A 71,618-nucleotide genomic window follows, 5' to 3' on the forward strand; every position below is an offset into this window, starting at 1 on the left:
ACGGCAGTTCCAAAATAATTTAATTTCATAGCTTTGAGTTACACAGAAAAAGGAACAACTTACATGTGTATTAGTCTTTACAAAATAAAATACAGTACAATACATTCATGGGACAAATTCACAACATGGGTTTTATTTTAGATAAGGGAGGTTTGAGTTTTATGAAGAGAGAATAACAAGAACATTTCCTATTCAATTGTGACGTACAAAGAATTGAGAACAAACTTCAGAAGTTAAACATGAACAAATGGTTTTCTTATACCCTAACTAATCAAGCAAAAAGTGCAACATTTAATTGAAAAGAACAGCAACAGTGCCATGGGAGCATCAAAAATTATAATCGCATAATAAATGAAAGTCAAAGAGTAACACAAAGCAGTCTCTGAAACTAAATAATGACTGCATAAAAAATGTCTGCTCCTTAGTATGTCTGCTCCTTAGTGTGTCTGCTCCTTAGTGTGTCTGCTCCTTAGTGTGTCTGCTCTTTAGTGTGTCTGCTCAATAGTGTGTCTGCTCCTTAGTATGTCTGCTCCTTAGTGTGTCTGCTCCTTAGTGTGTCTGCTCCTTAGTATGTCTGCTCCTTAGTATGTCTGCTCCTTAGTGTGTCTGCTCCTTAGTGTGTCTGCTCCTTAGTGTGTCTGCTCAATAGTGTGTCTGCTCCTTAGTATGTCTGCTCCTTAGTATGTCTGCTCCTTAGTATGTCTGCTCCTTAGTGTGTCTGCTCCTTAGTATGTCTGCTCCTTAGTGTGTCTGCACAATAGTGTGTCTGCTCCTTAGTGTGTCTGCTCCTGAGTGTGTCTGCTCAATAGTGTGTCTGCTCCTTAGGCCCCGTTTACACGACGCCGAAAACGGAACAGAAAGAACAGAAGAGGAGACTTGTCCTCCTGGAGTCGTATGAACGCAGATCGTTTTCACGCCGTCCTCATGTAAACGCGGGTGGCTTTTGAAAACGCAAAGGAAGAATCGTTGCGGGAGTCTCCGTGTAAACGGGGCCTTAGTATGTCTGCTTCTCAGTGTGTTTCTGTTCCTCAGTGTCTCTGTTACACAGTGTCTCTGTTACTCAGTGTCTCTGTTACTCAGTGTCTCTGTTCCTCAGTGTCTCTGTTTCTCAGTGTCTCTGTTACACAGTGTCTCTGTTCCTCAGTGTCTCTGTTACTCAGTGTCTCTGTTCCTCAGTGTCTCTGTCACTCAGTGTCTCTGTTCCTCAGTGTCTCTGTTCCTCAGTGTCTCTGTTACACAGTGTGTTTGTTTCACAGTGTCTCTGTTCCTCAGTGTCTCTGTTTCACAGTGTCTCTGTTCCTCAGTGTCTCTGTTACAAAATGTCTCTGTTACTCAGTGTCTCTGTTCCTCAGTGTCTCTGTTCCTCAGTGTCTCTGTTACTCAGTGTGTTTGTTACACAGTGTCTCTGTTCCTCAGTGTCTCTGTTCCTCAGTGTCTCTGTTACTCAGTGTGTTTGTTACACAGTGTCTCTGTTACTCAGTGTCTCTGTTACTCAGTGTGTTTGTTACACAGTGTCTCTGTTACTCAGTGTCTCTGTTACTCAGTGTGTTTGTTACACAGTGTCTCTGTTCCCCAGTGTCTCTGTCACTCAGTGTCTCTGTTACACGGTGTTTCTGTTCCTCAGTGTCTCTGTTACTCAGTGTCTCTGTTCCTCAGTGTCTCTGTTCCTCAGTGTCTCTGTTACTCAGTGTCTCTGTTCCTCAGTGTCTCTGTTACTCAGTGTCTCTGTTACTCAGTGTCTCTGTTACCCAGTGTGTTTGTTACACAGTGTCTCTGTTCCTCAGTGTCTCTGTTCCTCAGTGTCTCTGTTACTCAGTGTCTCTGTTCCTCAATGTCTCTGTTACTCAGTGTCTCTGTTACTCAGTGTCTCTGTTACTCAGTGTCTCTGTTACCCAGTGTGTTTGTTACACAGTGTCTCTGTTCCTCAGTGTCTCTGTTACTCAGTGTGTTTGTTTCACAGTGTCTCTGTTACTCAGTGTCTCTGTTACACAGTGTCTCTGTTCCTCAGTGTCTCTGTTACCCAGTGTGTTTGTTACACAGTGTCTCTGTTCCTCAGTGTCTCTGTTACTCAGTGTCTCTGTTCCTCAGTGTCTCTGTTACTCAGTGTGTTTGTTTCACAGTGTCTCTGTTACACAGTGTCTCTGTTCCTCAGTGTCTCTGTCCCTCAGTGTGTTTGTTTCACAGTGTCTCTGTTCCTCAGTGTCTCTGTCCCTCAGTGTTTCTGTTCCTCAGTGTCTCTGTTTCTCGGTGTGTCTGCTCCTTGGTCTGTCTCTGTTCCCAGTGTTTTTTCTTTCTGTTTCTCTGTGTGTCCCTCTCTCATTCCAGGAGTTATTTGTACAAGAATTTTGCTCGCCTTTCTTTTTGAGAGGCAAATTTTTCAATGACTTTGCTGTTGAAATTAGGAATGTCTTTTGTCATTTTCTTCTCAATGGAGAGCATAGCCAGAGCATTTAGCTGATCTTGTAGCATAGTGTTTGTAAGAAACGTTTTTATCCTCTTTAAGGTAGAGAAGCACCTCTCAGACTCTGATGTTGTCATTGGTGTAGTGATAATGATATTAAGAAGACTTACAGTTTCAGTAAATGTTTCTCCAAGGTTGTTTTCCATCAAAACCTGATAGAGAGCCAGAGCACCTTTGCAACTCCGGAACTCCTCATTCTCGTAGATCAAGGACAGTTCTGTTTTAAGTCTGGCCTTGTCCAATGAGGGATAGGCTTCCACCGTGGTTTCCAGTGCTGAATCTGGGAACTTTCTGCTGTGTTGTTGGAACAAGTCTCCTTCCAAGAGAGTGGCACTGATGAGGTGCTTGGTGAAAGAAAACCTCTGCTTGGCATGGCTCATGATGGTGTCGCATACCTATGCAAAAACATACAAATTTAAAGAAAAATTAGGTCTTCACATGTCTCACTACAATCATTGTTCTGGATAGCTAGCCTATATTGGGTGATAAACCAAAATTGTTAACTTTAATCATTCATATATATCACATGGCAATAAACAACTGAATCTGGACTACTATATCGAGTGGTGAGCACAAGTGTTTCAGTGTTCTTTTTTAAAGACAAAAAGGTATGGTTACCTTGACATGTTTCGACGTACTCTGTCGTCTTCTTCAGAAGCTGTCATCCTGAAAGCTGTGGCGTGTCTTTTTATCAGCTGTTTCTGGTAGTAGCCGGCGGGACAGATTGATCACGTGATCTGTCCCGCCAGCTACGTCCCCCGTTGCCTGACGGCCTCTTGTCTGAGGAATCCCTTTCATCGTGTCCCCGCATTGCTAATTCAAAAGCACCACAAAATTTGACACAATCGATGATTTTGGATAAAATATTACGGTTTTTATCTACCTCTTCATTGTGTCTTCTTACAGCAATGCGGTGCCCGTCATCAAGCTGCGTTGCAATGCTAATCTTTCCAAAAACAGCTAGCTTTACGCAGTTTTCCATGTGAATTTTGGATCTCTCATGCTTCTTGATCCGTTCGGAGAGGTGCTTTAAGTCCGTCAGTCCAGTCCTTGTCCAAGTTGAATCACATCGGTCGCTTTTGAAGAGGATACAGGGGAAACAGAAAAGTGCATTGCCTGCGCCACAACCTGTCAGCCACGTCTTACGGTTGAACCAGCTTCGGCAAAAACTCCGTTTGTACGTCTTGTCTTTTTCTTTGGATTGCTGGGAAATTTGGATTTCAGGCGTGTCGGGTCCTAGCGCCTTAACGAGCAGTTTTTCCTCCGTCGTCCGTCTCTCAAAAGGGTACATTAATAAGGATCTCACCGAATTTGGTCGAAGCTGAGCTTGAACTACCACAGTCGTCATCGCCATCATCTCTCTTCCTCGTCGCCGTATGTTTTTCCCTCTGTACAGAGTCTGGGAGTCGCACTACGAAAAAAAACGTTCGCTGGCTCCTCACATAGCTCTATCATTCATAAACTGTCACGTATTTTACGTAGCCGTAGGGGCTCTTTTTCTAGCGCCCTTCAGGCATAGAATTTAGCGACGTTGATTGGCCGATTATTCATCATTTTCCCCTAGTAACCATAACCGGATTGGCTATTTAGCTGCAAGTCACGGGCACTTTGCCGAGCGCCCCATGAGAGAATGATACACTGTCTGTCAGTGTAAATTCACTGTTTAATGACTGTCAGCTGGTGGAAATGTTGTTTAAATGACGCGGTTGCATGTCGGCACACACATACACACCATTAAGTAAAACTGACATTGATTTAAAAAAACGCAAAAAATTATTTAAAAAAAATATTCCCTTTTCCACAACTGGTGGGGCGGAGCCCCAGCGCCCCCTATGGACCAGCCGCTGCTGCTCTGACTGTTTTTGTTTGATCAGAGTTATTACAGAGCACATGTGCAGACACACACAGCTGTTAGAGATGACTGACTGATGATCCAGAGGTGATCAGCTGATGCCGTCATCACTGAAACACGTCGCTTCACGTGACGCTCCGGAGGAAAGGACTTCTCATTGCTCTAAAAACGAATCTTCTCGATTCCTCTCGCCTCTCTTCTTTCCCTCGTGTTTCTCCCTTGCACATCTGGTGGGAGGGACTAGGACGCAAGTGGAGGAAGGAAAGATGGAACTTTGGAGCTTTCAGACCCTTTGGTCCACACCAAAGAAAAGAAGGGTCGAGATGAGCAACACACGGCTTCCGAACGACTCCATCCTTTCAGTTCAGTCAATACGCATCATTGAGATAAAAGGGGGGGGGGGGGGGGGTACGCTTACGGCCTAGAGAGAGACAGACACAAGACGGAAGAGAGGAGAGCGCAGCGGAAGAAATGAACGGATGTTTTCAGTAAGTGATTCGGTTTAGTTCATTCACCCAGATGAATCATTCGTTTTGAACGAAGCGTTCACGAACGTAGTATCACTCACCGTCAGCCATTTCTAAAACTCTCCAGAGAAACCACAGAGAAAGACATCACAGTTTAGTTTTCTTTCTCTTCTTTTATTCTTTGATGTGAGGAGATGTCCAGATTTCAGGATCTTGAAGATTTATTCGAGCGGCGGCTGCTCGCTGCGGTCATCAGAGACCTGGGAGAAGGAAGAACAGTATCTGGATACGAAGAGGAGCTGCAGCGCCAAAGAGAACTACTGGATGTGATTTTAATCCCTGAGATAAAGCTGCACAGAGCAGGTTAGTCTCTGAAAATGTGTCTGATAATGTTTCGGGGAATCGAGCCAGTAGCTAAGGTTGATAGACGTAAACTCTGACCTAATACGATTTGATTCATGCAGAAACCACATCCGTTTCTCTGCGTCGGCCACGAACTTAAGATACATACCTTTGGTAAAAAAGTTGAGGACATTATCAGGGGCTCGGGTCTGCAACAAGCCCGTCTCCGCACAGCAAAGCTATGAGGAGGGGGCCACGACCCCCAATCGTTCTTCCGTTTTTTTTTTTTTTTTTTTTTTTTTTTTTTTTTTTTTTTATCCTTCATCAAAACTATTTCTGAGATTACTTTTGTAGTGACGGTGGACACCGGAGCCCTATAGTGGAGCAGATAACTGAAAATAGTTCTCCTTGTGATACAATACCAAATTTGGCACAAAAGTGCTTCAGAACCTACTCAGAAAAGTACGTTGTCCACTTAAAAACAAAAAGGCGGCCATTTTCCAAGATGGCCGTCATCTGAAGTGGTTTTGAACAGTGTTTGAGCTATATTTTGATTAAATTATCCTATTTGTATGGCCTTTACATTACAATTAATGTTTTTGAGTACGAGGCATTCAAATATGCATTGAAAAAAAATTGAATATTATGATAATACAATGGAAATATAACAAAGAAAAACTCTCTTCTGATGTGATTCCTTTGTACATGATCATTCAATGTACAGACGAGGCAGCGCACTAAACTGTGCGTATTGCATTTCAACACTGTAGGATGTAGTATGGCTGACTAGGGGCTGATCACGCCTCGCCAATATATAAGGTAATAGTAACTTAGATTCTGTGTTTTAGAAATAATGGGAAAACCCTAATTGACTTGTGTGTTATTTTTGTTAAAATGACTTGCTGTTGAGGTACAGCTTGGATCCGATTTTATTTTAGTCCTCACATTTAGGCACCAAACTGTGTACACTTCAGGCTGAAGTGATAGCATTTGCAATGTCCTCTGCATTCAGTCTTGCAGCTGCATTTTGTTGACTGCTCACAAGTCTAAGCAATGGGTGTAAGTTTTGTCCAGAAAACTTGCCAGACCTTACTATCTTTTTTGCCAGCCCCAGCTGGCAGGACTTGCATCTTGCATACTGTAGCCTCCTGGCCCCATATTCAGGCAGCTTGGAAGGTAGACGTTTCACATGCTGAACGAGGGGTTGCACCTGTTGGTGGATCGGCATCATTAGAACTTTGCTTCTCAGCAAACAAGTCCAGTCTTGCCTCATCAGCCTTGCCTGTAGGTCTGTGCTTGTTAAAGGGGACATATCATGCTTGTTTCTTCTTTTCACTATGCCAGACTAGGATGCCTGTAAAGCATTTCTGCCCTCAGTACAAGTCATTTAGTTCCTTCATTGCCCCACAATAGCGTTCTCAATATCCTCATTTTAGGCCATTCTGAAGATCTTGTTGAAACGCTCTGTTTAGAGAATGACCTCCAGTAACCTCGCAACGTCACAGTCCTTTGTGCTCTGATTGGTCAGTTCTATCAGAGGGACGGAGGGGGTAGAGCCAGGGGGCGGTTTTTGCAGCATGGCAGTTTTTATAAAATCCCTATATTGGATGGGGCAGACCGAGCAAGTTTGCTGTTTGCCAAAACTTCAGCGTAAGGCATTGATAGCGCTAATAAAATGGCAGAGTGTAGGATACGTCCTTTTGTATTGGACCCCGAGTCAGACCCGGACGGTTCTGCAGCTCAGGAGGACGAAAATCCACCTGGACACAGATCATCTCAGGACGCTTCAGTGTTGTGAGTCAAAGCGATACTGTGACATGTAGAGTTTATACGTGGAAATATAGGCAGACTTCACCAATAAACTATTTCTATAACAGGGCTCCATCCTGCTCCTTCACTTTTCTCTGTCTGTTTTATCCATCATGCTGAAAGTGTCGTCTAAAGATCACCTCTACCGTCAGTTCCTCACTATGTTATTACCGCAGCATTATTGTGGTCCAGGTTCACAGTGCATGTCAGAACAAGCATGCAAATATCACAGTCTCACAAGTATTACAACGTCTGCTAAAACTACAGTGTTTTAACTGCTAATTCACCATGTAAAGCCGAGCTGCTCAGCAGAGCAGAGTCCCTGCATCCAGCACTCAGTCAGTCCACTCTTGGTGGGTGTATCCCTCGGTGGCGGTTGTGTGACTAACTGACATCACAGAGGAGGAGCTGCCTTATCAGATTACTCCAATAAAAAGAAAGGATCCTTGTGTCGTCACGAAGGTCAAAATCTCGTGGCCAAATGGCAATGACCTATTTTCAGAGGCATCAAATCTCGTTCTAGGATATCAGAAAAAATACAATATCTCATTTTTTGAAAATTCAGGGGGTGAAAGGTCTTGTTTTCAAATTTATTATATTATATGTAAGTATTAAATCAGGGATCCGCATGATATGTCCCCTTTAAACATGGTGATGACAAACTTCTCAGGGATGTTGAGGTCTGCATCTTCTATGATAGGTGGGTATTGGCTGAGCTTTTTGAAGACAGGGCTCATTTCAGGGCAAACCTCACATGCTTTCCAAACAGCTTTCTTGCCTTTACCACGGAAAGCTGACACAACGTCACAGTCAGTGAAGGTGTTAAAGAACAGCATGTCACTGGATTGCTCTGGGTCAAGATTCACCACCATATCATGAATCGGCAACCACAGAATGGACTGACCCTGGCCAAATTCTACTCAAATTATGTCTAAGCCTGCATCCTGAAGAGTCACTAAAACACTGGATGCAGCAACAAGAATATTTGTGTCATGTGCCTTAATCCAGAGTATTAGTGAAAATTCTGGAGTCAGTTTCTTCATTGTTGCAAGGACTTAGGACAAAGCTGATGAGTTTGTTTGAAAGAGTCTGCTCTCCTTTGGTCACACCTATGACATTATCAGATCACAGGGTCACTATTGTTGTCAGCTAGAAACCTGAAGAGCTTGGTCTTGTTGCTCTCACAGGAAGCTTTTCCAGTTGGGCAGCAGTTTGGTTTTGTCTGTTGCCAGGGTGTCTGCGCATCCTTGAAAGGTCTTAAATTCAGGGCTTGAAGACCTCCGGCATAGTGCCGGAAATCCGGCGTAGACAAACCTGCCAGATTGTGAAATCCTGCAGGTCGGTCTGGCTGCCCTCCGTTGATTTCACTCGATCGAGTTCCGACTGAACCAATCAGGAAAGAGAGGCGGGAGCTGCAGAGAGCAGCTCCCGCCTCTCTTTGACAAACAAGCAGCAGCGGCCCAAATCCGCTACGTCATACTGTGGCTTGATGCGTATTGGTCTATGATGAGTGTGACTGGCAGAACGATCGTCCAATATGGCACTGTCCGTCTAATTTGTCAGATAAATGTGCTTCGTGAAGAGAGTAATTAATGACGGAGGCGGAGAGCAGAAGCGGAGTAGCAACCCCTTATAACGAAGCAGTGATATTGAGAGATGTTTTTGGACAACAAAGAAGCTTGGCTTCAGAGGGCAAGTTTACCACGTAATCGGGATACCCGCTCGAAAACTGCGCCGCCAGCGAGTCTGTAATCACGCAATCGGGCGCGCATGGATGTATTTTTCATCCATGCGAATTTCAGTAAAACCGTCACTCCTACTAGCGACTTCGGCGGGTTGAATTATTTAATTGTAGTTTTCTGAAACGGCATCTGAAATACTAAACCCATTGCAGTATGAGACTACGACACCACAACTCCCACGAGCACTGCCTGCACACAGTGTTTGCTCATTGGTCCCTTCGCAAAGTCTTCTACTGAGAGGCGCCCCAGACGCGCTGGTCTCCAGCCTTCGTCTCGGACACTGTGACAGCTCCCGGTGTTTAACGCCTGATAACGTGTTTTAAAACTTCCTCGCGTCTTATTTGCTCTCTATGGTAAACGGATTCCGGGATTTAAGTCACAATCTAGCGCCAAATATTCCGTAACTTGTTAAAAGTGAGGACATTTATCAGACGGAGCTCATTTAAGGTCACAGTGCACCGTTCTCACCAGTAACACTCACCTTGAGCAGGGGAGGAGGAGAAGACAGGAGCACACGTAGAGAAGAGAAACTGATCATAGATATGAGAAGCCGTAGGAACAGTATTTAAACCTCCTAATAAACAAACATTTTAAAAGTTATATGTAAAAAGTTCACTCTGGAAATAGTGTAAACAAACCAAATCATTCTAAATTAATGAAACTTATGGTCCAGTGTGACTTATGTAGGCCTACGTTATTTTCGTCTTCATGACGCATTTTTTTGACTGATACGACCTCAAAAAATGTATGATAGTACTACGAAGTGACTTGTAGTCCAGAAAGTATGGTACTAGTTTATTAGTGAAAAATTACTGTTGTAAATAAATATTAAAGTAGACAGTGTTTCTAGAAAGCTTTTTCAGTTTAGTTTTTATTTTTTCAATTAATCTTCAACCTTCACAACTTTCATTGAATGCAATATTATGCTCCTCCTTTAATTACTTTGTTTCAATAGTCTGCATATTTTCATATTTAAGGAGCACAACCATTTCAGAGCTGAATACCTGATTTAGGTAGTCTTTATTTGAGTGTACACAGCGGTCATTTATATTTAAAAAGGTTTTAAATCTATTTCAGGTAAACTTTAGCATTTCATCATCCGCCTTGATCATATCAAACATATTTATCCAACAACAAAATTGTGGACCCTACCAGAAGCAATGGCCACAGGTACTTATGCTGTATCGCTGACTGACCGTTTGTGTGAACAAAAAATTAGTGTTACTGTGTTTAATGTTGTTTTTCTTATTATTATTATTATTATTATTATTATTATTATTATTATTATTATTAATAAAAACAATATTAAACGCAGTAACCCCCCCCCCCGCTTTCAGGCACAGGATTTTTTCCTGCTTCAAGCCCTGTAAATTCATGTATCTAAAATTAAGGCCTTAAATGTCTTAATTTCATTAAAAATGTTGCTCTGTGTTTAGGGCTTTTATTGTGGTGGCAAGCAATCAGCGTGCACTGCCTGTCATGTCTGGACTTTTACTTTATGCTGTGGTGTGCAATTTATTTACCTGACCTACGAAAGAAGTACCAGGGAATAACAATCTTTAAGATTATGGATTGTTGCAGGCAGAGGAGACAGTCATCAGGTGATACCACACATTATCCACACAGAGCACCGTGTGGCATGAAACAGATTCAAAGTGGACCATTTGACAACATCATTCACACATGGTATATTAGCTTAACAAGCTAGTTTACTTTTTTACTGTTAGTGACTGAGGAAGTCAGAGTTGTGAAACACAGTACTGCATAATTTATGTCCAGATATTGAAAAAAAGCCTTTTTGTACTTAATAAATATCTACATTTTCATCCACTGAATTTATAGAAAACCTTCAGTTTGTTGCCAGTTTATTTCTTAGATTCAGATTTATAATGTATGATAGGATGAACAGTATTTGTCAAACTATCTTTCCCTGGGAATTCACAAGGTATCCATCTACAGCTCAGTAAAAAGGATTAGCTTTAGCTGTATCAATCACAATAAAATGAGGAACACATACGTATTTTAAATGTATATAAAGTTATTATTCCCGAAAAGGTAAATTTGTGCAAAGTAGCTATTTTTCATTTGTCCCTCCAGAGTAAAGTCTGATGTGTTCATACTCTAACTACAGTAACTTGTTGAAGAGTCTGTCTGGGTTGTTCCTGCTTCAGGCTGCATGAGGTCAAGAGCAGAGGAGGCTTCTTTTTCCACTGTCCTTATTAGTATAAAATCCAGGTCCTCATTTATCATAATTTAATCTCAAAATGCTCCAAAATTCTTAATTTTGACATTAGAATAGCTAGATTTTTTCATTACTGTATTTACCTTTTATTTATACTAACTTATAGAGTTGTATGTAGAACAGCTGTTGCTTCTATTACTCTGTATAGCAATAAAATTTACTTGTTGCTCCATGACAGCCCCCCCCCCCCCCCCCCCCCCCCCCCCCCCCCCCCCCCGTTTACCTGAGTGTCCAAGACATGCGGCCGCAAGTCCAATGACACAACTACAAAGTCGATCATTGAACTGCAGTCTAGGGTGTCCTGGTGCCAAGTGCACATATGGAAACCCTTATGCTTGAACATGGTGTTTGTTATGAACAATCTGTGACAAGCACACAAGTCCAGCAACAAAACACCACTCGGGTTCAGATCGGGGGGCGTTCCTCCCAATCACCCCTCTTCAGGTCTCACTGTCATTGCTGACGTGAGCATTGAAGTCCCCAGTAGGACGAGGGAATCCCCAGATGGAGCACTCTCCAGCAGTCCCTCCAAGGACTAGTGTAAGCACAGAAATTAATTACAGTGATTATAAATAAAACTATGTGATACAGCAAGCATGCTTTTGGCCCTGAGAAAATAATGATGCAGCATGCATCTTTGACGGTCCTTACTAACTTTAAATGGTAGGTGAATAAACTCTTTGTGAAACAGCAGCATGCAGTTGACCCAGGGAGTTTTTTGATGACAGCATGCATCCTAACTGGTTAGAATTGAACCTTAGTTGTATGTGAATAAACGGGTTACATGAGTTAAGAGAATTGAAAATAAGATTCTATAATAAGGCCTAAGCTGGCATAATGTAGACCCTTACAGAGATGCATGTACACCCTGTGACTGTGTTTAACTGCTGACCAAACCCAGCCAACCACTTCTGATGAAGGTTTGAATTATACAAGCAAGCGGGAATGTAGCTTTCGTAAGATGAAGATGACCAGCGTTCCACAATTTCCAAGTAGATGCAGGATCCAGTTCAGCAGCAGTGGTAGCTTCTCCAATGCAGAAAGAGTGTGGGGTCATGAGTCATGATGGTTACCATGGTGACTGGAGACACCGGAGACGGGCTGGGTGTAGGATCGAGAGAGAGGCCAGCGGAGCAATTTTCAGAGTTTGAAAACGAGTGTCAACCTTGGTGAGGGGAGTTTAGCTGATAACCAGAGGTGACATGATGGAGCTTGTTCCTGGAGAGCAATGTTGGACTGTAGCCTAGCTCTAGCTAAGCTAGCATCTTTTTTCCTGAACTTTTCTTCGAACCCGAAGGAGGAGTAGTGGAAGGAGTAGAGACCTGATCTTTTCGAGGATGTTAGACAGGAAGAAGTGAAAGAGCTCCTCATGACTGGCTCAGGGAGAAGCAGCCATATTCCAGCGATACGTAGCTTCTGGAATCTTAGGTACGGGCCATCCTTTAACGAATGGCTGTTTTACTTGCCGGCAGAAAGCTACAGGGAATACTACAGCTTCCTTCAGGCCTTTCTTCCTCGACCGAAGAATGACTCATGCACTCATCTCCGAAGTTGAGCTCCAGATGAGACATCACGGCTGAAGAGATGGTAAGGAAGCAGCACAGCCAACACAAAAATAATGTTTTCATACCTTAGTACACGAGACAGCAGCAGCTGGGTAGCAAAGAGGTAGCAGAGATAAGAGTGGAGACATGAGTTAAATACACTGTGATTGGTTGAGAGGGGCTGGAGCTTGAACATCAGCCTGTCAGCTGCTCATAGCTGGGCGTATGACTTCCGTGTCTTCCATGAACTTACGCCAACTTCATTTCTAACAATTCCCAACTTGACATGGTCATGTGCGACTGCATGGTACAAGAAACTGGTCTTTTCTGGTAGAGTCAGAAAGATATTCACAGATTCGACCTTTCCCAATCAATAACTCATCTGTGGAACATTGCTTTTGCAAAATCCACACCTCTCTGCAATCACAGCAAGGTAGTCTGCCAGTTAAAAATCTATTTTTCTTAAAACAAATCATCCTCTGCGCTGGGAAACTTTCATTGTCCTCTCTGCAGAGTGGCTCTTGTTAAATTGTAGCACAGATAAAATACGATACAAAAATATCAAAAACCTTCACCCAGGAGAGGTGTAGTGTCATCACAATCATTTAACACACTTGATCACATGTTTTTCACACTACATTTCTTAGATCTTCTGAAAGTGTATAGTTATAGACAAGGGGTTCCCAAACTCTTTTTTGGCTCAAGACCCCAAACTCAATCTTTCTTTGTACTTGACCGTTCATGATCCTCCAGTCACTACTGTTGGTCTTCTTGGACAAACTTCAACAGTTGTGATCAGAGAATCAACACATTTAATGAAATAATAGAAAAAAAGTATAATGATATCAACCCTTGTGCCCAGAGCGTTGTAAAGTAAAAGAAAAATTGGCTCTTGCAGCAGGCGGAACATGCCTTTTTTAATCAAACTGAAAAACTCAGAACTGTTTTAATGATAAGTTTAAAGTAGGGCTGCACGATTATCGCAATTGCAATGTCAGCACATGCAATTACGCAATCGCAAAGGAGGATATCGCAATTGCAATGTCAGCACATGCAATTACGTAATCGCAAAGGAGGTTATCGCAATCGCATTCGCAATGTCAGCACATGCAATCCAGATTTTTCTCCATGATATTCAAGCAAATCTGTAGACTCATCATGACACAACTTTTTTTATTAAATCGCAAGCACAATATTGTCCACCTAATCGCAAATCGCACCTTTTCCCCAAATCGTGCAGCACTAGTTTAAGGACAAGTTTTTTGCCACCTTTTTGTGTTCTGATTTGCCTGAGTTTTAACCTGGCCTGCATAGATTCAAAGTGGATGCTCGATCTGGAGTGATCAAGGTCATCAAGCAAGGGAGGGGTAAGATAAGATAAGATAAGATAAGTCATACTTTATTAATCCCCGGAGGGAAATTCAAGTTGTTTGGGCACTCTTCCAAGCAGAGAATTGTACACTCTGATGGCTGCAGGGAGGAATGATCTTCGGAACCTCTCGGTCCTGCAGCGCACAGAGGTAAGGCGTCCCCTGCTGCTGATCCTCTGGACTATGATGTTGTGAAGTGGGTGATCAGAGTGACGGATGATGGCCTCCACTTTCTTCTGTGTATACCTTTCCACCACAGCCTCCAGTGAGTCCAAACTGGATCCAACCACAGAGCTAGCTCTCTTCACCAGTTTTTCCAGTCGCCTCTTGTCCTTCTGCTTTAAACTATTTCCCCAGCAGACTGCACCGTAAAACAAAGCACTGGCTACCACGGACTGATAAAACATCTGCAGCAGCTTTCCACAGACATCAATTGATCTGAGCTTCCTTAAGAAAAAGAGACGGCTCTGCCCCTTCTTAAAGAGTGCATCTGTATTAAGGGACCAGTCCAACTTGTTGTCCAGATGTACACCAAGATATTTGTAGGTTGGCACCACCTCCACGTCCACCCCATGGATGTTAACTGGCTGATGGCAGAGCCCAGACCTTCAGAAATCCACAATCATTTCCTTTGTTTTTGAGGTGTTCAGTAGGAGACAATTTCTATGACTCCAGTCACAGAAAGCTTTTATCAGATCCCTGTATTCAGATTCCTGTCCATTTTGGATACACGCCACAATAGCAGTGTCATCGGAGTATTTTTGGATGTGGCAGGACTCAGAGTTGTATTTGAAGTCTGCAGTATAAAGTGTGAATAGGAATGGAGCCAGAACAGTTCCTTGTGGAGCCCCCGTGCTGCTCATGACCGTCCCAGAGACGCAGTTTCCCAACCTGACAAACTGTGGCCTCTCTGTGAGATAGTCTGTGATCCAGGAGACAAAGGATGGGTTCACTCCTATGTCTTTGAGCTTATCTCTCAATATCATGGGCTGGATGGTGTTAAATGCACTTGAAAAATCAAAGAACATAATTCTTACATAGGTGCCAGGTTCTTCTAGATAGCACAGGGCACGGTGGAGCATGTATGTAACTGCATCATCCACTCCAATATGATTTCTATATGCAAACTGCAGAGGTTCTAGTGTGTCTTTGACCTCAAGTCTCAACAGACGTAAAAGCAGCCTCTCAAAGGTTTTCATAACATGTGAGGTGAGGGCAACTGGTCTGTAGTCGTTGAGTTCAGCTGGGCATTTGAGTTTTGGTACCGGCACAATACAAGATGTTTTCCACAGAGCCGGGACCTGACCCAACTGTAGACTCAGGTTGAAGATCCTCTGAAGGGGTTCACACAATTGGGCAGCACAGTCCTTAAGCAGTCTTGGACACACACCATCTGGACCAGCAGCCTTCCCTGAGCACAGTCTTCCTAACTCTAACCTCACTCCTAAAGCTGTGACAGACGGTGACGGTTGAAGAGGCACAGGTGTAAGAGGGGATGTAGCAGGAGTGGTGGAGAGACACAGATGTGTAGAAGGAGCAGCAGTAGAAGAGGAAGTGGTCGCTGTGTCAAACTTGTTGAAGAACTGGTTGAATTCATTAGCACGTTCAACATCACCCACAATTGGCTGCCTTGTCTTTGTGTTATATCCAGAGATGTTGTTGATTCCTCTCCACACCTCCCACATGTTATTATTTTGTAGTTGTCTCTCAATTTTCTTTTTATATTTCACCTTAGCCTCCCTTAATCTCCTCTTCAGCACTTTTTGCACCAGTTTGAGCCGTTCTTTGTCGCCATCTCTAAAGGCTTCCTTTTTCTGATTGAGGATATCCTTGATGTCACTTGTGATCCAGGGTTTGTTACTGGGGAAACGGAGTACAGTCTTTGATGGTATGATATTGTCTTTACAGAAGTTGATGTATTCAGTAAAACAGTCAACCTGTTTATCAATATCTATACTATTTTCATCTGTTTCTAACAATACATTCCAGTCTGTGCACTCAAAGCAGTCTCTCAGAGCCTCACTGGCCTCAGGTGTCCATTTTCTAACTGTTACAGTAGTTGCGTGCTGCCTCAATACGCAGGGTCTGTAACAAGACTGAAGTAAAACCAGATTGTGATCCGACCTGCCCAGTGGTGGTAATGCAGTGGCACTGTATGCATCTTTGACGTTGGCATATAGAAGATCAAGTGTTCTGTTCACTCTGGTTGGGCAATTAACAAACTGTTTAAATCCAGTGAGATGAGAGGAGAGGCTAACATGGTTAAAGTCTCCAGATATTACTATGAGAGCCTCAGGATGTTGAGTCTGTAGCCTGGCAACAGTTTCTTGGATAACATCACATGGAACTTCAGCAGTTGCTTTGGGTGGAATGTACACGAGGATTGTTATTATATGACTGAATTCTCTGGGAAGGTAATATGGCCTCATCCCAACTGCCAACAGTTCAATGTCCGGAGAACACATCTTCACCTTGACTGTAGTATGATCAGGATTACACCATCTCTGATTGATGTATAAAACCAGTCCTCCACCTTTTGACTTGCCACTAGCTTTGGTGTCTCTGTCCAGACGTATCAGCGTGAAGCCAGGGATATCCACACAGGAATCAGAGATGTTTTGATTCAACCAGGTCTCAGTAAAGCACATGAGGCTGCACTCACGGTATACATTTTGTGTCTTCACCAGTATCTCTAGTTCATCCTTTTTGTTGGGCAGAGAGTTGACATTCCCCATGATGACTGAAGGAAGAAAGGGCTTGTATCTCCATCTCCTGGCCTTTAACTTTGCACCAGCACGACATCCTCGGAAAGGCTTCTTTATCTCAGCAGGAATAGGGTGATGTCCTCCAGATTTGCTCCATCGTAATGCAAGAAGCTCCTCTCTTGAATAAACTCTCCTTCCAGCAGACATATCCATGAGTTGTTGTCAAAAAAGTCCAGTATTGAGCAAAAATTAGCAAAAGAAACAATTAAAGATAAAAATATAGCTAAAAAAGCAGAGTAATAACAGAGAGCTGCCAAACTTTGCTGCTACCGCTAGAAGCGCATCATTCGAAAGCGAAGCGGGTAGAGGAGACCAGTATCAGGTTTCGTGTCTTTGCCTCAGATGACCGACTTCTGGCGTCTGTTTTGATTTTATGGAGGCTGAAGCCTCGTTCTGCTGCTACACCACAGACTGGAATGACCACTGATGCTTCAGTCATGGTTTTAATGTCTGGGAAGAGTGGGGTAATGAATAGTCGGCGCAACCCATAAGTCGCGTTTCCACCAAGCAGACCAGTTCGGTTCGTCTCGGTACGGCGTGCATTTTGCTGCGTTTCCACTGACTTATCCCAGGACGGATCCCTAAAAACCGAAACGAGTCGGCCTACTTTTTTGGAACCCTTCCGTATGGGTGCCAGACTGAACCGATCCACTCTCGGAAGGTGGAGCAACACACTGCAGACCGTTGATTGGTCAAAAGAATCGTCACTTACCCCATAAGCGGCTGCATTTCTCCTGGAGGCAAACAGACTTCTCTGAAACAAAGCTTGATTGCACTTTGTAACAGAGAGTTTCATGAAAATCACAGAGAGGACGAAATGCTGCATGTCTTCCATCTATGCTCTTTGTTTACTGTGTCGCGTTTTTCTTCTTTGTTGGATTTAATAGCGGGGTAAACTGCTACGACGTCATGCTATTGTTTAACAGCTGCGGCTTCTGGCATCCGGCTTACACCCCTACCACTAGAGGGCACAGTTTGCTAAGGAAACACAAACGGGATCAGGCTTAACTGTACCAAACCGTCCCAAACCGTACTGAACCGACCCGGACTGCTTGGTGGAAATGCGGCCTTGAAAAGACGGGTTTCCTACTATAACACGCTTCAGTGTAAGGAAATCCTGGAGCATGTGATAACAGATGCACCCCAACGCATCAACTCCATAAATCTTAAGCGCACCTCAGCCTCAACCTGTGGCAACAACATGACAATACAACACCTAATTAATTATTCACACTTGCCACCAACTGGACAGGGGGTCAACTGCAGGTGCTGTATGTGAGTAATGAACGGTTGTGTTACAATAAAAGGGATCACTCTCAGGGTTTTCTAACCTGCCAAACTGAAAGGTAACCTTCAGATTTTTCCATCATTCTTGAATAATTCTGTTAAAGTCGGAGAATAATCAGTTTAACACGTCTCCTTCTCCCCAGTCATTCCAGTTGATCTGTGGTCAAACTTTAAAAAATTATGCACGATATATTGGTATCAATATCGGGTTTCGACCTATGTTGATCATTTTTAATATATCGATAGGTATGTTTTCAGTATCTCTTCAGTATTTACTCATTAGCTGCCAGCATTTTCAGAGCATCTTGAACAATCTTTCAAGACCCAAATTATATTGTTTTCTCTGACTATGTAAACACCAAAACTACCTTAGAAGAGTGAACCCTCTTCTTTTATTTCTCTCTTCCTGTTTTTGATCCAAAATTTGACAAAAAGTACTTTTTTGACCACGTTCATCCCAGGCACTTCATCCTTTGATCCTCTCCATGGTCGCCTTCTCAAATTCTCACAAATGTGCCACCCTTTTTCTCTGAACTACTCTGACACATCATTTATTGCATATACATTTATGGCCGCAGGGCATTTAAAGGCGAGGAGAGGCGCTCATTTGATTGGTGAAAACAGCGCTGGGCTGTGTTAAACCCAATCACGGCTTTTCTCCTCCCTCTCTGCCATTTGCGCAGAGGGAGGCGTGGATGCGCTCTTCTGCGCTCCTCTGCACTCCTCTGCGCTCCTCTGCGCTCCTCTGCACCTTGACTGCACCTCTCTTGGCACTGCAGGAAACTTGCAAAGTGTGCTGGTCACACCCTGTCTGTGCGGCGAAGGCTGGTGCAGGGCAGGTGCGCCTGCGCTTGCGCCTGGTCTACAAAATTAGAGCCCTTGGTCATAAAGGAAATGTGACTTCACACATGCTGGTCTCCCACAAAGCGAGGCTGACAGCCCATGATTGTCCATAACTGAAGGGCACCTCTCAGATGTTTGGGTGTTTGAGATTTTCCCTGAAGCCTAAACTTCACATGCCAGCCCACAGTTTGGGGGGAGACCTCCTCAGCTGTTTTGAATGAAATGACACATCATTTCAGATTGTTTTTTTTTTTGTTTTTTTTTTTACCAATATCGAATCTGGTAAATATACATTATCGGCCATAACAGCAATATTGATGTCGGTATCAGCCAAAATTTACATATCGGTGAATCCCCAGTTGTAGTGATTTGAAGATATTAATTGGCTGCCTTGTGACAGCTGCCGTTCTTGTGCATTTTTTTCAGGGATTGTAAAACGTTTCAGGAGGGTGAGTCAAGAAGAGATTAAACTCAAAAGAATTAACTATCATTTATTATTGTTGTCATCAGGTGATTTTTTTTTCACACGATTTAAACCTTAAAGCTTAAACAATGGTGCTTCTAAATTATGGATTTTTATGATCAAAAGAGCTTCTTAGCCTCCTTGCATCAAAACCAATTTATTTCTTGGTTACTTTTCTTATCAATAAAACATGTGCCAACGAAAAAAGTTCTGCCCAGCTTGGGCAGAGTCAAGGCATAACTAGCCAGCCTGCTCTTGTTTGTGGACAATATATCTAGCGAAGTGGCCTATTGGGGCAGGCTATTGTTTAAGCTCCTTATATATATATATATATATATATATATATATATATATATATATATATATATATATATATATATATATATAATGTATCAGGCCACAGCCGTCTGTATTGTGGCAGCTGCATTTGGAGGAGAAAAAGCACAGAAATCTTAAGTGCTTCATTAGACAACCTTACAGGCTTCAGAAAACAGACAGAACATAAATTTAGGAAAATTTGTTCTTTGATTACTGAATTCTAATTAAGGCTTTTTTCTTTTAATGAAAGTAGTTGAAGTATGTCAGGCATTTAGTTAAAAGAGTCTGTGATTACATTTTCTGAGAGAACTGGTCATCATCATTTGTGCGTACACATGGTCTGAGGAGGTTCTATATTTGTTCACAGAGTAAGAACAAATTCAAGGAAGAAAATATTGATGAATCACAGATTTGTTAGCCAATATTTGTACCCATGATAAAAGCACAAAGTTGTGTGTACGCAATGTTTGTGAATGAGGTCCAGTGTGTCAACAAGCAGGAGGCTCCTGTAATCATTGGTCCAGTAAATGAGATTGTCATTACAGTTTAGCAGCAGAGCTGAAAATAAAGATCCTGATTTTTTTTTTCCAGATGTTCTTTTCCATCAGGAAGATGATCTAATATCTCATTAATATTTGTTCACTGTGTCCTGCAGATGTTCAGCTACTGATGGTGAAGAAAGAGGAGCTTCCCCCTGAGCAGCAGAAGAGGAGCCCCTATCCAGACCAGGAGGATAATGAGTCCCCACTCATTAAAGAGGAACAGGAGGATAATGAGTCCCCACTCATTAAAGAGGAACAGGAGGATGATGAGTCCTCACTCATTAAAGAGGAACAGGAGGACAATGAGTCCCCACTCATTAAAGAGGAACAGGAGGAAGTGTGGATCGGTCAGGGCAGAGAGCAGCTTCAAGGACTGGAGGAGGCTGATACCAAGGTCCTGTTTCCTTCAGTCCATATGAAGAGTGAAAATGATGAAGAGGAACCTGAGTCTTCACTGCTTCGTCAGAGACTCACTGACCACATGGAAACAGCAGCTGGTGGAGAGGACTGTGGAAGACCAGAACCAGCAAGTAGCTCAGATCCAGAAAAGGATTTAGAGAATGAGGTTCAAACTGAAGCCTCATCAGATACTGGATCAGGGTCTGAAACTGAAGCAGAAGACTGGAAGGAGACCAGAGACAGTCTTAAAAAATCTATATCTGCCACAAACAAAAGAGGGAAGACTGTGAAGACGCAAAACTGTCCTAAGCCTGGTAAAATCAACCATGTGGTTTCTCTGCCAAAAAAGGGACCATTCAGCTGCTCAGAGTGTGATAAAAGATTTACTCGCAGAGTAGATTTAGGTAGACATATGTTTGTCCACACCAAAGAAAAACCTTTTAGCTGCTCTGAATGTGGAAAAGGATTTAGCCGAAAAGAGAAGGTAAGGATACATATGTTGGTCCACACTAAAGAAAAACCCTTCAGTTGCTCTGAGTGTGGAATGAGATTTAGACACAAAGAAAATCTGACAAAACACATGTTTGTCCACACTCAAGAAAAACGTTTCAGCTGCTCAGAGTGTGGAAAAGGATTCACTCGTAGGGGAGATTTAGGCAGACATATGTTTGTCCACACCAAAGAAAAACCTTTGAGCTGCTCTGAGTGTGGAAAACGATTCTCTCTTCAAAGAGATTTAGTTAGACATATGATTGTCCACACTCAAGAAAAACCCTTCAGCTGCTCTAAGTGTGGTAAAAGATTTAAAAAACAAAAAGCTTTGACAAGACACATGTTTGTCCATACCAAAGGAAAACCTTTCAGCTGCTCTGATTGTGGGAAAGGATTTCGTCACAAAGGAAGTCTTGAGAGACATATGCTTGAACACAACAAACTGGCCTAGCCACTGCTCAGGAAAAGGATGTTACTACAATATAAGGCTGACAACACATGATTGTTCATAAATAAAGGGCACTTTTCAGTTACTTGGGGCGGTTCTGGTTTTCATCTAAGCTAAAGCTTCACGTCAATCCATGGCTTGGGGGACCTCCTTAGCTGTTTAGAATTAGGCTTCATCAGTGACTTACTGACCACATGGAAACAGCAGCTGGTGGAGAGGACTGTGGAAGACCAGAACCAGCAAGGAGCTCAGATCCAGAAAGAAATTTAGCGAATGAAGTTCAGGCTGAAGTCTCATCAGATACTGGATCAGGGTCTGAAACTGAAGCAGATGACTCGAAGGAGACTGTCTTAAAAAAATTAAAATCTGCCACAAACAAAAAAGCTGAAACTGTAAAGACACAAAATTGTCTTGAGCCTGGTAAAACCAATCATGTGGTTTCTCTGACAGAAAAGAGACCTTTCAGCTGCTCAGAGTGTGGAAAAGATTTGCTTGTTGGGGATAGAACTGGTGCTTAGTCTGGCTCTAGCTCCGAACCAGCCCTGGAACCAGCTTGGTGGAAAAGGTGTATGAGAAGACAAATGTTTGTCCACACCAAAGAAAAACCTTTCAGCTGCTCTGAGTGTAGAAAAAGATTTAGCCCAAAAGGAAGTCTGACTTCACATATGCTAGTCTACCACTCTAAAAAAAATTCCCTAGTTTTAAGTGTGGAAAAAGATTTAACCATAAGAAAACTCTGACAAGAGAGATACATGTCCACGCCGAGAAAATCCTGTCAGCTGCTTCTCGTGTGGAATACACTTAAACAGAAAAGGAAATCTGACAAGACATATTATTGCCCACACCAAAGAAAAACCTTTCAGCTGCTCATAATGTAGAAAAAGACTGAGCTGGTAAAAACATCTGACTAGGTATTTGCTTGTTCACATCAAAGGAAAACCTTTCTGCTCCTCTGTGTGAGAAAAAGATTTACCAACAAAGAAAATCTGACCTGACATATGTTTTTCCACAACAAAGAAATGCCTTTCAGCTGCTCTCAATGTGGGAAAAGATTTAACAGAAAAGGAAATTTGACATATGATTGTCCACACATTAAGAAAAACCCTTCTGTTGCTCTGAATGCAGGAAAAAAAAAGAAATCTGACCTCATATGTTAGTCCCTATGTGAGAAAAACCATTTAACTGCTCAGAATTTGGAAAAAAAAAACCATATAGGGCTCTAATTTCAGGGGGCGCAAGCCTGGCGCACCCTGCGCAGTGTTAATTTCGTGCTGCGCACCGCCGTGCACTGCCAATTTGACAATTTGGTAGACCGTTTGCGCAGAGATGGGTGTGACTGCGCGCCAGGTGGGAGGTGTCTGCAGATTCATGTTTGCGCAGTGACAATTTCGTGCCAAAAAAGTGCGCTGAAAGCTCGCCAGCTCCAACCTGGTCTAACCTCGGCGCGAAGCGGAGCGCACCCTCCACAGCTGCAATTTGGTGACAGGCGCACATGTGTGCACATGTCAACAAAGCCTCAGAGGCAGGTTTCCAGAGTGTCAGGCACATTTTAATGCAATAAACAATCAAAGCAATCACTACTTAATGTAACTGTCTGAACCAGCATATACATTTATGGCCGCAGGGCATTTAAAGGCGAGGAGAGGCGCTCATTTGATTGGTGAAAACAGCGCTGGGCTGTGTTAAACCCAATCACGGCTTTTCTCCTCCCTCTCTGCCATTTGCGCAGAGGGAGGCGTGGATGCGCTCTTCTGCGCTCCTCTGCACTCCTCTGCGCTCCTCTGCGCTCCTCTGCACCTTGACTGCACCTCTCTTGGCACTGCAGGAAACTTGCAAAGTGTGCTGGTCACACCCTGTCTGTGCGGCGAAGGCTGGTGCAGGGCAGGTGCGCCTGCGCTTGCGCCTGGTCTACAAAATTAGAGCCCTTGGTCATAAAGGAAATGTGACTTCACACATGCTGGTCTCCCACAAAGCGAGGCTGACAGCCCATGATTGTCCATAACTGAAGGGCACCTCTCAGATGTTTGGGTGTTTGAGATTTTCCCTGAAGCCTAAACTTCACATGCCAGCCCACAGTTTGGGGGGAGACCTCCTCAGCTGTTTTGAATGAAGCAAACTGTATTTGTGTTCAGAGTTAAAAAGTATGTGTTATTGAAAGTCATTAAAAGAATGTGAAAAGCATATCAAAATAAATTTGTGTCTATAAACATGATACATATGAACGTGTTTATTTTTAAAGCAGTTTGGTGTCTCCTTGCAGAGGTGGTTTGGATAGGTTAGAGGCCTGTCTTACATTAAACAAGAGCCTTCATTACACATTAAGGTGCAAAAACAACTGTTGAGAGAGAGACAGAGAAAAGAGGACAACAAAAAGGGAGCTGCACAGGTTTCAGGACGTTGGTTTTCATCAGAAATAAAAAAGTGATTTTCATTGAAGTTTGGCCTGTAGCTGTAGTAACTGTAGAGGGAGAGCAACAGAAAGTGAGGCAAAGAGCTATAGAAAAGTCAAAAAAAAAAAAAAATACAGGTCAAATAAGGATATAAATACATTGTCATAACCTGGCTCCATGACAAATATGAGAAGGAACAACTTAAACTGAGGATTACCAAGGTTTATTTTCATAATGTTCCCACAACCATAGGACAAACAAAGGGAATGCTAGTTAATGTTTAGGCTTCCTGTTGAAGATAGGAAAGGGGTGTCAGCATACGATTATTACAGAACATTATTAGGGGCTTGGGCCTGCAACAAGCCCCTCTCCCTACAGTAAAGCTCTAGGGAATGGGACACAGAGTGAAGCCAAAAGCCACTTTTGTTCTTCCGTTCATTTCTTTTTTCTTCATCTTCTGGACAACATTAATTCATTTCTCCTCCTAGAGCTTTGAGATAACCCCCACAAATTATGTATCAAAACGTGGGGTTCAATCAGGAATGGTGTAATATGACTTGCGTCATTATTCTGCAAATTTTTGGCTTAGTTTTTCATGAATAACAGCAAGAAAAAGTCCCATTGAAAATGAATAGAAAACTCCAACTCACTTCCCAAATTTCACTCAACTTTGAGATGCTAGAACTTCAGCATATTTCCTCTAAATTACTTGTTTAGAGGAGGGCTGCCCTGAGTGTGGAAAAAGATTTAATGTAAAAGGAAATACCTATACCCCAGTTGTTTCAGTTTCTCATGTTCTTTTTGATTCAGTTTTGTTTCCTGTAGAAACAGTATTTGGCCCTTTTGTTTGTTTTAACTTCGTCTTAATGGCATTATTCAGACTATTTACGTTAAGTGACACAACTTTCACACTGGCAGATGTCATTACTCATGTTTAATATCAAGAAATATAGTCCCTGAACAAACAGAACAGACTTGATCATATGACCAATAACACAAAGCAAAGAACAGAAGGTGCTGACTTCCAAAAAGAGGTGATTTTGTACCTCTCCAGATTACTGTTGGCGGGTCTCCCAAGCAGGAGGCTCCTGTAATCATTGGTCCAGTAAATGAGATTGTCATTACAGTTTAGCAGCAGAGCTGAAAATAAAGATCCTGATTTTTTTTTTCCAGATGTTCTTTTCCATCAGGAAGATGATCTAATATCTCATTAATATTTGTTCACTGTGTCCTGCAGATGTTCAGCTACTGATGGTGAAGAAAGAGGAGCTTCCCCCTGAGCAGCAGAAGAGGAGCCCCTATCCAGACCAGGAGGAGAATGAGTCCCCACTCATTAAAGAGGAACAGGAGGATAATGAGTCCCCACTCATTAAAGAGGAACAGGAGGATGATGAGTCCTCACTCATTAAAGAGGAACAGGAGGACAATGAGTCCCCACTCATTAAAGAGGAACAGGAGGAAGTGTGGATCGGTCAGGGCAGAGAGCAGCTTCAAGGACTGGAGGAGGCTGATACCAAGGTCCTGTTTCCTTCAGTCCATATGAAGAGTGAAAATGATGAAGAGGAACCTGAGTCTTCACTGCTTCATCAGAGACTCACTGACCACATGGAAACAGCAGCTGGTGGAGAGGACTGTGGAAGACCAGAACCAGCAAGGAGCTCAGATCCAGAAAAGGATTTAGAGAATGAGGTTCAAACTGAAGCCTCATCAGATACTGGATCAGGGTCTGAAACTGAAGCAGATGACTGGATGGAGACCAGAAACTTTCTTGAAATATTTAAGTCTGCCACATACAAAAGTGCAGAAACTGAAAAGTCACAAAACTGTCCTGAGCCTGGTAAAACCAATGATGTGGTTTCTCTTACAGAAAAGAGACCTTTCAGCTGCTCAGAGTGTGGAAAGAGATTCACTCATACGGGATTTTTAGGCAGACATATGATTGTGCACACCAAAGAAAAACCTTTCAGCTGCTCTGAGTGTGGAAAAAGATTTAGCCGTACAAAACATCTGACTACACATATGTTTGTTCACAACACAGAAAAACCTTTCAGCTGCCCTGAGTGTGGAAAAAGATTTAATGTAAAAGGAAATCTGACAAGACACATGTTTGTCCACAACAAAGGAATACCTTTCAGCTGCTCTCAATGTGGAAAAAGATTTAACAGAAAAGAGAATCTGGCAAGACACATTATTGTCCACACCAAAGAAAAACCTTTGGGCTGCTCTGAGTGTGGAAAAAGATTTAACCGTAAAGAAACTTTGACAAGACATATGCTTGTGCACACCAAAGAAAAACCTTTCAGCTGCTCTGAGTGTGGGAAAAGATTTAGCCAAAAAGGACTTATGACTTCACATACGCTTGTCCACCACACCAAAGAAAAACCATTCTGTTGCTCTGAGTGTGGAAAAAGATTCAACCGTAAAGAAACTCTGACAAGACATATGTTTGTCCATGCTCAAGAAAAAGCATTCAGTTGCTCTGAATGTGGGAAAAGATTTAGCCACAAAGAGAATCTGACGACACATATGCTTGTCCACCACAAAGCAAGGCTAACAACACAGGATTGTTCATAACTGAAGGGCACTTCTCAGCTCTTTGGGTGTGGTTCTTGATTTACTCTTAGGGACCATTTACACAACAACAGTTTTATGGTGAAACCAAAAGTGTAGTTGCGTCTTGGCAATGCATTTACACAGAAACCTTCAGCTGAAGCATTACATGTCAACACACCATTTCAGGGGAGACCGCCTCAGCTGTTTTGAATGGAGAGTTATACAGTATGTGTATTTAAAGACGTTGAAAGAATGGGAGAAGTATATCAAAATAAATTTGTGTCTGTAAACATGATACCTGTGAATATCAAAAAATGCCTGGTGGAAGTCTGCGCTCTCTGAATGCTTTGCTTGTTTTATTAAGTGGGCCTGTATGCATGTCCAGCCATTAAACAAATGGGACCATTAGTCCTAATATACCATTATGGTTTGGCTGCGGTGTGAGCCGCATGCACAACTGCAAATAATCACTCAGTTAACTAATTACACCATGAAAGAGACGCAGGTGCAGGTAACATCATAATTAAGGGAAACCTCCTAGAAAACCCCATGAAACAAACTTGAATTTGCATATCCACCACTCAAACAGCAATAAACCTGACCAATGGTAACGGTGTGACTGAGAAAAGGTCAAGAAAACATTTTTCAGCAGAAGAGACAGAGATTTTATTTTACACAAACAGCTTTTATCAGCGAGTCAATCTGGTAAACAAAGAAAGAGAAAGTTTGGCAATCTCAAACAGAGTAAATGTGTGAGGTGTTTCCAAGCGTACAGTAGAAAACCTCAAAAATAAAAGCAGTGGCATGAAAGCTGATTTGAGGAACAAGCGCTGCAGCAATGCCGCTGTACCTCAATAAATAGAATAGAATAGAAATACTTTATGTATCCCCGAGGGGAAATTCAGGAGTCACAGCAGCAATCAAAAAAACAGAAGTAAGAAAGTGTACAAAAAGTGCAAAAAGGTCCACAAGAAATTGGATGCTGACAGCTTGTCCACCACTCTCCAGCCCAGCCAGTCTCCACCTCCACAGGGTCCAGGACTGAGCCTCCCCAGCAGTCTGTTCAGTCTGTGTCTCCTGGATCCTGTCTGCTCACAGCAGGCGAAGCTCCTTCAATGTGGCGCTGGTGTCCAATGTCAGCTCCGTCAGCTACGTCCATGAACAGCACGATGCCACTCTGCCCTCCGGCAGCCCCTCTGCTGATGGGCTAGCACGGCTAGCTCGTCCATCCCACCGGAGATAGATCCCACGTTCCCAACAACGATGGATGGAAGGACAGGTCCACGTCATCACCTCCCAGCTCACACCCGAGAACCAGCATGTCGTCCTCACCTCCACCTCCTCACCTTGAGGGAAATCATCAAGCCCTACACTAGTTAGCATTGACATGCTACAGGCTGCTAACAGCTAATTTCACATGTGAACAATGCAGCCATGGTTACATGAAGGATTTCCAGACAAACACAGGAGAAAAGTGGTAAAAATATTGATGAAGCCACAAAAAGTTTGGTGTCCATGACCAACAATGAACCATACAAAGTGATGATCCACTCCAAATACAAAGATGACGAAAAAGAGACAAAAAAATTACAAGAAACAAGAGAGATTACAAGAAGAAAGAGAGAGCTGCTGCAACAGGAAGCTACTTGGGCAGCGCCTAGCAAATAGAATGAATAGAAATGAAATATGTTAAATAGAATGAATAAATAGAATAGAATGAATAGAAATAACTCTTTAAGCTGTTTGATGAACCCCAACATTTCACCACAAATCTAGGAAGGTATAAAAGCAAAGAGTGAATCAAAAAACTGGCAGCAGCTAGCCTCATCAGTTTGAGATTTCAATTGTCTCTCTTATCTCATCTGTTCACTGAAAAAAAGTTGTGTCTCCTAAAACTACATTTACTGAATGGCTACACGTCACCTTTCCAAAGGATTGCCCACTGTCTGTATGTTTCGTCTCAAATGATAATACATCGTACAATGTCTGCCTTTGAACAGCTGAACAAGCGCTGTAATCCTGCCATCAGCATCTGTAAATATATATATATATATATATATATATATATATATATATATATATATATATATATATATATGTATATATATATATATATATATATATGTATGTATGTAAGGGATGATGTAGAGCGAGCCGGTCACTATAGAGAAATAAACACCGACAGGGTGATGCAGGACCCCGACGCGAAGCAGAGGGGTCCTGCATCACCCTGAAGGGGTTTATTTCTCTATAGTGACCGGCTCGCTCTACATTATCCCGCTTATTACACGGCTACTCACTAAAAAAATCAAAAATTTGACATCAAATGCTCATCTAAATATGATTTTATTGATTCACAAAAGTTGTCATTGCATCCGCTTGAAAAAATAGTCCGTTCCTTCTTACGGTTAAAACAGTAACGGAAAGCAACGGTAACTCTGAAGCGAAGATTAGCTTATTTATAATTCACATTAAACTGAACGTTTCCATTGATGGTGACGTGGGACAAGGTGAATGGGACATCTTTGGGAATATTGATGCTGACGTCTCTGTCCTCATTCATGTCCATATTTCCTCCCTGCTGTGGCCCTGCAGCTGGCATACCTATAGAAATAGTTTTTCACCGTTACAACTGCTCTCAATATTATCTCATCACTAACGCTTTAAGAGAGGCACTCACCCGATCTGCTGCTGCTGCCAGAATTAGAGGACAGGATCTTGCTCCACTTTTCCCGATCTGTACTGGTCGGAGCCCAGTAGCTTCTCAGACTGCTCTCACATCTGTGCCCTGTCACAGACATGATCTCCCTACTTGCCAGACCTGCCTGAGAGAGGAGGTGGACAGCTGTGCTCCTCAAGCTGTGATTCGTGTATCTCTTAGAAAGCCCGGCTGCCTGGCTGATTTGGGGTAACATTTTCCCGAGGTAATTGTGCCCCATGGGTTCACGAGAGTACCACACTGCTTGCCTTTTCAGTAGCTGTTGATCCTTTCTTAGTGGATGAAGGTAAAACGCTTTAGCGTTGGGAGGGCAAAGGGATAGATATTTCTTGAAACTGGCAACGGGGCAGTTTGGATTGTCAGGCTCAGCAAAAATGCATCCTCTGTAATTTTCTTTGCATGGATCTTTGGCATCTTTATGGTTTTTTGTCTCAGCGTTGTGGGTGAGAGAAATATACTCGTTACCATGCTTGTCCTCTTTCACAATGAAAGAGTCTCTTGTCAGGTCTCGAGTGCCTTCTCTCCCCCGTCTTGCGAGATGCAGCTGTACATCAAACCACACTTTTCGGACCAGTCCGACCGCTGTATGTGGGGACAACGCCTCTGAGCACCTGAGGAGCTGCAAATCTGTTGCTGAAATGGGAGGGTGATGCTGGCTGACGTCTTTCCCGTTTTTACGGAGGGTTTTAATGACTGATTTAAATACCCCGTTGCTGGACTTGAAAGTAGCACAGTTCATAATATCAAATTTTGAGAAATTTCGAGATATCCCAGCCCTAATTGCAATGTAACTGGCAACTGAGTAGGTCTTGCCGCGGGAGTTTTGAACAGATGCATAAAATGATCGCAGCATCTGGTTGAGGCTTTCTGCGGAATAACCGTCAAAGTTTGTTGACATTTTCTTTTCAATTAGCCAGTCTTTAAACACATTCATGGCCCATGCCGTGTTTCGTTTAGTATTAACTTCGTGTCTGTCTTCCTCAATCTTGTCAATTTCGGTGTCATCTAATTCCTTGTGTCTTTTCACCTCTCTTTCTTTCTCTTCGGTGGTTTCCTCTCTTCTTCTTTTCTTTAGCGGTGACTGGTCAGCCATCAACCATGAATCCAATGTTTCGCCTTCTCCAAATATATTAAAAGTGATTTTGGGAAAATATTCCATTTTTGATGGAGCAACGGGAAACAACAGAAAATTAAAGATGTCTTGCCGCAGGTATAAACGTTCGGCGGATTGATACATATGACGTGATTCGCCCGAGTAGTTCAGAGGCGTCCTTTGTGGTCCGCTATTCAGAATAACAGACTGTAGAATGTTGTAATTGACCAATCAGGATCGAGCATTTGACAATGCCGTGTAATAAATATATATAATTTATTTATTCATTCATTCATTTATTTATTTATTTATTTATTTATAACACCCACAGCACACCTGAGTTCCCAGTAGGAAATTCTAAGTTTAGGGGCAAACAGTAGTTAAGCTGCTGTTAGAATCTTATATACAGTGGGGAAAATAAGCATTGAATGAGTCACCTTTTTTTTTCATCACATTTATTTCCAAAGATGCAATTCAAACAAAATTTCTACCAGACATTGGTATTAACTCAAATAATCCACACATGAAAAGAAATCACAACGTTCAGGTCCAAAAATAATGATTATGTTGTGGAGGTCGATAACAAAAGAGACGAGCAGACTAGAGTTTGGAGGCTCTGAAGTTTACGGTGCGACTTCCAACAATACAAAGCTCAACAGGCACACTGATTAATCCCCAGCCCTGGTCTCACGTCATCACTTAACTCACTTCCTCCTGTCTATTTTAGTGTGAGATCCCCCTCTAGTGTCCACTAGAACGTGGAATTAAGTACGATAACACAGGAAAAAAGTATTGAACACGCTAACTAAGACTCATCTAATACTTAGTGGAGAAGCCTTTGTTTGCAATGACAGCTTCCAGAAGCTTCTTGTATGTTTTCACTAATGGCCCACACTGCTCAGGTGTGATTTTGGCCCATTCCTCTGCACAGATTGTCTTTAAATCTGGAATATTCTTTGGTGCCCTCTGGTGAACCCTTTTCTTTAGTTCTCGAAGAACAGGACAAGCGGTATGGAAAATGAATGAATGAATGAATAAACAATATAATATAATATAATATAATATAATATAATATAATATAATATAATATAATACAATATAATATAATATAATATAATATAATCAGCCAGCTGAATATATCGAGATGAATTGTTTTACTGGAACTAAAAATATGTAGCTACAAAAAGTTTGGTTTAAAAATAGTGCCCTCCACCTTTGGCCGAGGACCCTTATAAAAGGTTTTCTTAACTCTACCTGAGTGAGATTTTCCCCTTTTTGCATTAAATTTTTAAAATCCCACTGAAAAGTCTGCTTATATCATTAAAGTGATGTCATTTTATGCATCAAAGGGTTCGATTTACCATTGATATAGTGATTTAGATGAGAAATAAGAATATCGAGATATAGCCTACAAATATCGAGATATTGGATTTTGGCCACATCGTGCAGCCCTACTAGTGTCTTTTAAATGTCCTTATAATATTCACCTTCAATGAACTTAACATTAAGTATTTATACACTGTATCTAAATACAAAGACAGAACCAAGTGTAGCTTTCAACGAAGAATGCAGGTTGTTGTGTGCAACATTCAACAGTTAGCTTATGCCATTCAAACTCTCAGATGTGGACTTCTTCTCTGGTTCTTTACCCCGATTGCCACAAACTATGAATCCACCATCTTAACTGCAAAACATGGAGAGCTACTTTCACAAACCAGTATACTCTTGTACTCACTCAACATGTGTCACACTCCAAGGCATTTATGATCTACAACAATAACAACAACAACAACAATAAAAAATGGATGAACATGAAAAAAAAAACGAAAAAAAAACAAAAACATGAAAGTCTGTTTAGCCCAGAAGAGAACAGCATTTCTACAGTGAGACACACTGCGAGTGAGGGAGCTGGAAGAGTTCAAAAGAAAGGAAAAGCTGTCTAAGATCAATTACAAGAATAAGGTGGAGCAAAAAGTAACATCTGGCAATGCTAGGGAAGCATGGCAGAGCCTAAACATCATGATGGACAGAGCGGCCAGCTCTCTAGACCCAGCTTCCTTTGCAGAGCAGCTCAACGCCTTCTTTGCTCATCCAGCTTTGACAATCCAACCTCCAGCCCCTCCCACCCAACCATCACCATGGACGAGAAGCAGGTGACTTCCATCCTTCGCCAGGTCAAACCACATAAGGCCTATGGCCCTGACAAGCTTGGGGGCAGGGTGCTTGGAGACTGTTCTGCCCATCTCGGAAGAGTTTTTTGCAGACTGTTTCAGTCCCTCTTGGAATCAGGAATTGTCCCCAGTTAGTGGAAGGAATCCACTATAATTCCAGTTCCCCAGAAGGCACCAGCTCGGGAGCTGAAGGACTACAGACCAGTAGCCCTGACATCTGTGCTTTGCAAATGCATGGAGAGGGTCATGTGTGACCTCCTGACCAAAATGCTGTTGAACAAGATGGAAAGCGAGGGGTGGAGGATGCAAGTCTGACTTTGCTGAACACTGTCACTAAACAGCTTAACTCTACTCATCCTCACGCCAGGATCTTATTTATGGATTTCTCCTCTGCTTTTAACACAGCGTGTGTTGATGCCCTGCTGTGTGCCCTCTTAGATCTCCAGGTTCATCCTACTCTGGTTTTATGGATAAGCAACTTTTTAACAGACAGGCCACAACAGGTGCTTTTTAATGGTTTTAAATTAAAAAAGCCGACTTTAAATGCAGGTGTACCACAGGGGTGTGTTTTATCACCAGTTCTTTTCTCTGTCTACACCAAGAATATCACTTGTGGCAGTAAGGGCATGGACCTTTTTAAATATGCAGATGGCACGGCCCTGGTGGCTCATCTGGCTGACGCTGCTGCCCTGGACAGGTATCAGCAGGCCGTTAAAACCTTGGCCCGGACATTTGACCAGCTTTCACTGGAGTTAAATGTCTCCAAAACAAAGGAACTGTGCTGTGCTGTGGGGGCAGAGGAGAGACAACCACAGACCTCTTTCGGCCACTCAGCATTCTTGTGGTGCAGGTTGAGTGTTTTTTGGTACCTGGGAACTGAACTGGACAGCTGCTTCTCTTTTTCACAGCATGCAGACACAATTTTCAATAAAAGTCAACAACTCCACCTGCGGAGGAAGCTGGGAATTTTAATCAGCACCTATGTTTTAACCCTGGTTTACCAGTCCGTCATTGAGTCCATACTCACCCTCAACATCTCCTTCTGGTACAGCTTCCTCTCATCCAAACACAAAGCAAAACTCACCCCCACGGTTAACCAGGCCAGCAAAATCATCAGAGCGCCACAAACCCCCCTCTCAGAACTGTACAACCGGTCCGTGACCAGGAAGGCCACCCTGATCACAGAAGACCCCTCCCATCCCCTCAACCACTGTTTTCAGATGCTGCCATCAGGCAGGCGGTTCAAGCTTCCTCTGGATATCTTCAAGAGGTCTTTTATTCCCTCCGAAATAGCTACCTTAAACAAACAGAAATAGACACATGGTGCTGTAACAGCCCCCCCCCCCCCCCCCCCCCCCCCCCCCCAATACTGTCAATTGATCAAGACTTTTTTTCAAGTGTTGCATTTACTTTTTCTTCTCAACTTTTTTTGTAATGTCCCTTGTCCCTTTTAAATGTGTGAAGGAGCCTGTCAAAGAGGAATTTCTGTCACTTGTGGCAGACAAAGTTTCTATGTATCTATGTATGTATCTATGTATCTATGTATCTATGTATGTATCTATCTATCTATCTATCTATCTATCTATCTATCTATCTCCTCAGAGGCAGTGCGTGCGTCCTCACTCTCTACATGTTTTAAGAGATCCTCCAGGAAAACGGCCCAGATTCCAGGCAGAGAAGTGCAACTGCTCAACATCTGGACTGTTACCTGTCAGAAGTCGTCATCCCAGGAATGACAATCAAACAAATAAAAATGCTTAAGAGAAATGGTGATGTATGGTAACATTCAAACCAATAAGCTGAAAGTACAGAGGGATTGGTTTATTTTCTGTATTATTTATTTTTCATTGCTTGTTGGTTGCTCCATGCACAGATAGTGAGAGGCTGTTCAGTGCCGCATCCAATGTTGTTGATGAGAGGAGGAACAGACTGACGTGACAAAGAAGAGAAGCTACTGTTCATAAAGAAGAACCTGCTACTGTTCTTGAAGGAGTACACAGTTAGAAAAAAAATGTAATTTTACAGGAAATTGTCTGTAATGTTTAACAGATTATTCCTGTTTTCTTATGAAACAAAAAAATATCAGCAGATTTACAGATGTTTTTTGTAATTTTACACAGTCAAAAAAAACTATCAGAATTTTACAATTATTAACCCTGAATTTTTAAAGTATTTTTTTTTCTGTTTTTCAATAACATTATACACAACTGTAAAATTCCAGAAATTATCCGTAAAATGACATCTTGGATTTTTTTTTAGCCCTGTACCTTCCTCACATATGGTTGTAATTCACTGATAAAAAATGTAAAAAAAATGGTCAAAGCACTGTCAGCAAAATTACCAGACAGATACTGTGAAATGACGGTCAAACACTGTGAAAAATGCAGAACAACATTAAATAACTGTATAAATACAGGACTTCACTGTAGAAAAGAAAAAAAACTGTAAAAAAAAACAGGAACAGCACTGGCAGCAAAGTTTCCAGACAAATATCGTAAAATTCCAGGCAAACATTGTTACATAGAATTACGTGAAAAACACTGTAAAAATACAGGAATGAATTGTTTTTGATCAGAGGCCAATTACAAAAAAAAAACAAAAAAAAAAACAGAACGCACTGCTCTTCTCCTAAAAACACAGGCTGTCTCCGACCCAGGGGATGAACCATCTGTCCGTGCCCAGTAGTGCAGACTGGCCGTCTGTGCTCCATTGGGCGGACCCTGTACCCAGTGGCTTTTACGTTGTGTTTTGTTTTTAATAAATGAGATGTATTGATGGTCTTTGCTATGTTGGTCAATTTTTGATAACAATGTTATTTCAATTACACAGCCAGTCCATGAAGTGTTGCACAGGCAGCATGTTCCCCCAATAAAATACTTTCATGTTCAGCAGAGTCTTATGTCCTCTGTGTGCTCTCCTCACTCACGGTTACAAAACACCATCACAACAAAAAGTATTTTCCTATAAAAATACTGAATTTTTCAGCAGAACTCTAAAATTACATATTTATACTGTAACACTGTGGACATTTATCTTTAGTTTTATGTCAAGTTTGTTTTTATACATGACAAATTTTTGACTGTGCATGGGAAAAATAGTATTTCACAGGAAATTACCGTCGGTTGATTTGACTGCAATTTTAAGGTATTTGTCTGGAAACTAATGCTTTTACCGTTTCTTTTTACAGATTTTTTTTTTTTTTTACAGTGTAGGCTAAAGTAAACTTTGGCCAAAAGAACAATAGTTAATTTGTTATGTGCACTTAGATTTTTTCAGTCCACTTGAATGCATTTTTTGTTGGAATGCCTACAGCAGGGGTCAGCATAGGTTCAGTCATTGGCCAGAGTTCTGAAATATCTTCTTTGGGCCTTGACATACAAGCACAGTTGTTTTAAGTTGTCACAATTGTAAGATGTTTCAGATGTCATAGTTTTCAGAAGCTTAAGTACTGTTATTGACAAATCTGTTCTGGTCTGGAATATGTTGTGGAGCTGTAGAGTATGAAGTTATAAGCGCACTCTAATTGAGATTTACTTAAGCCTTCTATTACTACGTTATTTGCCTATCTACTGTGGCTAAGCAGGCTTGTGCAAAAAGGACAACAATTCATTTGTTGTGGGTTTATCCACTTAGATACACTTAAGTTTTTTTGGAATGCATGTTTTGTTTTGTTTGAAGGTGAAGTATAAATGAAAAACTTTGTAAAGTAAAGGCTACTCGAATATTCAAAATATGTCAGAATATTTAACATTTAATTTCTTAAAAAAATCAATATTCAATATTTGGTACTTGATATCAGTTATTCAGCCACAAGTTTTCATTTCGGTGCATCCCCAGACATCAGCCTTGCTTTCAAACTCAAATTGTTTCCAAAATCCAGAGAAGCTAAAAGGTTTTTCCTTGCAGTGTGGACCAACATATGACTTTTTATATTTCCTTTTATGCTAAATCTTTTTCCACACTCAGAGCAGCTGAAAGGTTTTTCTTGGGTGTGGACCAACATATGTCTTGTCATATTTGCTTTAATGCTAAATCTTTTTCCACACTCAGAGCAGCTGAAAGGTAATTCTTTGGTGTGGACCAACATATGTCTCGTCAGATTTGCTTTAATGCTAAATCCTTTTCCACATTCAGAGCAGCTGAAAGGTAATTCTTTGGTGTGGACAAGCTGATGTCTTTTCAGACTTCCTTTGTCGTTAAATGCTTTTCCACACTCCGAGCAGCTGTAAGGTTTTTCTTTAGTGTGGACAAACATATGTTTGTCTAAATATACTCTGTGAGTAAATCCTTTCCCACACTCTGAGCAGCTGAAAGGTCTCTTTTCTGGCAGAGAAACCACATGGTTGGTTTTACCAGGCACAGGACAATTTTGTGACTTTACAGTCTTTGCTCTTTTGTTTGTGGCAGATTTAGATTTTTTAAGACTGTCTCTGGTCTCCATCCAGTCTTCTGCTTCAGTTTCAGACCCTGATCCAGTATCTGATGAGGCTTCAGTTTGAACCTCATTCTCTAAATTATTTTCTGGATCTGAGCTCCTTGCTGGTTCTGGTCTTCCACAGTCCTCTCCACCAGCTGCTGTTTCCATGTGGTCAGTGAGTCTCTGATGAAGCAGTGAAGACTCAGGTTCCTCTTCATCATTTTCACTCTTCATATGGACTGAAGGAAACAGGACCTTGGTATCAGCCTCCTCCAGTCCTTGAAGCTGCTCTCTGCCCTGACCAATCCACACTTCCTCCTGTTCCTCTTTAATCAGTGGGGACTCATTCTCCTCCTGTTCCTCTTTAATGAGTGGGGACTCATTCTCCTCCTGTTCCTCTTTAATGAGTGGGGACTCATTCTCCTCCTGTTCCTCTTTAATGAGTGGGGACTCATTCTCCTCCTGTTCCTCTTTAATGAGTGGGGACTCATTCTCCTCCTGTTCCTCTTTAATGAGTGGGGACTCATTCACCTCCTGGTCTGGATAGGGGCTCCTCTCCTGCTGCTCAGGGGGAAGCTCCTCTTTCTTCACCATTAGCAGCTGAACATCTGCAGGACACAAATAAACAACAAATAAACAAACAAATAAAAGAAAAATATAAGATCACTCAGTTCATACACTTCACAGTTCATAGTTCAATGCAGTGCATTGGACCCCCGGTTCAGGAATCTTCCGCACCTGGATGTCCATGAGAGGGAACAGCACAGATGCAGAACCAAGTATATATCTTATTTTACTACTATGTGTGTGTGTGTGTGTGTGTGTGTGTGTGTGTGTGTGTGTGTGTGTGTGTGTGTCAAAGTGGAAATCCAATATATTCTATGGTTGTGTAACTGCAAAGCAAAATGTTTGTATGAGAGTAACTTTGATCTGTGTTGTTGGTAAAGTGAGACATGTCTGGTACAATTATTATTGTTCCTTGCTTCCACAGAATCCCAGTAAGGGGGAAGAAGCCATGCAAGCTGCTGGACAGCCAGGATCTGTAAGAGCTCTCCCACAAAGACTGAATGCAGCTCCAACTGAGGTGGGTGTGCCTCCTCCAACCAAAAAGACTGCTCTTGAAGATCTCTTGGGGGACTCTGTTAGTCATATGGACAGCAACACTCAGGCCCAGGCTGGGATAGAAGCAGAGGTAGACTCATATTGCAAAGAGGCCTCTGTCTCTCTCTCTGCATGTCCTCTCAAGTGGTGGAGAGAGAATGCACAGCGTTACTCTCTGCTGTCAGCTTTGGCTAAGTCCTATCTCTCAGTGCCAGCAACCTCAGTCCCAAGTGAGAGGGTCTTCTCTTGTGCAGGTGATATTGTCAATGCTCAAAGATCCCAGCTTCTTCCTCACAATGTTGACGTGCTAGTTTTTCTTAAAAAGAACCTGTCTCAGGTGACTGAGTGATGGATTGTGAAGGTGAATCAGGGAGCAGACAAACAATGTCAGGATGCTGTATTCTTTCTTTCTTTCTTTCTTCCTTCTATTTTAGATTTTTGACTGCAGAAGCAAAAAGAGTGGGTCTTAAAATGTTACCCCATGACCTGTCTGATTCTATAAGTTCAATTTTGTTGTTACAACCGGAAAAAACTAAACTGAAAATGAAAAGTTTATACTTGTTGAAACAAGTTTACATTGTTAAAAGCTGAAGGACAATAAGATGAATATTTCTATTTTTCATTTGTTACACAGAACGTTTACATTGTTTAAAGATACTTGACTAAAAATGATTGTTTTTACTCTTGGTGAAACACATGTTCTTCATTGTCATTTAAAAGTTAAGAGATACCAAACAACAGAACAATATTGTTTTCCAGTTGTTACACAGGATGTTGAACTGAACTCAAAAAGTTACTTGAAAAGGCTGGATAATCCTTTAACTTATAAATTAATGTTGATAATAAATGTGGTTAGAACATTTGAGCATTATGTTTGTGTTCAATTACAGTATGTGTGTTTATCCTGGCACTTGTTTTTCCACACAGTGGCCTTTTTTCCAAGTCATCTTTTTTTCTTTGGCGATACCGCAATAATACTGTACCGTGGCTTTAATACCTTGATGATATCGTACCATGAAATTTGGATATCGTTGCATCCCTAGTGTTTATTGATAAAAAGTGATATTTTTGTTGGAAAATAAAGTTTTAATGGTTTATGCTACCTGCTAGCATATATCTTGTAAGAGAGTTATGTATTAGTGGGCTCTCAGGGAGATCTCTTGTAGCCCCGTTTTTACCTTATGCTTTCATAGAAGTACAAACATATAAGACAAGAGGTATAAAGACATGATTAAACTTACTTTAAAGTATGATTGACCTCAAGCTCTCCCTTTAAAACATGAAAGTAAGTCTTCTAGCTCAGGCTACCTACTGTTAGCAAATTACCTGCAAAGCTCTCAACAAACAAGAGCACGTACATTTTAAAGCCTCAAACGACTTGCTCTATGGTGTTGTACTACGGTTCTCTGTACATCATTAACAGAAACTTTAGGCAAGTCCAGCAAATACCCTATTTATTTAATCCCTGCCATCATACCGTCTACTCTCACTTTCTACTGCTTCTTTTGGTTGCCGGTGTTGTGCCATATTCTGCACCCCTCGCGTGAAATGCACCCCCTCCAGCGGAGTGCCCACTAGAAGCATAGATATAGAGCATAGACTGTAATCGCTCACAGCCACTGGAGCAAATTTCAGGAAGTGTCCACTTCTCTGTGAGAAATAGTAGGGGGATGCCTTTCCTGACAGGCAAAACAGGCTTTTCATGCGGGGATGCAATACACCCGAGGGGTGCAGAATATGGCACAACACCGAAAATGGCCATGCGGAAGTGATCTGTGTATAGAGTCTATAGGTGCTTCCCAATGTGCCAAAATGCAGTCTCCTATCTCCTCTCTCCTCCGCGACACCGGAAGTACTTTGTGAGCAGCCATATTGGAGGACATTCCAAAGCGCCAAATGTGCTCGGAGGAGAGAGGAGAGAGGAGACTGAGCTGGAGGAGGCATAATCGAGGAAACACAAGAGCAGGCTTCGCGGAAGTCTTTTCACTGACAGACATGCCCCCTTGTGACGTATCAGAGCCGGCTATAAAGCGTCAGCTGTCCACATGTGTGAAACGTGAGCTCCATGGAGCAAGATAAGCTGTATAAGTGTAAAGTCTGGCTCACTCTACAGGATTCTCGCCCCCATTTAACCCAGATTCGGTCCTCCCCACAATCAGGGAAGAAATCTGGTCGGGGACTAAAATCAGCCCAGACGTTCGGCCAAGATTATCTTCTAATGTGAGCGGTTGACAGATGAATCTTTAGCCCCATGATTGTCTCACAGACTCGTCGGAGCCGCCCCGATAATTTTCAAACATGTTTGATATTTATCTTGATGATTACAACATTCATTCTCACTGAGGATGACAACAGCCAGTTAGAAAGAGCCCCAGAGACCAGAAAACAGTCAACAAATTTAGGCTTAAAGTGAAACTGAAAGGCTCCGGGTCAGCTGACTGCGCGCTCCACTGGCTCCCTCCAGCCAGTTCAATAATGCCTTTAAAAATAACACAACCACGCCATTTTCATACAGTAGCAAACTGTTGTTTTATCAGTGATCGGTGTGAGATCATGCCATTATTGGCTGATACAGCAACAGTTTCACCTCTGTCCCTCTGCGTGCGTGTAATGGATGAAAGGCAGCGCTGCAGACAGCTCCACTTCTCTCTCCTCCTGTCCCACCAGTGCGCTAAGCAGTGCTTATAGCAGAATAAACACATTATCTATGAACACAAAGTGGCCCCAATATAAGAATTAAAAACTATCAATCTGGGCCTGGGAAAACGTGACATTTTTCTTTTTCATTCATGAACATATTCATGTTAAACTGATTTAAAAGTGAATATGAATTTTCCCCGGTCGAGCGCCCTGTTGTTTACATTATTTTCCTTAATTTAGTTTCTCCCGTGACGAGAAGCACCCCTCGTCTCCTCTCTCCTCTCTTCGTTTCCTCGCGTCTCTGGGTGCTTCTCAAAGCTCCAAAGTTCCATCCTCGCCTCCTCCACTCGCCTCCTCCACTTGCATCTTAGTCCCGCCCACCAGAGATGCATGCCAGAGACGCGAGGAAACCAAGAGAGGAGAGAGGAGAGAGGAGGTTCATTTTATGAGCATTGAGATGTCCTCTCCTCCGAAGCGTCACATGAAGCGACGTATTTTAGTGATGACGGCGTCACAGCTGGATAAACCGGTCTGAACGCATCTCACTCTATACAGTCAATGAAGTATACCCTAGTAACACAGAACGTAAAGGGAATGTTAGCTTTTGGTTGTCTAAAGGTTAGTTACAACCAAACCAAGATCTAATGTTCGGAGAACGTTCCTCCTTGGTTACACTGAAACCACACAAAGCCTTACGTTCCCCTAACGTAAAGAGAACAGAAACGTTCTCCAGTGGTTGCAGTCCTACCTTCACACAACATTGGGTGGGTTGTCGTTTGGTTATTTTTTGGTTAACCGAGAACGATGAGTAACTGTGCTAACAAAATGATGATTTACACATTGCCACATGAATGCTGTCAGAGTTTTTGCCAATTTTTGTTGCTTTTAGTTTTTAGTTTCATTTGTTTTTAGCTTTAATGTCCTGAAATGCACTATATAAAAACTTTCTTTAATATTTGTTGTAAGCACAGTGTGCCTACTTTGTCATACGTTTCCTCAAAGTCCTCTTTAGGAAGGCAATAAAATAAAGTGTATGTATTGGGAAAAACTGCTAAAAACATAAAAACATAAAAACAGAACACTTCTCATTGAGGATTTAAGACCAACTGCTTGATCCACAAGCACACACCAGTACAGTAGGTGGCGCTATTGCAACTTTCAGCTGATTTGCCACAGGACAAAAAGACTCTCAAGAAGAAGAGGGAGATGAATGGAGAAAAGTTGGGTCAAATGAATGCGTTGTGTCTACGTGTTTCTACATCTGTCCAAGTAGGTCATCAACACGGTAAGTGTTTGTCTTTCAATAGAAGAAAAACTTTTTATTTAATGGGGTTGTGAGAGGAACCCACAAATGCTCTTGCTTTTTCGCAATAAAGACTCCGTTTCCCATGAGCCCTTGTTTCTCTATGTCGTAAGACCTCAGTGGCGCGCTTCTTTGTTTTGAGTGAGGCAAATGAATGGAGAGCAGAGGCTCATTCTACACGGTCTTTTTTTCGCCACGTTTCTTCGTCTATGATAACTTTCTTAACTGGAAAACTACGCGAAAAAGGTAATTTATTAATCAGAAGTCGCTAGGCGCTATCTTAGATGTTGAAATGAACTTTGTAAACTCGGGTGGGAACGTCCTGAAGTCACCGTCGATGTATTGTTACTCTACAGCCCACCGCTGTGAGACGTGTTCTTAACTTGTACTTTTAGTAAATCCTTGTTATGTTCTACCAGAAGAGCTAACGTGACCTGGCTCTTAATTTCATCTATAGACACTCGCGTTTTAACAGACCACAGCAGAATAACTGCTGCATGTGGGCTGGAATGAACACAAACACACAAGCCTTTTTTCGCCTGTAGCTCCTGTTGTAGCCTCACTGTCCGTTTAAACTTTATCTCTACGTTCATCTTAAAAAAGTTCAATGCGGTTTAGTTAGTCTAGAGCTGCCACACTCACTTATTGAGAGAGATTAACAACACACTAAAGTGGGTGCTACTATGCAATCTATAGGTATTTAAATCCTATCTAATACAAGTTATTTGATGTTTTGTTTTTAGGTAATTTTTATTGCTGTATAAGAGTTTTCCATTTCCAAGTTTTGATACAATTTCAGAACCAGGAATTTTAAAATAAACTTTTTATTTCTACATTTTTCTTCATTCAGTAATGATTCATGATGGAGAGGAATGTTTCTCAGTCATGGCCACCATTTAGAAGAGTAAGTATTTTACACACACCTAAGTTGTTCACATAGGAAAGTATATTGTGTGTAGAAATTCACATGAACTTCTTCTAAATGTCCCTATAGTATAGGCGCACACATGGCCTGCCTGATGAAGAGGATCAAAACCACAGCAGTGGTTGAGGCTGTTTCTGCATGAAAAACCTGTTGCTTTCACCATGCAGAACAGTGAGTGAACTGGAGAAGCTGGACCGAAGTCTTACACAACAGGAGAGGGAGAACAAAATGGTAATTACATGCCAATAATCTTATCTGAACTGATTTATCTTACAGAATTAGAATATAAAGGCTCCCAATATTCGTCTTACTTGCATGATTGTTTTTTTCAGCAGCACTTCCTCTGAACTTTGGGAGGTGCAAACGGACAGCTGCCATGTGCTGTGTAGAGTGGATACTGCTGATGTATTGCTGCGGTGAAAAAGTTGCAAAAAGCCTTTCCTGGATCTGACTCTCTTTAAGATTATAACAGGCATGTGTTAATGCATTGTTCACATTATCTTACACCAATTGACTGACAAAGTTATGATGTTTAAGTGAACAATTTCATTTTCACTTCCACCCTAGCGGCCTGTCTCAAGAATTCCATTGGCCAGAGGCAGAAATTGAGGACGTCACTGGGCAAGCACTTACATTCGTCCCCCACTGAAGGTAAATTAGAATCCCTCTATTTGTCTCGGCTGGTGAATGTAACAAGTAATGAAATTATTTAGAAATCTTTAAACCACTTGTGGTGATCACAAAATCAGGGATGTTAGGGTTATTTGTCATGCTTTTGTGGACTAATGCTCTAACTTGTCTTTTTCTTTTAAGGCCAGCTCAAAAGGGATGAGGACACACCTGACCAGACATGCCTATTTTTGCTCCCATTTTAATTTTTTTATCAGCTAAGAAGGAATGAAGACACCAACTGGACAAGACATCCCAACTGCAGAACATTATTGTTATTGTTTGTATTTTGCTATCTTTTCATGGCCTTTCATTGTAATTGGTTTGATTATTTTTTGTTGCGTTATTTGTATTTCACTATATTGTAATAAAAAAGTGCTGCTAGACTTGCATTTTCATCCATTACTGACTACTTGTTCATAGTACAGGTATGAATACAATTATGGGGGTTTGAAGGTTGTAGGGGACTTTAAAATACAACCAAAAGATAACCAAAAACTAACATTCCCTAAGGGTTAGGGGAAGGTTGAGAGATGGCAATTTAACCAAAAATAAACGTCAGGGGGACGTTGGGGGAACCAAACAGCTCACCAACACAGAACGTTTAAAGAACGTAACGCAAACTTTCCATGGGAACGTATGGACAACCTGAAATCAAACCAAAAGGCACTCTTCCGGGAACGTCAGAGCTTTTGTTCCTAGAACATTCTGGGAACCAAAAATTGTTAGTAGGGTATGCGATTGTGTGTAACGTTCCCGAAACATACTGAAGTAAACCAAGAGTATATGAAGCTAACTGTAGTCACTGAGAAGCTAACACAACACTCCTCATTACTTTGCTATGGGGAGAGGGCCTTGTTGCAGGCCCGAGCCCCTAATGATGTCGTCAGCATTTTACCAACGGTTTGTCTTGAGTTCGTGGCCCACGCAAAGAAACAGAGTTTACGTCTATCAAACTTAGCTACTGGCTCAATTCCCCGAAACATTATCACACACATTTTTAGAGACTAACCTGCTCTGTGCAGCTTTATCTCAGGGATTAAAATCACATCCAGTAGTTCTCTTTGGCGCTGCAGCTCCTCTTCGTATCCAGATACTGTTCTTCCTTCATCCATGTCTCTGATGACCGCAGCGAGCAGCCGCCGCTCGAATAAATCTTCAAGATCCTGAAATCTGGAGATGTCCTCACATCTAAGAATAAAAGGAGCGAAAGAAAAAGTAAACAGCGATGTCTTTCTCTGGGGCGAGTTTCAAAAATGGCTGACGGTGAGTAATGTTACGTTCGTTGAACGCTTCATTCAAAACAAACGAGTCATCTGGGTGAACGAACTAAATCGAATCACCCACTGAAAAGATCCGTTCATTCATTCCTCAACTTCCGTTGCGCTCTCCTCTCTTCCGTCTTTCGTCTGTCTCGCTCAAGATTGTAGAGCCCCGCCTACCCCATTCCGTGTCAATGGTACGTAATGACTGGACCAACAGGCCGGAGTCGGTCGGGAGCCGTGAGTCAGTCGGGAGCCTTGAGTCGGTCAATTCCACCCTTTCTTTTGTTTGGTGTGGATCGCGTGGATCATATATGACGCCAAAACGATGACTCTAGTTTTTTTGTTTGTTTGTTTTTTTAACTTAAGCACAAGTGTAAAAGTAATGGCCTCAAAAATACTTATAAGTATAAAGTATAAGTATATATAGTATAAAGTAAAAGTGTAAGGGGAACAAATACTATCAAGAACAAAAGCGTCAGCTGCCCCCCCTCCAAAAGGAAAATAAAAAGTAAAAGAATTTAAAGATCATAATGACTATAAAGCATTGTTAAAATGTTAACGTTGAAAAATTTGGAGCAGCTGGTGTCGATCCATAGGGTACCGAGTGGCAAAACATACCGTTTAGAAAAATGAAGCCTACAAGGAAGTGCTCAAAGTTGCTGTTCATTGAGCATCCGCTTGCAGAAAGACTGGAAACCAGGTACACATCCAGCCAAAAAAGAAAAAACATAGACTTATACAGAATTAAAAATATATTTGGAGTCTAGTTCAAAAAATAGTTTTGATCTTAAATGCTGACTCATGGTGTCAGGAACAGATGGGGAACGTTGTGGAGACTACGTCCATGTTTTATACAGTGTAGGGTTTTACTAAATACGTGCTAGATTGCTTCATACTAATTAAGGTTAGGCAAAAATGTTGGATTACTTCACTTGGACACTACCACAACACCCACAGTGTTTCCCTATGATTATATTATGACTGTCATAATGCACGGTGTGTTCACCTGGCCATGGTAAAATAAATGTTGTAGTGAGAACTTCACTATGCCTTATTATTCCAACTCATGCTCAGGCAGTGTTATACCTCTCATCCAACCACAATCCAATTAAGTCTAGTGAGTGTGTAGTGTTTCTGTGTGTATTAACACCAATGATGCTAGACTGGTCTCATGCTGCTTTATTATCCCTCTGTCCTCTGAACATACATGCCCCCCATCTCTACCCACGTCATCATGTAACTCCACATGCGGCATACACTACATCCCTCCTTTTCTCAGATGATGACTTACATTATAACCAAAACATACCAAATAACGTGTTTATTTGACTTTTTAATATTATTAATGAAAACATAAAAATCATTTAGTAACAACTTGAACATCTCGCCTTGTCTTATTAACATACCGACCTTGTGAAAACATCTCTAACATTCAATACTGAAAATATTTCTGAGTATTCACTCACTGTACTATGTCTTTATCAATAGCCAGTACTATTGCATAGTTCACATAAACCTGGGCCCAAACAGAAATATAAGAAAATAAATTTATGCCAAAAAAAAACACCCTAAGCATTTCCTTCTAGATTTTGATAATTACATTTCAATTCACACAACTTTTCACATTATCTTTAATTTTTTTTTTCCATCAAAAACAGAAGTAAACCTGAATGGCGAGGGGTGGACTACCCTGCCATTAAGACAAATACCAGGGATTATTCTGCCCCATTATGGCGGTGTCGGTCTAACTGTTAGTCCATAAGATGAGTTGGCACTCTCCGAGCTCTCTGAGGTCTAATGTCCTGTTGAGCAGTTTGGACTGGTGCTGTAGGTGTCAAGGAGGATTCAGTCTGCAACTCTGGTGAGGTGATCAGGGGGCAAGCTTATTAGGGATGTCCCGATAGTACATTTTCACTTCCGATACGATACAGATATTGCAGCATTGAGTATAGGCCGATACCGATATTAATCTGATACGATATCAGCATTAAACATGCATACTTTTATTACTTATTTTGTAGTATGTCTGACATGTTAGAAAAGGCTTGATTAAGTGATATTACTCAAACAAAGAACAGTAGTCAGTAACAGTAGGTATGAGGAAAAACTGACCCATTTATTGTTAACTAATTGGTAACAGAAATTTTAACATTAATCATAAGAACAACTAGTAATTGAATAAAATAAAGAATAAATTAGAAGACCCAGAAAATAACCTAAATAAATCAAATAGAAACAAATTACACGTTAAAAGTGAATAATAACTATTCAAGCTCACTTAAGCTATTTTTATTGTAAGTGTATGGTGGGACCGACTGAGGGCAGAGGCAAAAAATAGGAACCCACAATACTGTCCATGGTCCAGCCGCTCAAAGTTAAAAGTCCACAGTTCCAATTTCAAAACAAACATGTCACTCTGATAACAAGAGCAAAAAAACAATAATCAGTCTGCTAACTAAACTGATAACTACCCTTCCTACCCCTCCATCTCCATTCCCTCCAGTCCAAGCATGATGTGGAGATTCTTTTTTAAGAAGATAAGCATTTCAACATGCTGTGCTGTCAGCCTGCTCCTATGCCCCTCAGTGATAACTGAGGCTGTGTTCAAGAGCCTCTCACTGCTACTGTTCTTGAAGGAGTACACTGTTAGAAAAAAAATGTAATTTTACAGGAAATTGTCTGTAATGTTTAACAGATTATTCCTGTTTTCTTATGAAACAAAAAAATATCAGCAGATTTACAGATGTTTTTTGTAATTTTACACAGTCAAAAAATATATCAGAATTTTACAGTTATTAACCCTGAATTTTAAAGCATTTTTTTCTGTTTTTCAATAACATTATACACAACTGTAAAATTCCAGAAATTATCCATAAAATGACATCCTGGATTTTTTTTAGCCCTGTACCTTCCTCACTTATGGTTGTAATTCACTGATAAAAAAATGTAAAAAAAAATGGTCAAAGCACTGTCAGCAAAATTACCAGACAGATACTGTGAAATGACGGTCAAACACTGTAAAAAATACAGAACAACATTAAATAACTGTATAAATACAGGACTACACTGTAGAAAAGAAAAAAAAATGTAAAAAAAACAGTAACAGCACTGGCAGCAAAGTTTCCAGACAAATACCGTAAAATTCCAGGCAAACATTGTTACATAGAATTACGTGAAAAACACTGTAAAAATACAGGAATGAATTGTTTTTGATCAGAGGCCAATTAAAAAAAAAAAAAAAAAAAAAAAAAACAGAACACTCTGCTCTTCTCCTAAAAACACAGGCTGTCTCCGACCCAGGGGATGAACCATCTGTCCGTGCCCAGTAGTGCAGACTGGCCGTCTGTGCTCCATTGGGCGGACCCTGTACCCAGTGGCTTTTACGTTGTGTTTTGTTTTTTATAAATGAGATGTATTGATGGTCTTTGCTATGTTGGTCAATTTTTGATAACAATGTTATTTCAATTACACAGCTGGTCCATGAAGTGTTGCACAGGCAGCATGTTCCCCCAATAAAATACTTTCATGTTCAGCAGAGTCTTATGTCCTCTGTGTGCTCTCCTCACTCATGGTTACAAAACACCATCACAACAAAAAGTATTTTCCTATAAAAATACTGAATTTTTCAGCAGAACTCTAAAATTACATATTTATACTGTAACACTGTGGACATTTATCTTTAGTTTTATGTCAAGTTTGTTTTTATACATGACAAATTTTTGACTGTGCATGGGAAAAATAGTATTTCACAGGAAATTACCGTCGGTTGATTTGACTGCAATTTTAAGGTATTTGTCTGGAAACTAATGCTTTTACCGTTTTCTTTTTACAGATTTTTTTTTTTTTACAGTGTAGGCTAAAGTAAACTTTGGCCAAAAGAACAATAGTTAATTTGTTATGTGCACTTAGATTTTTTCAGTGCACTTGAATGTATTTTTTGTTGGAATGCCTACAGCAGGGGTCAGCATAGGTTCAGTCATTGGCCAGAGTTCTGAAATATCTTCTTTGGGCCTTGACATACAAGCACAGTTGTTTTAAGTTGTCACAATTGTAAGATGTTTCAGATGTCATAGTTTTCAGAAGCTGAAGTACTGTTATTGACAAATCTGTTCTGGTCTGGAATATGTTGTGGAACTGTAGAGTATGAGGTTACAAGCGCACTCTAATTGAGATTTACTTAAGCCTTCTATTTACGTTATTTGCCTATCTACTGTGGCTAAGCAGGCTTGTGCAAAAAGGACAATTCATTTGTTGTGGGTTTATCCACTTAAATGCACTTAAGTTTTTTTGGAATGCATGTTTTGTTTTGTTTGAAGGTGAAGTAAAAATGAAAAACTTTGTAAAGTAAAGGCTACTCGAATATTCAAAATATGTCAGAATATTTAACATTTAATTTCTTAAAAAAATCAATATTCAATATTCGGTACTTGATATCAGTTATTCAGCCACAAGTTTTCATTTCGGTGCATCCCCAGATATCAGCCTTGCTTTCAAACTCAAATTGTTTCCAAAATTCAGAGAAGCTAAAAGGTTTTTCCTTGCAGTGTGGACCAACATATGATTTTTTATATTTCCTTTTATGCTAAATCTTTTTCCACACTCAGAGCAGCTGAAAGGTTTTTCTTGGGTGTGGACCAACATATGTCTTGTCATATTTGCTTTAATGCTAAATCCTTTTCCACATTCAGAGCAGCTGAAAGGTAATTCTTTGGTGTGGACAAACATATGTCTTGTCAGATTTGCTTTAATGCTAAATCCTTTTCCACATTCAGAGCAGCTGAAAGGTAATTCTTTGGTGTGGACAAGCTGATGTCTTTTCAGACTTCCTTTGTCGTTAAATCCTCTTCCACACTCCGAGCAGGTGTAAGGTTTTTCTTTAGTGTGGACAAACATATGTTTGTATAAATATACTCTGTGAGTAAAACCTTTCCCACACTCTGAGCAGCTGAAAGGTCTCTTTTCTGGCAGAGAAACCACATCATTGGTATTACCAGGCTCAGGACAATTTTGTGACTTTACAGTCTTTGCTCTTTTGTTTGTGGCAGATTTTGATTTTTTAAGACTGTCTCTGGTCTCCATCCAGTCTTCTGCTTCAGTTTCAGACCCTGATCCAGTATCTGATGAGGCTTCAGTTTGAACCTCATTCTCTAAATCCTTTTCTGGATCTGAGCTCCTTGCTGGTTCTGGTCTTCCACAGTCCTCTACACCAGCTGCTGTTTCCATGTGGTCAGTGAGTCTCTGATGAAGCAGTGAAGACTCAGGTTCCTCTTCATCATTTTCACTCTTCATATGGACTGAAGGAAACAGGACCTTGGTATCAGCCTCCTCCAGTCCTTGAAGCTGCTCTCTGCCCTGACCAATCCACACTTCCTCCTGTTCCTCTTTAACCAGTAGGGACTTAATATCCTCCTGTTCCTCTTTAATGAATGAAGACTCATTATCATTCTGTTCCTCTTTAATGAATGGAGACTCATTATCATTCTGTTCCTCTTTAATGAGTGGGGACTCATTATCCTGTTCCTCTTTAATCAGTGGGGACTCATTCTCCTCCTGTTCCTCTTTAATCAGTGGGGACTCATTCTCCTCCTGTTCCTCTTTAATGAGTGGGGACTCATTATCCTCCTGGTCTGGATAGGGGCTCCTCTCCTGCTGCTCAGGGGGAAGCTCCTCTTTCTTCACCATTAGCAGCTGAACATCTGCAGGACACAAATAAACAACAAATAAACAAACAAAAGAAAAATATAAGATCACTCAGTTCATACACGAGGAATATTAATGAGGAAAAATCTCTGTGCCCTGATGGCACTGTGCGCTGAAGGAGGCTCCGCATCTCCGGCTTGGACGGCCTGACAGCTCCTGGTGTTTAGCGCCTGATAACGTGATTTAGAGAGTCTTGTTCACTTTCTGTTACAGATTTTCATGATAGAACGCACAGAGAGAATGGAACTAAAGTCTCCTCAAAATGCCAAAAAAAGAAGATCCTCCGGGGTTATAAAACCTCCACTGAGGTTTCTGCATGATTCTGGGAGTGAAGGAGCATCTGAAGGAGCAAGTGCATGTGAAAAAGGTAACGTTAGATGGGATGAGCTTCAGGATGAATGAAGCTCTCTCTATCTAGTTTTACTTTGTATGCGTATATGCCTTGATTGAGGCTTGTATTGTGTGATGACCTTTTAACAGTGTTCCTGGTCTAATTTGTAAAATATGTGCAAAATTCATCGTTGACAGAGTGTAATAAACTTTTTAGAATCTAATAACATCCTGCATTTATACTATGTGTAAGTGAGTGTCTCGTGCAACGGGAAAAATAGCTCATGTATGTATTGTGTGATGTTAGAACAGTGTACCAAGGCTTCTTTTTATTGTTTGGAAATAATTTGAAGCTTAAACTGTGCGATATTTCTTGTAAATCAATGCACCAAAGCCACCAATACGAAGCTCTTTATTATTATCTTTATTTTATTTTACTATCTAAGCTCTATTTTTGCAGTATACCAACGTATTTTTGCAATGTACATTAGCATCAAGCTAGCGCCAAGTGCTCCGTATCATTTTTGGTAGATTAAGAGCTACATAACATGTTGAATGGGTTAAAGGACTCTCTTGTGCATACAATTGTGTTTTCAGAAAAGAAAGTTGATATTTTGCTGAAAAAAACAAAGTTTATTGATGTATATTGATATTGATACAAACTGCTAGCATATCAATGCAATTTTTGGAGTGTTCAGTAGCGATTCGGCAGATTGAGAGCTATATAACATGTTGAATTATCAAAAAATGACTCTCTTGTGCAAGACCGTTACACTTGCTTGTGTGTTTATTAGGGATGTAACGGTATTGTAGATACCGCGGTATTCCTGTTTCAAAATCCTCAAAATAATGCCGTGGCATGTGACGGTATCAAACAATGACTCAGAGTACTCTGGCTACTGTAGTTTTCCGCTGGCGCTATGAGTGGGCCGGTCTGAGAAGTTAACCACATCTCCCATGATCCCCTGCGTAGTGCAGCAACAAATAGCGGAGAGCACAGACGGGGAGCAGAGCGGAAAACTTAAAATAGTCGAACCTCCGGCGAAGTTTAAGTTGGAAGTATGGACACACTTTGGGTTCGCGGTAAAGAAGAACGACCGCGGAGAAAACACGACGGACATGCCAGACCGCGATTGTTTACAAGTCGGGGAATACAAGTAATATGAGGAGCCACTTGATGAACCATCACCCGGAGAAGATTCTAGATGAGAAACCAAGAAGCAAGCGAGACCAGACAACAATTCGTGAGGCATTTCAACCACATTTCCCCCATGACAGCACAAGAGCTCAACTGATCTCAAGGCGAATCGGGGAATTTATTGTCAAAGGCCTTCAGCCGTTTTCAGTGGTGGACAATGAGGGATTTAAAAGGTTGGTGAACGTGCTTGAGCCAAGGTACAAAATTCCATCCCGGACATACTTTAGCAAAACGCTAACACCAACGCTTTACCAAGAGACAAAGACAAAAGTGAAACAGAGCATGGAGAAGGCGGAGAGTGTCTCACTCACCACGGATAGTTGGACTTCACGAGCTACCCACAGCTACGTAACCATTACAGCACATGTTATGACTGGTGAGTGGGAGATAAGAAGTTTTGTGCTTCAAACTCGGGCTTTGTTAGAGTCACACACCGGGCACGACATTGCAGAGGTGCTGACATCTGCCATTTCAGAGTGGGGGATTAAGACAAATGGCATCGCTGTTGTCACTGACAACGCAAGAAACATGGCTGTAGCAGTGAGAGAGGCCGGGCTGTCCCCGCATGTTAACTGTTTCGCCCCCACATTGAATCTGGCGTCTCAGGCAGGTTTAAAAGTTAACCGTGTCAGCCGCCTGCTTGGTAGAGTACGACGTGTGGCTGCGTTTTTTCACCACAGCTCAACTGCTGCAGCAGTGCCAACCTCAAAGCAGCAAATGTTAAACCTGCCTGTTCACCGACTTATGATAGACGTCGTTACAAGATGGAATAGCTCGCTCGATATGCTCGATATGCTCGAGCGCTACCTGGAGCAACAACAGGCAGTCGCTGCAGCCCTGCTAAGTGATGAAGTAAGACGCAGTGCACGTGAGATAGACTCTCTGGATGGGACCGACATTACAGACGCTGAGGGCATTGTTGAACTTCTCACACCCTTGAAAAAAGCAACAACTGTGCTTTGTGAGGAATCTCAGCCAACAGTCTCACTCATCATGCCTCTCAAGCACATGATAGCAGAGAGTATGGCACCAGGCAACCATTCTGGCCTCATTGCCCAAATGAAGACAGCCATACTGGATGACCTGGCAGGCCGGTACCAAGGGGAGCAAGGGGAGTTTCTGCATGAGAGCAGTGCATTGGACCCCCGGTTCAGGAATCTTCCACAACTGGATGTCCATGAGAGGGAACCTCACAGATGCAGAACCAAGTATATATCTTATTTTACTACTATGTGTGTGTGTGTGTGTGTGTGTGTGTGTGTGTGTGTGTGTGTGTGTGTGTCAAAGTGGAAATCCAATATATTCTATGGTTGTGTAACTGCAAAGCAAAATGTTTGCATGAGAGTAACTTTGATCTGTGTTGTTGGTAAAGTGAGACATGTCTGGTACAATTATTATTGTTCCTTGCTTCCACAGAATCCCAGTAAGGGGGAAGAAGCCATGCAAGCTGCTGGACAGCCAGGATCTGTAAGTGCTCTCCCACAAAGACTGAATGCAGCTCCAACTGAGGTGGGTGTGCCTCCTCCAACCAAAAAGACTGCTCTTGAAGATCTCTTGGGGGACTCTGTTAGTCATATGAACTGAACTCAAAAAGTTACTTGAAAAGGCTGGATAATCCTGCACAGTTTTTTCTGCACTTATAAATTAATGTTGATAATAAATGTGGTTAAAACATTTGAGCATTATGTTTGTGTTCAATTACAGTATGTGTGTTTATCCTGGCACTTGTTTTTCCACACAGTGTCCTTTTGTCCAAGTCATCTTTTTTTCTTTGGCGATACCGCAATAATACCGTACCGTAGCTTTAATACCGTGATGATATCGTACCGTGAAATTTGGATATCGTTGCATCCCTAGTGTTTATTGATAAAAAGTGATATTTTTGTTGGAAAATAAAGTTTTAATGGTTTATGCTACCTTCTGGCATATATCTTGTAAGAGAGTTATGTATTAGTGGGCTCTCAGGGAGATCTCTTGTAGCCCCGTTTTACCTTATGCTTTCATAGAAGTACAAACATATAAGACAAGAGGTATAAAGACATGATTAAACTTACTTTAAAGTATGATTGACCTCAAGCTCTCCCTTTAAAACATGAAAGTAAGTCTTCTAGCTCAGGCTACCTACTGTTAGCAAATTACCTGCAAAGCTCTCAACAAACAAGAGCACGTACATTTTAAAGCCTCAAACGACTTGCTCTATGGTGTTGTACTACGGTTCTCTGTACATCATTAACAGAAACTTTAGGAAAGTCCAGCAAATACCCTACTTATTTAATCCCTGCCATCATACCGTCTACTCTCACTTTCTACTGCTTCTTTTGGTTGCCGGTGTTGTGCCATATTCTGCACCCCTCGCGTGAAATGCACCCCCTCCAGCGGAGTGCCCACTAGAAGCATAGATATAGAGCATAGACTGTAAACGCTCACAGCCACTGGAGCAATTTTCAGAAAGTGTCCACTTCTCTGTGAGAAATAGTAGGGGGATGCATTTCCTGACAGGCAAAACAGGCTTTTCATGCGGGGATGCAATACACCCGAGGGGTGCAGAATATGGCACAACACCGAAAATGGCCATGCGGAAGTGATCTGTGCATAGAGTCTATGGTGGCACCTGTGACGGGGGTATTTTGGCTTCAAAACCATACAATAGCGACGCTGTCCACTCTATACAGTCAATGAAGTATATGCGATTGTGTGTAACGTTCCCGAAACATACTGAAGTAAACCAAGAGTATATGAAGCTAACTGTAGTCACTGAGAAGCTAACACAACACTCCTCATTACTTTGCTATGGGGAGAGGGCCTTGTTGCAGGCCCGAGCCCCTAATGATGTCGTCAGCATTTTACCAACGGTTTGTTTCTTGAGTTCGTGGCCCACGCAAAGAAACAGAGCTTACGTCTATCAACCTTAGCTACTGGCTCGATTCCCCGAAACATTATCACACACATTTTCAGAGACTAACCTGCTCTGTGCAGCTTTATCTCAGGGATTAAAATCACATCCAGTAGTTCTCTTTGGCGCTGCAGCTCCTCTTCGTATCCAGATACTGTTCTTCCTTCATCCATGTCTCTGATGACCGCAGCGAGCAGCCGCCGCTCGAATAAATCTTTAAGTTCCTGAAATCTGGACATCTCCTCACATCTAAGGATCAAAGGAGCGAAAGAAAAAGTAAACAGCGATGTCTTTCTCTGGGGCGAGTTTCGGAAATGGCTGACGGTAGTGATGGTCCGCTGATACCCGAGGCTCCGACACATGCGCCGTAGCTCATGAAGCAAACGTATCTAAGCACTGGGTGCTTCTCAAAGCTCCAAAGTTCCATCCACGCCTCCTCCACTCGCCTCCTCCACTTGCGTCTTGGTCCCGCCCACCAGAGATGCATGCCGGAGACACGAGGAAACGAAGGGAGGAGAGAGGAGACGAGGAGGTTCATTTTATGAGCATTGAGATGTCCTCTCCTCCGGAGCGTCACATGACGTCAGTCTTGGAGTGATGGCGGCGTCACAGCTGGATAAACCGGTCTGAACGCACGGGAGAAACTAAATTAAGGAAAATAATGTAAACAACAGGGCGCTCGACCACAGAAAATTCATATTCACTTTTAGATCAGTTTAACATGAATATGTTCATGAATGAAAAAGAAAAATGTCACGTTTTCCCAGGCCCAGATTGATAGTTTTTAATTCTTATATTGGGGCCACTTTGTGTTCATAAATAATGTATTTATTCTGCTATAAGCACTGCTTAGCGCACTGGTGGGACAGGAGGAGAGAGAAGCGGAGCTGTCTGCAGCGCTGCCTTTCATCCATTACGCGCACGCAGAGGGACAGAGGTGAAACTGTTGCTGTATCAGCCAATGATGGCATGATCTCACACCGATCACTGATAAAACAACAGTTTGCTACTGTATGAAAATTGCGTGGTTATGTGTTATTTTTAAAGGCATTATTGAACTGGCTGGAGTGGGCCAGTGGAGCGCGCAGTCAGCTGACCCGGAGCCTTTCAGTTTCACTTGTTTGGTCTCTGGGGCTCTTTCTAACTGTTTGTTGTCATCCTCAGTGAGAATGAATGTTGTAATCATCCAGATAAATATCAAACATGTTTGAAAATTATCGGGGCGGCTCCGACGAGTCCGTGAGACGATCGTGGGGCAAAAGATTCATCTGTCAACAGCTCACACTAGAAGATAATCTTGGCTGAACGTCGGGGCTGATTTTAGTCCCGACCAGATTTCTTCTCTGATAGTGGGGAGGACCGAATCTGGGTTAAATCGGGCGAGAATGCTGAAGTGCGAGCCAGGCTTTACACTTAGACAGCTTATCTTGCTCCATGGAGCTCACGTTTCACACATGTGGACAGCTGACGCTTTGTGGCCGGCTCTGATACGTCACAAGGGTGCGTGTCTGTCAGTGAAAAGACTTCCGCGAAGCCTGCACTTGTGTTTCCTCGATTATGCCTCCTCCAGCTCAGTCTCCTCTCTCCTCTCTCCTCTCTCCTCTCTCCTCCGAGCACATTTGGCGCTTTGGAATGTCCTCCAATATGGCTGCTCACAAAGTACTTCCGGTGTCGCGGAGGAGAGAGGAGATAGGAGACTGCATTTTGGCACATTGGGAAGCACCCCATCACTGGCCTCCCTTTATTTAAGTTGAGTGTCAGCTCCTCTGCTGGGGTCAGGTCCTGGCTTGGTGGACCACCCCCTCTGCTGGTTTGACGAGTCTTTTTTTCACAGCTAAAATCGTACAGAAATTCATTCTCAGCAGAAAACAAATGTATCACTTCATTTGATAACTGCTCTTTGGGCTACGCATAAGTAACTTACCAGACTGCAGAATATTTTTATATTTGGTTTACACCTGCTGCCAGGTTCTTTTTTGGCCAGACAGGTTTGTTCTTCATGACAGATGAGGGATAAAACAGAACACAGCATAAGAACAACTGCTTCAATAGATAACACGGACACAGAGTTTAAATTTTCTTTGAACTTAATTATACTTCAAATAACCTGAGTTACATGCACTTCTATGGGCCACATTAAAGAAAAACATAAGTAGGTATTGATTAGCGGACTTGAAAAGTCATCAGCTCTGCATCCTTAAACTGAAGAATCATAAGTGTGTGGAGTACTGTTTCTTCATTGTACATGTTCGCGCTACTTACTCATTAAGCCGGTCTGTCATTAACTACCAGGCTTTTCCCCCCTCTACTTTTTTTTTTACCTTCGTGTTACCTTTCTTGTGGATTATATGTTTTACTTCTTCATATAGTTGAAGAAGTATTGCCTGTTCGTCCCGCTTGAAGAAAGATGCACGTCCTTGTTTCATTTTCAATCTATGATTCTGTGATCGATCTCGTGGTCTTCTTAAGAAGGCTGTGAACGCCCACTTATCCAAATGATCCACACCTGGCTTGACTAAGCCGCGTCTTTTCATCCTGGCTCTGCAAACGTGCAACCAATTAATCCGAGAAAGCGCCGACTAGGCTTATTCAAGCCGCGCCTGCTCATTTATCCTGGATGTATTTATCCTACTTTCGTGCAATACCCCTCAGACCAGTAGATGGCAGTGAGACAATAACAAAGACCATACAACAAAAATGGCTGTTGTATTTTTTTTTCTGAAACTCTCTAGAGTAGCTTTAGAGATGGCTTTGTCTTTGGAGCTAGTTGGTGGCACCTAAAGGGAACACACATATACACATATTAGGGTTGTATTGGTACACATACTTTCACTGGTCTGTTTCAGCACAGGGCCTTTAGTCCTGTTAGCACACGGACCGATACGAGTACACTCGGAAAACAAAAGTTTTGCTCCTCTCCATGTAAGGAGGTGTCATTTCCTTTAACTAATCCAGGGACAGGTCCCCAAATTACCGACCTGTCCCGACCCACTTTTGGTACCTTTCTGTTAGGATGCCAGACATTCCAATCCAACCCCAGGAGGTGGCGCTAAAAGCACTGGAATCTGTTAACTGGTGGAAGGAATGGTCACTTCTTGTGTAACAGCGGCTACTGTATTTCTCCTGGTGGCATACAGACTTCTCTGAAACAAAGCTTGATTGTTCTTTGTATCAAAAAGCCAAATGCAAATCACAGAGAAGACGAATCGCTGGATGTTTTCCATCGTTGCTCTTTCTTTACTGTGTCCTGTTTTTCGTCTTCATTATGTTTAACTGGGTCATTCTCACACAGTAGATGAATCAATTTTTCTTCTTTCTACTTTTAAAGATTCCATTTATATTCTAGTTTTAGCAGAGAACATTTTAACGTTTTTTTTTCTTTAAATCTTCACCAAAGGCTTGATTACTCTTGGGATTTTTAATCAACATTAAACAGGTGTGAAAATGAAAAAAAGAGAGAGAATGAAGGAGACTGATCAGAGGAGCTATGATCGAGGAAACACGAGAGCTGGCTTTGCGGAAGTCTTTTCACTGACAGACACCCCCCCCCCCATATGGAATATCACTCTCTGATTGGACGCTGCAGCGTTTCAGACTTCTCTACATGAAACTTCACAAACACAAGAGTTTAAGTAAAACAGAAGCTAAATCAATCATGAAGACCTACACTCAACATTATGGCAAGAATACTGAGAAATTGGTGAGACTGGAAGGAATTTATACAGTATACAGCAGGGATGTGAAACTCGTGCCATGGAGGGCCAAGAGGCTGCAGGTTTTCCTTCCAACCAAGAACTCCACCAGCCTCTTGGCCCTCCATGGCATGAGTTTGACATCCCTGGTATACAGCAACAGGTTAAAGATAATAGGAAAATCTACAGTACGCGAAGAGAAGAAGCAATTATAACAAGACTCAGAATTGGACGCACAGGATTAAATAGTACTCTTCATATTAAAGGCAAACATCCTACAGGACTTTGCTCTCATTGCAGTGAACTGGAAACAGTACAATATTGTATTATGGAGTGTAGCAGATATGAACAGGAGAGGAAAAGGCTAAAGGAATCACTCAAAAAAACAGAATATCAAGTTTACATTAAAGTGTTTACTTGGGGAAAAATTGCAACATATATAGAAAGAGATATAAGTTTTTCTCAAAAGAACAGATCTAAGTAATAGAATATGGCAACTGCGAAATTCAGATCCACACTCCAGCTCAGTAGGTGGCGGTAATGCACCTTTTCAGTTGGTTGCCAACCGCCATAAAACTCCAACGAAGAAGGAGATTCACCTCAGGGAAATGCATCTACGTTTAGTTTTCTTTGTCTGTTTTAGTTCTTGGATGTGAAGAGTTGTCCAGATTTCAGGATCTTAAAGATTTCTACGAAGAGGAGCTGCAGCGCCAAAGAGAACTACTGGATGTGATTTTAAGCTGCACAGAGCAGGTTAGTCTCTGAACATGTATCTGATAATGTTTCAGGGAATCGAGCCAGTAGCTAAGGTTGATAGACGTAAGCTTTGACCTAATACGATTTAATCCATGCAGAAACCACATCCGTTTCTCTGCGTCGGCCACGAACTCAAGAAACAAACCATTCGTAAAATGTTGAGGACATTATTAAAGGCTCGAGCGTGCAACACGTGGCGAAGCCAAGAGCCGCTATAGTTCTTCCGTTTATTTCTTTTTTCAACTTCAGAACTGTTTCTGTGATTAATTTTGTAGTGATGGTGGACACTGGAGCCTAACTGTCAGACAGAATAAGGACAGAAGAGCAGAATAAAGATAAACTGGAGAGAGATACAGCCCGAGCTAAACACACCTAACAAGCTAACACAGGGGTTAAACTGTTAGTGACGATATTCATTCCAACCCACAGTCAGCAGTTGTTCTGCACTGCGGTCAAGCCAGCCCTCACTTCGGAAAAGACGGTCAAGCCAGCCCTCAATTCAATTTACGATGCGCGTTTATCCTGGGTATTGCAGTAACATGGTAGGTCTGACGGAACTTCAAAATAAAACTCAACCCAAGTTTTGCAATCAGTTTGTCAGTGAGTGACGCAACCTTACACGGTTGATGACTATATTTGATATCAAAGTAAAAGCTTTTCAAAAAACCTGGAACTGTGCAGATCTGCTCTTATATTCAGACTAGGATCAAATGCCTATTATACATAATCAATCAACCACTTCACTTCAGGAAGATAGTAGACCTTCTCAGGATGATACAGACCAAATGATACAGATCTGATGCACAATTTTAAAGGCAAAAAAAATGAATCAAACGGAACTATTTTTTTTTCTTAATTCAGAATAGCATAAAAAAGGTCAAAACAAATAATCAATCAACCATTCCACTTCAAGTCCAAAATTATTTACTCTTTATATGAATGATATATGGAAGGTACCTGAAGATATTAAATGCATACTATTTGCAGACGATACTAGTCTTTTCTGCTCGGGAGACAACCTGAAGGAGCTGATCACTAAAACAAACAAGGAGCTGGACAAGCTACAAATATGGTTTAATATAAACAGATTATCTCTGAACCTAGACAAAACAAACTTTATGTTATTCGGCAACAAACACAATGACTGTGATGCTAACATAACTATTAACGGTACGAAGATACAAAGGGTTAAGGAACTCAAATTTCTGGGAGTAATTATTGATGATAAGCTAAACTGGAAACCCCACATATCTTATACACAAAAAAAATTAGCCAGAAGTGTGTCAATACTATGGAAGGCACAAAAACTGCTGAATCAGAAAACACTTCTCACAGTTTACTGGGCTCTGGTGGCACCACACATACAATACTGCAGTGAGATATGGGGAAACACTTACAAAACAAACACCAACAGCATATCAACACTACAGAAAAGAGCAGTGAGAATTATTCACCGCGCAAGCTATAGAGCACACACAAATCAACTATTTATTGCGGCAAAAATCCTGAAATTCTATGACCTAATAAAATACAGGACTGTGCAGGTATTATACAAGGCCGCACACGGTCAGCTACCGAGGAATCTACAAAAAAGGTTCACAAAAAGAGAGACGAAACATAACTTGAGAGGGGAAATGATTTTTAAAAAGAGAACAGTAAGAACTACATTGAAAGACATGACTGTCACAGTTAGTGGAGTTAATCAATGGAACAGCTTAGAAGGACGGACCAGGAGCAGCGGCTCCTTGCACATATTTAAGAAAAAAATTGTCAAAATGACCTTTGACGGATACAAAAATGATAATAGCTAAATGTGTGGCATCTAAAGTTTGTCAAGACATGAAGGATACTGAAACGTAAACAAATGGGGGTGTTTGGTCTACAAGACAGCAGCAAAGACAAAATGTTCCAAAGCAATGACTGTGAAGGAGGTGATGCTGTCTGACATGTGGGGCAACAGTATATATCCCACCAACTGCAGAGGGGCAGACATTCTCAAAATGGATCCACTAAGCTGGGCTTTCAACGCAATCGATAAAGTTTTCTCAACCCGCCAAGCTGGCCCGGGAGAACCAAAATGCCCTGATGGAACTTTCCTAGCTGGGTACGCAATGGACAGCTGGAATAAATGGAGAGCTGTGTGTCTGGCAATACTGCAGGTTGAGGACGTAGAGGACGTGTTCATGTTTGCAGCAATTGGAGCAGTGATCACAGTCCTGGGACTGGGCCTCGGCGGAATAATGTGGAGGCTGAGACGCATGAAAGCTGAAATCACAGCAACGAGAGAGGCGATGCTACAAGCAAGCAATGACATCAATAGAGCCGGAGGTCAAAGAATGATGGCTCGTGCACTCCTCAATACAACCCGAGGAGGAGGCGGAAACGCCCGCATGGCTGAAAACCGCAGCAGAGCCCGGGACGGTAGTGCTGGAGCACGCCTGGGCGAAGGGGAGAGTGACAACGACTCAAATGCTTAAGACACCAACAGAAACAAAATTGAAAGACCCACGAACCAGGCCGTACGTGAAGAACAGGATTGGACATTTAAAATCAACTATGGACACAAAAAGACAATGCCTTACATGACAACAAAATTGGACATCAAATCAACTATGGACACTAAAAGACAATAAATAATTACGCAAAGTTCTGTAAATGTAATCAAAATTTATATTACTCTAATGAAATGTGAAAAAGAGGAGACTAAATATTGAGTAAACGGGGACGGGACTAGATAAGCTCTGCTTCTCCCGTCTTCCCTTTCGGACATGTACAATGTGATCATCTATTGACAATGTGTGATGTTGTATATGTGTGTCGACATGACCGAAATAAAAATCAATTCAATTCAATTCAAGATGATAGCAGACCTTGTGAGGAACACACCCAGAGAAAATGATCCAATTCTGATGTATCATTTCAAAATTAAAGCCTTTTTAAGTCTAGAAATTGAGCTAAAAGCTATTTGGAATAGCATAAAAAGGTCAAAACAAATAATCAATCAATCATTCCACCTCAGGATGATAACAGACCTTACACCCAGAAAAAACGATCTAATTCTGATGTATCATTTCAATTTAAGAGCCCCTTTAAGTCTTCAACTGGGTTAACAGCTATTCAGGATAGCATAAAAAATGGTCAAAACAAATAATCAATCAATGTTACATGCCAGGATGATAACAGACCTTATGAACAAGACACCCAGAGAAAATGATTGAATTCTGATGTTTCATTTCAAAATAAAAGCCCCCTTTAAGTCTAGAAATGGAGCCAACAACTATTTAGAAAAGCATTAAAAAAGGTCAAATCAAATAATCAATCAAAAATTCCACTTAAGGATGATAACAAACCTTATGATTAAGACACCCAGAGAAAATGGTCGAATTCTGATGTTTCATTTCAAAATAAAAGCCCCTTTAAGTCTAAAAATTGCGCTAACAACTATTCAGAATAGCATAAAAAGGTCAAAACAAATAATCAATCAACCATTCCACTTCGGGATGATAGCAGACCTTATGAGAAAGACACTCAGAGAAAAATGATCCAATTCTGATGTATCATTTCAAAATAAGAGCAGTTTTAAATATAGAAATTGAGCTAAAAGCTATTTGGAATAGCATAAAAAGGTCAAAACAAATAATCAATCATTCCACCTCAGGATGATAACAGACCTTACACCCAGAATAAATGATCTAATTCTGATGTATCATTTCAAAATAAAAGCCTCTTTAAGTCTTAACACTGACCTAACAGCTATTAAGAATAGCATAAAAAGGTCAAAACAAATAATCAATCAATAATTCCACTTCAGGATGATAGCAGACCTTATGAGAAAGACACTCTGTGAAGAATGGCCAGTTCTGATGTTTCATTTCAAAATAAGAGCCCCTTTTAAGTTTAGAAATTGAGCTAACAGCTATTCAGGATAGCATAAAAAGGTCAAAACAAATAATCAATCAACCATTCTACTTCAGGGTGATAGCAAACCTCGTGAGGAAGACACTCTGTGTAGAATGGGCAATTCTGATGTATCACTTCAAAATAAGAGCCCCTTTAAGTCTAGAAATTGAGCTAACAACTATTAAGGATAGCATTATAGAGTCAAAACAAATAATCAGTCAATCTTTCCGCTCCAGGGTGATAGCAGACCTAATGAGGAACACACCCAGAGAAAGTGATCTAATTTGGATTCATCATTTCAAAATAAGAGCCTTTTCTAGTTTAGAAATTGAGCTAAAATCCTAGCTATTCGGACTAGCACAAAAAGGTCAAAACAAATAATCAATCAATCATTCCACTTTAGGATGATAGCAGACCTTATGATAAAGACATTCTGTGAAGAATGGCCAATTCTGATGTATCATTTCAAAATAAAAGCCCCTTTAAGTCTTGACACTTAGCTAACAGCTATTTGGAATAGCATAAAAAGGTCAAAACAAATAATCAATCAATCATTTCGCTTAAGGATGATAACAGACCTTATGAGGAAGACACCCAGAGAAAATTATCTAATTCTGATGTATCATTTCAAAATAAGAGCCCCTTTTAGTCTTCAACTTGGCTAACAGCTATTCAGACTAGCACAAAAAGGTCAAAACAAATAATCAATCAATAATTCCACTTTAGGATGATAACAGACCTTATGATGAAGACACCCAGAAAAAATGATCTAATTCTGATGTATCATTTCAAAATAAAAGCCTCTCTAAGTCTAGAAATTGAGCTTACAGCTATTCAGAATAGCATAAAAAGGTCAAAACAAATAATCAATCAACCATTCAACTTCAGGATGATAGCAGACCTTGTGAGAAAGACACCCAGAAAAAAATGATCCAATTCTGATGTATCATTTCAAAATAAGAGCCCCTTTAAGTCTTCAACTGGGCTAACAGCTATTCAGGATAGCATAAAAAAAGGTCAAAACAAATAATCAATCAATCATTGCATGCCAGGATGATAGCAGACCTTATGAGCAAGACACCCAGAGAAAATGATACAATTCTGATGTATCATTTTAAAATAAGAGCCGCTTTAAGTCTAGAAATGGAGCTTACAGCTATTCAGGATAGCATAAAAAAGGTCAAAACAAATAAACGATCAATAATTCCACTAATGGATAAAAGCAAACCTTTTGAGGAAGACACTCTGTGAAAATGATCTCTTTCTGATGTATCATTTCATATAAGAGCCCCTTTAAGTCTAGAAATGGAGCTCACAACTATTGGGAAAATCATTTAAAAAGGTCAAAACAAATAATCAATCAAAAATTCCACTTCAGGATGATAACAAACCTTATGAGTAAGATACCCAGAGAAAATGGTCCAATTCTGATGTTTCATTTCAAAATAAAAGCCCCTTTAAGTCTAAAAATTGAGCTAACAACTATTCAGAATAGCATAAAAAGGTCAAAACAAATAATCAATCAACCATTCCACTTCAGGATGATAGCAGACCTTATGAGAAAGACACCCAGAGAAAAATGATCCAATTCTGATGTATTATTTCAAAATAAGAACCGTTTAAAATATAGAAATTGAGCTAAAAGCTTTTTGGAACAGCATAAAAAGGTCAAAACAAATAATCAATCAACCATTCCACTTTAGGATGATAACAGACCTAATGAGGAAGACACCCAGAAAAAAATGATCCAATTCTGATGTTTCATTTCAAAATAAATGCCTCTTTAAGTCTTGACACTGAGCTAACAGCTATTCAGAATAGCATAAAAAGGTCAAAACAAATAATCGATCAATAATTCCACTTTTGTGCTAGTCTGAAAAGCTAGTATTTTAGCTCAATTTCTAAACTAGAAAGGGCTCTTATTTTAAATTTGTTTTGACCTTTTTATGCTATCCTGAATAGCTGTTAGCCAAGTTGAAGACTTAAAGGGGCTCTTATTTTGAAATGATACATTAGAATTGGATCATTTTCTCTGGGTGTGTTCCTCATAAGGTCTGCTATCATCCTAAAGTGGAATGATTGATTGATTATTTGTTTTGACCTTTTTGTCCAAGTCTAGTAGCTGTTAGCTCAGTGTCAAGACTTAAAGAGGCTTTTATTTTGAAATGATACATCAGAACTGGATCATTTTTTTCCGGGTGTCTTCCTCACAAGGTCTGTTATCATCCTAAAGTGGAATGATTGATTGATTATTTGTTTTGACCTTTTTATGCTATCCTGAATAGCTGTTAGCTCCTTTTCGAGACTTAAAGGGGCTCTTATTTTGAAATGATACATCAGAATTAGATCATTTTTTCTGGGTGTCTTCCTCATACGGTCTGTTATCATCCTAAAGTGGAATGATTGATAGATTATTTGTTTTGACCTTTTTATGCTATTCTGAATACCTGTTGGCTCAGTGTCAAAACTTAAAGAGGCTTTTTTTTTGAAATGATACATCAGAATTGGATCATTTTTTTCTGGGTATCTTCCTCATAAGGTCTGTTATCATCCTAAAGTGGAATGGTTGATTGATTATTTGTTTTGACCTTTTTGTGCTAGTCTGAATAGCTAGGATTTTAGCTCAATTTCTAAACTAGAGAAGGCTCTTATTTTGAAATGATGAATCCAAATTAGATCATTTTTCTCTGGGTGTGTTCTTTATTAGGTCTGTTATCACCCTGAAACTGAAAGATTGACTGATTATTTGTTTTGACCTTATTTTGCTATCCTGAATAGTTGTTAGATCAATTTCTAGACTTAAAGGGGCTCTTATTTTGAAGTGATACATCAGAATTGGCCACTCTACACAGTGTCTTCCTCACAAAGTTTGCTATCACCCTGAAGTAGAATGGTTGATTGATTATTTGTTTTGACCTTTTTATGCTATCCTGAATAGCTGTTAGCTCAATTTCTAGACTTAAAAGGGGCTCTTATTTTGAAATGATACATCAGAATTGGCCATTCTTCACAGAGTGTCTTTCTCATACGGTCTGTTATCACCCTGAAGTGGAATTATTGATTGATTATTTGTTTTGACCTTTTCATGCTCTTCTGAAATAAAACACGATTTAAGCTTTTTCTTTGTTTTTAAAGGGCTCTTACTTTGAAATGATACATCAAATTTGACTCATGTCCACTCGCTTTTATCCAGAGAAAGTGTACAGTCATCTTGAAGTGAAGTAGTTAACTGATTTGTGGTTGATTTTTCAAATTCTTGTTGAAAATAAGGGCAGATTTGCACTGTTCCAGGTTTTTTTTGAAAAGCTTTTATTTTCAAATGATACATCGCCATAAATCATTCAATATTGCGTGGCTCACCGACAAGTTGATTGCTCATCTCGGGCGTGGGTTTTATTTAGAAGATCCTCCAGACCTACCATTTTACCGTAATGCCCAGGATATAAGCGCATTAAAGAACCAAGTGAGTGCTGGCTTGACCATCTTTTTCGAAGTGAGGGCTGGCTTGACCGCAGTTATTCAGCAGTGGTCTGTTCAAACTTGAGAGTCTATCAATAAAATGAAGAATAAGTTTGCGTTAGCTCTGCTTGGTAGATGATTGGCAGGACATAACCAGGATAGGCAAGCATAGGGTGACCATATTTTGATTTCCAAAAAAGAGGACAACGGCACTGGCCTCGAGGCACAAATTCAGACAGGCTTCTTATATTCTTAATATTTTCCCTGCCCCGTGGTTACTCCCGTCTGTGGAAACACCACAGTACTGGATTTTTTTGAGTGCTTCATGAGTGACTTCAACAGATTGGGGGGCTATAAGACCTAAAGATGGGTACCGAATCAGGTACTTCAAAAGATACTGACTGAATTCTATCAAAAGTACCGATTACCGATTCCTGTAAAATCAAAAGGTACCACGTTTAGGTACCTGAACACATCCTTGTGACTGTGAGGAAGTGAAAGAATAGTCGATTTTCCATGATGGACATGAACACAGCATTGCGAGGGTTTATACTGAAGGATATATATGTTAAATTGAAAAAAATATGTATAATATTGTTAAAGAAATTGAAATTTTTTACCACATAACTACAAAAAAGTGCTGAAAAATTTGTACCGTTGAGTACCGGTACCGATTGCCAGGTACCGGGCATTGGTACCGTATCGGTTCAAATGTGAAAGGTACCCATCCCTAATAACACCATTGACAATGGCTTCAGTCTTGGTGCGAGCACTACTAAACTTTTTAGCAATGTTAAAATCAGGAAATGTCTTTTTTTAGCAAGGCAGTGGTGCAATCCATGGACCTGTAGCTGTTGAGGTGTTTTACAGTATGAAATGCCATTGCACCCTCCGCTGCATTTACAGCAACCTCTGTTTGCCCAGGTCCAACAAAGAACTCAGTCAACTTTGCAGAAGAACTCTCACCTCGCTCAGCTTTTTTGTGTTTTTCGGTGTCCATGTGAGCTTTGAGATCTCCAGCACCTTTACTGGACACTGAGACATATGTGCCAGCTTTGCACACGGCACACTCCGCCCCCCACTTGTCCCGACCAGAACAGTATGTCGGAAATTTTTTTTTGCAGTTCATCTGTGAAGCTGCACTTACGCTTAGGCATCTTCCGTGCAATACAGCTCCGCTGTCTTCTCCGCTCTCCGTCTATGTCTCTCTCTCTCGCCTTCTCTCTGATCCTCTCACTCTCTATGTGTGTGTGCACGCGCAGAGCAGACCTGCCCACAAGGCAGCCTCTCGATAAGTGATGTCCATCATAGTGTTGTTTGCAAGCGCCGGTCAATTCACGGACTCGTGTAATGGTCCTATGAAAATCAGTGAATACCGGACATTTTCGTGAATTTATTAAACCAGCCCGGACACCCCGGACAGGACGTAAAAAGTGGACATGTCTGGGCAAAAGAGGACGCTTGGTCACCCTAGGCAAGCAGCAACCTCCGGTCTCAGAATATGAGACAATGGGGAAGAGCTAAAATCTGCTGTTCGTCGAGTGGTCGCTTGAGGCTGGCTCGGGAAGTAGCGGAAGTCACATACACACCAAGCCAAAAAAAGCAATTTTCAAAGCAGAAAATAACCTATTTACATCCTGGTTCAAAAAACATCTCCTGTCTGAGTCCTTAATTTTACTACCAGCTCCCACTGTACGTGGGGTGAATTTTTTTCCAACTTGGCCATTCAGGGGATATTAAGATCGCAAGCTCCCCCAATAAGAGGCACAGCTGAGGGTCACGTGACAGCCTGCGCCCTATGGCTGTAAGCGAAGCCCTTGCCACTACCAATATGGCCGCTATAGCCAATGTGCTTCATTTTCAGTTTAGGAAACAGACTGGTGACGTCGGCGAGACTACGTCCATGTTTTATACAGCCTTTGGTCTTAGGCCATGTCCACACGTAGCCGGGTATTTTCAAAACGACCCCCCCCCCATTCGTTTTTAAAAATACTTCTGTCCAAACGCAGCAGGTAAATCCGCAGGTGAGTGCGGCTCGAGGCATGCCAAACTCATAATGGGCAGTATTTTCCAGATGTAAACCCGTGTCAGCTAACCAGAATGAGCCCCCGTCATTCAGCTGTGACATTGAAGAACTGAAAACTCTGTCTACCAGTGTCTACACGAAACCATGAAACCGGAGTTTTCCAAAATCTTCACTTTGGCCGGAGTTTTTAGGAAACATCGTTTTCGGTGACGTAAAACTGTGGTTTCGTGTGAACGACAGGTGTAAACATAAAAAATATATGTGTTTTCCTAAATACCCAGCTACGTGTGGACATGGCCTAAGAGCACCAGGCTGTCAGCTTTGCTAAATATAGACCTCTACTAGACTACATACAGACTGCCTACAGATATGTCGGGGCATCTGGCTGCTGATAGCTACATGTAGCCGACTACTACAACGTGTTTGCTAAATGTCACATTTCAAACTGTAGCGCTACGTAACTGTACTGAAAAATACTTTACCTTGGCGTGTTGTATCCAGTAAAAAGTTGACTTGAACAAAGCAAATTTGTTTGATCTATCTCCATTTAATTCCTAAACAATAACACACCTCACTTGTGAAGTCATTTACGATAGTGTGCGTGAGACTCGGGCCAGAAGGTGACGAGGGAGTCCAATTAAAACTACTACTTATAGAATCTTTAACATCAGGCTAGGGTAGGTAGGTAGGGCTTGATGATTTCCCTCGAGCTGAGGAGGAGGAGGTGAGGATGACGTGCTGGTTCTCGGATGTGAGCTGGGAGGTGACGACGTGGACCTGTCCTTCCATCCATCGTTGTTGGGAACGTGGGATCTCGCTCCGGGGGATGGACGAGCTAGCTGTGCTAACTCAGCAGCATCGTGCTGTTCACGGACGTGGCTGACGGAGCAGACATCGGACGCTGGCGCCACATTGGAGGAGCTTCACCTGCTGTGAGCAGACAGGATCCAGGAGACAGAGACTGAACAGACTGCTGGAGAGGCTCAGTCCTGGACCCTGTGGAGGTGGAGACTGGCTGGGCTGGAGAGTGGTGGACGAATGGTGGACGGGATGTCATCATCTAATTTCTTATGGACCTTTTTGCACTTTCTATACTCTTTCTTACTTTTGTTTTTTTAAATGCTGCGGTGACTCCTGAATTTCCCCTCGGGGATAAATAAAGTATTTTCTATTTTCTATCAAAACTGTGACATTTAAAATGAACAGTATGACTTTTTGAATTGTAAAACAAAGGATTTAATTTAAAATTAATTATTATATGTATGATAAGGGTGAATATACGCCAGGTTCATGGTTATTTAATACATTTGATCAATTCTCAGTTTTTATTATTGAATTCTATAAAAGGCTTTTTTTTCTTTAACTAAGAGTTTAAGTATGGCATGCATTTAGCTAAAAGAGTCTGTGTTTACTTTCTAGGAGCACTGGTCATTACCATATGTGTGTACACATGGTCTGGGGAGGTTCTATTTTTGTTCACAGAGTAAGAACAAATTCTAGGAAGAAAATATTGATGAATCAAAGATTTGTGCATCAAACGTTTGTACACACGGTTTAGGCACAACGTTGTGTGTACGCACTGTATGGAATGAAGCCCAGTGTGTCAACAAGCAGGAGGCTCCTGTAATCATTGGTCCAGTAAATGAGATTGTCATTACAGTTTAGCAGCAGAGCTGAAAATAAAGATCCTGAGGGTTTTTTTTAGATTTTCTTTTCCATCAGGAAGATGATCTAATATCTCATTAATATTTGTTCACTGTGTCCTGCAGATGTTCAGCTACTAATGGTGAAGAAAGAGGAGCTTCCCCCTGAGCAGCAGGAGAGGAGCCCCTATCCAGACCAGGAGGAGAATGAGTCCCCACTCATTAAAGAGGAACAGGAGGATAATGAGTCCCCACTCATTAAAGAGGAAAAGGAGGACAATGAGTCCCCACTCATTAAAGAGGAACAGGAGGAAGTGTGGATTGGTCAGGGCAGAGAGCAGCTTCAAGGACTGGAGGAGGCTGATACCAAGGTCCTGTTTCCTTCAGTCCATATGAAGAGTGAAAATGATGAAGAGGAACCTGAGTCTTCACTGCTTCATCAGAGACTCACTGACCACATGGAATCAGCAGCTGGTGGAGAGGACTGTGGAAGACCAGAACCAGCAAGGAGCTCAGATCCAGAAAAGAATTTAGAGAATGAGGTTCAGACTGAAGCCTCATCAGATACTGGATCAGGGTCTGAAACTGAACCAGAAGACCGGAAAGAGACCAGAGACTGTCATAAAATATTGAAATCTGCCACAAACAAAGGAGCAGAAACTGTAAAGTCACAAAACTGTCCTGAGCCTGGTAAAACCAACCATGTGGTTTCTCCAACAGAAAAGAGACCTTTCATCTGCTCTGAATGTGAAATAGGATTTAACCGAAAAGAACATCTGACTTCACATACATTTGTCCACACCAAAGAAAAACCTTTCAACTGCTCAGAGTGTGGAAAAGAATTTAACCATAAAGGGAATCTCAGAAAACATATGTTGGTCCATACCAAAGAAAAACCTTTCACCTGCTCTCAATGTGAAAAAAGGTTTTGCCGGAAAGGCTATCTCACTGCACATATGGTTGTTCACACGAGAGAAAAACCTTTCAGCTGCTCTGAATGTGATAAAAGATTCACTCTAAGTGGAGGCTTAGGCAGACATATGCTTGTACACACCAAAGAAAAACCTTTCAGCTGCTCTGAATGTGAAATAGGATTTAGCCAAAAGGGAACTCTGACAAGACATATGCGTGTCCACACCAAAGAAAAACCTTTCAGCTGCTCTGAATGTGGAAAAGGATTTAAGCACCAAGTAAGTTTCACTGCACATATGTTAGTCCACACTCAAGAAAAACCTTTCAGCTGCTCTGAATGTGAAAAGGCATTTAACCAAAGAGGAAATCTGAAAAGACATATCCTTGTCCACACCAAAGAAAAACCTTTCAGCTGCTCTGAATGTGGAAAAGGATTTAGCCAAAAGGGAAGTCTGAAAAGACATATGCTTGTACACA

At 41.4% G+C, this 71,618-nt stretch overlaps 3 protein-coding genes and 1 long non-coding RNA gene across 7 annotated transcripts in view; 3 read left to right on the top strand and 1 right to left on the bottom strand.

Moving 5' to 3' along the window:
* Positions 1–4,869: 4,869 nt before the first annotated feature.
* On the top strand, positions 4,870–26,651 carry LOC141789840 (uncharacterized). Of its 3 annotated transcripts, XM_074669319.1 has the most exons (4): positions 5,046–5,143; positions 12,388–12,502; positions 20,161–20,760; positions 25,014–26,651. In XM_074669319.1, the coding sequence occupies exons 3-4, from the start codon at positions 20,175–20,177 to the stop codon at positions 26,348–26,350; spliced, it is 1,923 nt and encodes a 640-aa protein (XP_074525420.1). In that variant the 5' UTR covers positions 5,046–5,143; positions 12,388–12,502; positions 20,161–20,174; the 3' UTR covers positions 26,351–26,651. The 3 variants fall into 3 exon arrangements, with proteins under 3 accessions (XP_074525419.1, XP_074525421.1, XP_074525420.1); XM_074669318.1 differs by lacking the exon at positions 12,388–12,502 and having other exon boundaries at positions 4,870–5,143; positions 25,014–26,647; XM_074669320.1 differs by lacking the exon at positions 12,388–12,502 and having other exon boundaries at positions 4,870–5,143; positions 20,161–20,930; positions 25,014–25,146.
* Positions 26,652–34,130: 7,479 nt separating this feature from the next.
* Positions 34,131–55,090, bottom strand: LOC141790367 (uncharacterized). The gene is made up of 4 exons (XM_074670192.1): positions 54,824–55,090; positions 49,091–50,328; positions 44,380–44,605; positions 34,131–37,337 (listed from the first exon to the last, which is right to left on the bottom strand). The coding sequence occupies exons 1-4, from the start codon at positions 54,990–54,992 to the stop codon at positions 36,130–36,132; spliced, it is 2,841 nt and encodes a 946-aa protein (XP_074526293.1). The 5' UTR covers positions 54,993–55,090; the 3' UTR covers positions 34,131–36,129.
* On the top strand, positions 41,462–42,910 carry LOC141789845 (uncharacterized). Of its 2 annotated transcripts, none has more exons than XR_012598245.1 (3): positions 41,462–41,755; positions 42,624–42,677; positions 42,768–42,910. It is a non-coding gene; the product is annotated as an uncharacterized LOC141789845 (long non-coding RNA). The 2 variants fall into 2 exon arrangements; XR_012598244.1 differs by lacking the exon at positions 41,462–41,755 and adding an exon at positions 41,927–42,019.
* A 3,926-nt stretch (positions 55,091–59,016) lies between the features above and the next one.
* Positions 59,017–71,618, top strand: part of LOC141789843 (uncharacterized) — a 14,096-nt gene continuing 1,494 nt past the window's right edge. The window contains exons 1-2 of the mRNA XM_074669324.1: positions 59,017–59,198; positions 70,356–71,618. The exon at positions 70,356–71,618 is cut by the window's right edge and continues 1,494 nt beyond it. Coding sequence (XP_074525425.1) covers positions 70,370–71,618 — 1,249 coding nt within the window. The 5' untranslated portion in view covers positions 59,017–59,198; positions 70,356–70,369. The remainder of the gene's footprint in view (positions 59,199–70,355) is intronic.

This window comes from Halichoeres trimaculatus, unplaced genomic scaffold (assembly GCF_033239565.1).
Source record: "Halichoeres trimaculatus isolate MK-OKI-2021-1 unplaced genomic scaffold, fHalTri1.1 fHalTri1_scaffold_5, whole genome shotgun sequence".
In the NCBI taxonomy this organism is placed as follows: Eukaryota; Metazoa; Chordata; class Actinopteri; order Labriformes; family Labridae; genus Halichoeres; species Halichoeres trimaculatus.

What these genes read in the sequence shown, in the direction of transcription:
- LOC141790367 (XM_074670192.1), bottom strand. Translation starts at nt 54,992, where the DNA reads ATGTCCAGATTTCAGGAACTTAAAGATTTATTCGAGCGGCGGCTGCTC. An exon ending in GATAAAGCTGCACAGAGCAG is followed by an intron (nt 50,329 to 54,823) that starts GTTAGTCTCTGA and finishes TGTGTCCTGCAG; the next exon opens with ATGTTCAGCTGCTAATGGTG. An exon ending in TATCTGGGGATGCACCGAAA is followed by an intron (nt 44,606 to 49,090) that starts TGAAAACTTGTG and finishes AACTCGCCCCAG; the next exon opens with AGAAAGACATCGCTGTTTAC.
- LOC141789840 (XM_074669318.1), top strand. Translation starts at nt 4,975, where the DNA reads ATGTCCAGATTTCAGGATCTTGAAGATTTATTCGAGCGGCGGCTGCTC. An exon ending in GATAAAGCTGCACAGAGCAG is followed by an intron (nt 5,144 to 20,160) that starts GTTAGTCTCTGA and finishes TGTGTCCTGCAG; the next exon opens with ATGTTCAGCTACTGATGGTG. An exon ending in GCAAAACTGTCCTAAGCCTG is followed by an intron (nt 20,761 to 25,013) that starts GTAAAATCAACC and finishes TGTGTCCTGCAG; the next exon opens with ATGTTCAGCTACTGATGGTG.